We start from the raw sequence: 62,463 nt of genomic DNA, 5'->3' as shown, positions 1-62,463 counted from the left end.
ACCAGTAGATGAGCAGAAGTGTGTAGGCTCGAGCTGTCTCAACCCGCAAGACAAAGTGCCTCCGAAGCGTCTGAATCTTCCTTTGCCAGTGTTTGCAGTGCACAGACCTTCACCGGAGTGACTGACATGGGTGTGTTTATTTTTGAAAGACAAAAAGACTTCCTTTACGTTCCTGTTCGCTCCAAATCTGGCTAGCATCAGAAAGCACCAGAAGGCTCAGCTTATTCTGACAGCAAGAGTTGTCCATGGGTAGCTGGAGTAGGCTGGGCAGCCAGCAAGGGGATGGCAGGCGGATCCAGCCCAGACTGGCTATAAGATCAACAGCTGCTGCAGACTTTAATTTCCTTTTATAGAAGGGAGATCGTGGGAACTGTTGCTCTTCATAGCCTGCGGAGTCTTCGGCTTAAAAAACTGCCCTCCTTGGGGACCAGACGCTACATAACATCTCAAATGCCGGTCTGTGTGTTTGCTCAGGTTTCTGCTGCAGCCAAAAGCAGTGTGCTTGCCTTTGCTTCGTGCAGGGACCTGTGAAGCCTCCCTGTTCTGTAGCTCCTGGACCATAACTTGGAGTCACAGGAGGTGAGCAAACCTGCAACAGTCCAGAGGGGTTAGAGGCAGGTGGTAAGGGAGATGCAGAGTTATGGCCACCCAGGAGCAGGAGGAGAAATGTGCGAGGAGCCTACCTGCTGCTATGCATGGAGCCCCGCAAGGCAGAGTGCAGGCTCTGGTGCCTGTCTGGGCGCTGTGCTGAGGGCCACTGAGCACAGGAGCACGCCGGCAGCTGTTACGGGGCAGGGGAACAGCTTTCCCACCCATAGCTGCCATTCCCAACCCGTCCTCTGAGCCGGGAACACCCCTCAGCATCTCAGGCAGAGCACAGAACATGTGTCTCTGCTGTTCCCTCATACCTGCGTTTAATAAAAACTAGGATAAGTCTGGGGTGGCAGAGAGGAAGGGGACAGCACTTGGCACATGGCCAGGGAAGCTCACCTTGTTAACACGGTTTACACCTTTTCTTTAGATGCCCACCATCACAGTCCTCACTTTTACCAGCAGCTCCTCATTCTGCAGAATGAAGTTGCTTGAGGCTGGAGTTTATTTACACTGAAAACAAATGTCAAGGCACGGAGCCATCAGAAAAGTTTGCTGGTAGTGGCAGTTTGCATGGTCTGCACAGGAAGCTATCTATAGCAACCGGGAAGCCACAGGGGGCACATGTTATCACCACTCTGCAGGATGCACTCTGTCTGGCCATATACAGGGAGTTATATATAGAGCCATGTACAAAAATATAGAAGAGCCCTGTGGCTGTGTTGGAAAGCCTCATCCAGACATGCCTCTAGCAGAATCCTGTCCTCGGCCTCACCAGAGAGCTGAGTATTTCAGAGGCTATTTCGGAAGGATGCTGGGCAGCCAGCACCGCCTGAGGACAGCTGATCTGTAAAGTATGAGCATACAGACCAGAGTGCAAATATGCCCAATCCTTCTAAGATTTCTGATTTCCTCTAAAGTATCTTTGTGCTATTTATAGAAACATCCCCCCCCATTCCCATCTATGGACCTTGCATATCAGCACTACGTTAAACAGTCCCACCACCAAAACTCTCCTTAATTTAAGAATTTACAGGCTGGGGGGGATTAAAAAAATTACAATGTTAAAGTAGAACTAAAGAACTGTAAAAAATAGTCCAAGAGGGTCCTTAAGAATCTACCAGACTGCCCCAAGGCAGGATCAGCTGTCCCTACGTCATTCCCGATGGTTGTTAGTCTAACCTGCTGTGAAAGAGACCCTCGATGAAAGCTTCCTGGGCAGTAGGTTTACACAGATTCCTTTCGGCGTGATGCTCCTCCACAATGAGTCTGAAGTTAAAGGAGACTTTAATGGTATAATAAGCAGTATGAAGGTTGGGTCCAACATTAAAATGTAATTTTGTAAAGTGAGCCTATTTTAGTAAGGCATGCTCATAATTTAAAGAAGGCTGCTAAATGAAGACTCCTGGACAGCATAACAGGAAATAAATACAGCTCTGTGCTTAGGGAAACCTTTACATTATCCAAAGGCAGCATGCAATTTCAACAGCAGTCCTGCATATTTAGCTTTCTAGGCAGCATGAGCACCACTCCTTTCCCACAAGCACTCAGGAAGGGTGACGAACAACAGAAAGCTGTGCCTTGACTTGCGTCATTTTCATGTCAAATTGTCCTTCTGCAGATTCCCCATAAAAAGATAAGGTGGGATCCTCCCTCCCAGGGCGAGGCAGAGCCTCTGTCCCATGTGCTGTAGCAAAGGGCACATGGGGACAGATCTGGACGGAAACCCAGGGATGGGTCTTGCAGAAACAGCTTCATGAAAGCCTCCATGCTCTCTCAGACTGCAAGTATGTGAGGTGGTTGGTTTAACCAGGGCACAGGGTAGCTCCTGGTCCTTGTACCAGAGCCTGGTTATCATCATTACAAGTTAACACGGAAGCCATCTTCACATGCGTACATGACTAAAACTGTCAAAACATGCGTATCTCCCTCCTTTCATTTGTGAGTTTAATATAAACAACCTAATCTGGCAAGTTGAAAGCTCCTTCCTTACCACAAAGATTTCCCCTCCCATGCACATTTTTAAATTCTCAAGGTGAGAGGTTGCACATTGTTCTCACACAGATTTTCTCTTCCTTGATGAACTTCCCTTTTATAGAGAGGCAGGACTTTTTCATTCCTTGGGTTCCTGCTTGTTCTCCAGTGATAATGGCCACTTCTGTCCAGTCCCATTCCCAAGTACAGAGCCTGTACCTACAGGTGGACATTTTAAAGGATGTCCTTGCAATGCAGTTATCAAACAAGGCACTTTGCCAGTGCCTCAAAAACAAAGCAGTAGTTTGCTGCCTTTGGTGGGTTCAGCTTGAAAACCTTTGGAGGCTGTCATTTTCTGTGCCCTTGAGAAGATGCTGTGTGGGCAGTTCTTCACCCAGAACATCTGGCTGGCTTGCAAAAAAACCCCATCCCACGAGAGCTAGAGCTCACAAGGAGTAACAGAGTTTTCCCTGCTTCCCAAAGCAACAGTTCATTGATTTTTATTAAATTCAGAAACTAATCAGGCAAATAGAGACCAGGAAGACAAAAGCTTTAAAATGGTGGGCTGAAAGTGTAAATCTATGACATACTGTAACCACTCAATGGAGTAATTTAATAATCATTTAGTATAAAGATGATGAGACTTTCTTCTCTTTCACCCAGTGCTTGTCTAAAGTGAGGAAAACTTGTTAAGTGGTCTCTAGTTGCAATAGCAAAACAAGAGCTTTTCAGAACCACCACAGTATCTAACACCAGCACAAACAGACCAATATTGTCCACTGATGAATTTTGGAGATGTTTCACTTTTTAGTTGCAGCAATAGGATCTGCTCACCTGGGGGTCTCTCTCCTTCTCACGTCCTGACAACATGTCTTCTACCTCTGCAGGGGCAGCAATAGCAGGGTTCTCCCAAAATGCAAGGAGATGGGCTGTCCAAAAAGGCTCTGACTTTGGAAATCACTGTTCCTTCCCCTCTACACAAGGTAACCCCAAACTGAATGGCTGAGGACTCGCTACAAAGATGAAATGTATTTTTCTGGGAACACTATTCTTTCTACAGGGTATTTCATTTTTGATACTGGCTTCCATGGAGAATGGCATATTTGCTGTAGCTTCTTCAGCTCCTCTCAGGTTGTTCTTTGTTACAGGGCATTAGAGCATGGAGCAAGGTAGACTTAATATGTGCTTCAACATACATATTTCAGATATTTTTTCAATGCCCAATTACTTGTGAGTTTTCTTCACAGCTGATGATTGTTCCATTTAGGAAAAAATTTCTCAAGATGAAAAGTTCATAAAAATGAACATACTTAGCAACAGTCTTCTAAAATGGTGTTATCGTATCTGCCAGCAGCAATGTACAAATCAAGTTGCTGTGAAAGCCCTAATGACAATGTTTAAAACCTCAGTCCTCAGATCCTATTGAAAGGACACATTTAACTTCCTTTGTTCAACAAGCCAGTTCAAAGCTGTTTTTCTGGAAGAGGAGGTAGAACCACAGACATAGTTTGTGAGACTTTCAGATAAGACAGGGGCACCCAGCTGGCATACATTTGTCAGCCCGAGCCAACATCAGCAAGGTTTGAGTGCTGCTGGGGATTACATAAGGCATTAATTTTATAAATACATTCTTGATAAACAGGAAGAATTAGGGAGGGGATCTGTTGTACGACACCATTGCTGGAACATCAAAAGGTTGTGGCAGTGTAGCCGTTCTGCACAGTGCAAGCCCTGATAGCCAGGAAGTTTTACATCCTCAAGCACATGGTAAAGCCATTTAATTTACTAAATTCTTATTTAGGTTCAGCCTCAGCAATGTAAACCTGTGGTTAACACAAAATTATTACAGGTGGATAGTAATCACATGATTTGCTTTTTCTAGCTACATTTAAGCTTCACAGTTCACATTTCAGTTTTAGCTGCATTTGGATGTCTCCGTTTAGAAGAGATTTTAGGTTATGGACTCCTTATCTGTGAAATTTTTGTCCATCGACTTATCATTTATCATTTTTCTAGTCAAAAGACACAATAACCACAAAAATGGGAGAGGCAATGCAATCTAGCATTAACTACACAGTCAGCATCAAAATATCTGCTACACAGGAACATTCAATGTTCACCATTTGTTTGCCTGACATCAATTGGGGCATTAAGAATGGCAAATCATGCATGCAGAGTTGGTTATTAGCACGGATTTTTGTCAACTTAAAAAAGATTAAAGATTTCAAACCAATTAAAGTAATTAGATTCTCAGTGTGGGGTGAAGGCAGACATGTTTTGCTGGCTTCAGAACAAACTTTGGCAGTTAATGGGAAACAAATACGCCTCCTGCAACCTTAAGAAGGGTAACTCTGCTGTCAACATTCAGCCTGAAAAAATGCTGTTGTTTAGCTAGGGAAAAAAAAGAGTTGTAGAAAACTAGGTGCCAAGGAGATGTGAAATGTAAAATCTGTATAAACAACCCAACGTAGCTTACAGATACAGAAAACAAAGCAAGAAATACTAGCTGCTTTTCAAAGCAGAACACTTAAATTACTTGCCATTAGAAATTAAGTCATTATTCACAGAATATAATTTTTTCTGTTGTCCCCTTACTTGTGCTTCTCTACCCTGACGTCCCTCACAGATGAGAACGTGGTCACAGATAGAGAAACTTAGGAACCATAGTTTAGGATTTTGCAAGTACGGATTTGCCCCATGATAATAAAATACATCATTCCTCACGGAGCCAAGTAAGAAAGGATCAATATTTGGGCTGTTTCCCAGCAGAGACTTAGAGCACCTTATTCAACTCATCCGAAATTCAAAGCTACTTCCTCTAACAGGGGATGTACTAAATGCTAAAAAACTCGTAGACAGTTCTCCAGCAAGGCAGAGAGGCACGGGTGGGGATGGGTAGCTACAATTACATCTCATCTTCATTGTAACTTCACCATGTTCCAAAAATGCACGCCAGTCTACCATGGGTCAACTTGTGGCCACCATCTGATGTCAAGGACAAGCAAATACTGTGCTATTTTGAATGACTCTTACCCCAAGGTTTTTTTTGTTTGTTGTTTTTAATGGATTCTCAGCTAGATAGACCCCCATGACTTGAGAGTCTTCTGTTCAGGGAAGCTACCTCAGCCTTTGCTGACCAACATCCCATTAAGCCCCTCCAGGAAAATGGACTCCCACAGGAACTGCTGTAGTGTGCCCCCAGCCTGGTAGATCCTCTCTTTTAGGTATCTCTACTCTTTGTTTTTATTTGCAGCTGAATTTCAGGTCACGTCAGGATGTGGGGAATAAAACCAATTCCCAAGCTCTAGCTTCCTCACTCCACTCCCTCACATTGCTTGAGTCATTATCTCCCTCTTGCTCCCTGATCTATGCACTTACCCATGGCAGCTCAATTCCTTTCCACCATTTTGGTTCCACTCTTACTCCACATTCCCTTCCCTATTTTTCTTTTGCATCCACCCTCTCTATCTCCTAGTTTAAATATTCTCTTACTCTGCACCAGTCCTGCTCAAGCATCTCATTCCCGCTCCCCAATACTAGCCCCACAGTCCTCTTGCTTCCACTGCTCCAGATTTCTTACAGTTCTTCCAGCTATGCAGCCTCTCCTTCTACAAGGAAGTGTGGACTGGGACATGTCTGGATCACACATCTTGCTTCCAAGCCCTGCCCCATGCTCCTTCTCTGCTTTTCCAAGCAGACCACCACCACTGGTGATGTTCCCAATGCTGCCATGGAAATTACTCTTACAGAAATAAAAACAATTTCTTTAAGTAGGAAGGCTGCTACAGGTTTGGACACTGGGATTGTTCTGGTAGCCTGAAGATGCCCATTGGATCTCTCTGATACACGTGACAGGGCTACAACTACTCTACCCTTTTCACTTGCACTGCATTGCAAAATCAGAACCATGGTTATTCCTGAAGCTCTTTTTGCTGACTGAAGGGGTCTGTATCCTGTCTTTTTGGGCTCAGCGGTGGCAAATGGTGCACTTAATTTGTCTTGAGAGGTCTTCAGTTATGTGTGTTTGGAAGTCCTTTAGAAAAAAGAATGCGCCTTAATGACTGGCAAGTACAAGGACATCCTGGTGTCTACTATATGCCTGAAATGCACAAACTGACCTGCCACAAATGCAACAGCTGCAAAGTTATTTGCTTTGATTCTGAGCAACATTTCAAGCATACAAAGTAAGGCACCACTACTAAATAAGATGAGAACGTTCATCATCTCTCTAACAGTAAACCACTGCCGCCTACTTTAAAGCCCAATGTTTCATTCTTTACACAGAATGGTTAAGAAACTCAGAATTATTTCATACTAAAAGAGAAGTATGTATAAAAAAAATAATCAGAGTGCAGTTGTACAATTTTAATGTATTGCAAAGGCTTGACTTCAGAAACAGGTTCTAATGCTACTCTCACACACAGCTACTCTTCCAAAAGACTGTGTTCAATATCTCCTATTGACATGTATCAGTACACCACACTATTATTGAATTTCACATGAAAAGAATATTTCAGATGAAAACTCTTTGTTTGGCTAGCGATCCACTGCATCTGTGTAGAAGCTACTCAGAAGAATTATGAAATCCATTTAGTAAGGCCACACAACTTTAAAAGTCCAGTATATTGAATAAAATAATTTTATTTGTATTTACTTGATTTTTTTTTTTAACAAAGTTTATGGAATCTGAAAGTAGACAATAAAAGGTAACTTTTAACTGAGACTTAATATGGGAGATTCTCTACCCAAAAATATGTCAAACATTAAGATCATAAAGAACTCCAAGGTTCTGTGCTATACTGTATGATATGTAAACAGATTTTGAAAATACTTTCCTATATTTTGACACAGTATGCACAAATTTAAAAAAATAAAATAAAAATGAAGTTTAAACGCCTCAAGGGATTTCTTAGAAGTAAAGCCATTTGAAGAGCCATTACAGTCTGTGGTAACAAGTCTTCCATATGATCAAAATATTTCCTTTTTTCACAATACAGAATAACCTGCTGAAGGCAACTCCCTATCGAAGTGATGCCAGCAACACAGATCTGTTTGTATGACTCCAGCACTTAAAAGAGCACGTTGGTTATACATGGCTTTTAACCTTGGGCTACAATTATGCTACCAGAACTAAATTCAAGTCTAAATCAGTCATGTAGAGAGGTGTGTGTCATCTGACCACTGTTTAGAGTCCTTGTTTTCCAGATCTGATGAAGGTGGTGAAGGCGCTCTGAGGTTCTTGTGCTTACATTCAGGGCGGGATGAACTTTGCAAATACCAGATTCTCCAATTAACGACAAACCACAGATCCCAAAGTAGGCATGTAAAGCATCTGAAAGAGGGACAGAAAAGGAAAAATAAAATTATTGTCAGGCTGTAACAGCCAAGTGTTCCTGGATTCCAACACCCCTGAATAATTACAGCCAAGAAAAACAAACAAACAGGTGGTACCTTTCAAACTTGAGTTTTGCCAGAAGAAATCAATTTCTGCCCAAACCCACCAGCATGAACTGATAGTCTGCAATCTCTAAAACTAGCGTCTAGTTTTGTCTTAGAACAATTCTTGCCCACTACTTTATTTCTTGTGAGTGCTCAGGCCAAAGAGCAAAAGAATTTGAGCATCTGGAAATAATTTCTGTCCACAAAGCAAATTTTTTTTCCCAAACATGAAAGAATTTTTTTGCTTATTACTTGATGAACAGCTGACTACTGAAACACCAAAACCCGTGCCAATAGCTGCCAAAAAGCAAGATTTACAAGTATGAAAGAAGTCATTACTTTACCTAGCTGCCCCCCTTCCTGAGAGAATACCCTAAGGATAGAAATTCATGAGGTGGCTTTATCAGCCATAACAGATGACTGCGACCAAAAAGGGATGTTCTTATTCCCCTGCCCACGCTGCTCCTGCTGCCTACCTTATACCAGCACTACAGCTTGCTGAACACCCTCCATGACCTAAAGCAACTGAAAAAACATGGAAGAAAATTAACCCAAGCAGGAGAAAATGGACAGTTTTCTGACATTTTAGTGAATTAAACCGGTTTGCAGAAGGTTTTGATATACACCAAAGCTAGAGCAAAAAGGAGAAAGGACAAGCAGCTGTACTTGGGGAAGCTGGGAGGAAGAGAAATGAGTCTGACTCCTCTGGGCAGCAGCAAGCCATTAGATTGGATTATCTGCCCATGAAATCACAGGCTAAAGATGGAACAAGGATGTGAACTTAATGTACCCCTTACAAATTCTCAACACTTAGTAAATTCATGTCTGACTAAAATGATATTACAAGAAGGTATCTGGGTAAAGAGACTCTGAAAGAAGGCTTCTGCTTATCAGCATTAACGTGCAGACAAATGCTCAGCAGATACAGCCCCTACTGACCTTGCAGAAAGTAGGTCAGGCAGGGAGACCTCAACTTCAGGAAATACAGTATATTAAACCCTGTGGACATCTGCATTGATAAGCACTAAAAACCATATACAAACCTAATTACCTGTATATGGCTATTTGCTGGGTTTAACCACAAAGTTCAACAGTTGTGCAAATCCATGCTAACTTAATACTCAAGTTAGTTCTAGCCAAAACACATATGCAGCCTGTGTACTCCTTTGTTTCAAGCTATGAAATACACCAAGTTTTTCAAGGTCAAAAAACATAGGTCCAAACATTGTGTTTCGTAAGTTACTCACAAATACAGAATGCAGCATGCAACCTCGCAACTGCGTGGCTGCTGTCTTAAAAACCTAACAAAGTAAGGTGTATTCATACTTCACGAGAGCAAATCTCACTTCAGTGTTTTTACATGTAGTAACTGTGCATGCTCATTTTCATCCCCTCACTCTTTTATGTTAAATCTTTTGATCTTTCTCTTGCATAACCTGTAATTCACATGCACTTCCAATCCTTTTATATTGCATATCATTTAAAGATAACAAGCCGATACACATCAGAGTTGTGGCATGACCTCCTGGGGCATGTAGCAGTACATCTAGTAATTCCAAAGAAAAGTTTATTTAAATCTACTCATGACTTATGCACAAGTCTGGAAAAAACCCAATGGCTTAGGTATGTGTCCTAGCAAAATGTTGTGGATTAACCCTGGTAGGCAGCTAAGCACCACACAGCTCCTCATTCACTTCCCCCTCCCCACCTCCAGTGTGAAAAGAGGAAAGGAAAAGTAAAAGTGAGAAAACTCGTAGGTTGAGATAATGACAGTTTATAGGGAAAGCAAAAGCCATGGGTGCAAGCAAAGCAAAATAATGAATTTGTCCACTACGTCCCATCAGCAGGCAGGTGTTCAGCTGCTTCCTGGAAAGCAGGGCTTTATCACACATAATTGTTAGCTGGGAAGACAAACACTGTAACTCCAAACGTCCCCTGCTTCCTCCTCCTTGTCCCAGCTTTCGTTGCTGAGCACAATGCCATGTGGTATGGGGTACCCCTGTGGTCAGTGGAGTTCAGCAGTCTCAACTTCTGGCGCACCCCCAGTCTGCTCGCTAGCGGGGCAGTGTGAGAAACAGAAAAGGCCTTGACACTGTGTAAGCACTGCTCCACAACAGCTAAAACATCAGTGTGTTATCAACACTGTTTTGGTCACGAATCCAGAACACAGCTCCATATGGGCTGCTAGGAAGAAAACTAACTCCATTAAACCACATTAATGTGGTTTAATGTTTGTAATAAGTAGTATTAACACAAGGCAGCAGATGTAACTGCTTAACATGAAAGACTTGGGAAAAAAATATGTATCAGTCACTTGTAAACAAAGAACAGAACAAATACAGTAGGTGTTCAGTTCTGTTTTGAAGTATGAATCTCCCTACTAAGCCAGTGTCCGTTCCTGCTTGATAAAACAGTACTACTACTACTACTACTACTACAACGATATTCAGAAGATTTTTCAGATAAAAGCCTTTCCTGTATTTGACAACGTGTAGATCACTATGAACAAAACAACAGTCATGTCCTAATTCACTTTGTTATGCTCACGTTTTCAGAGGATTACTAGTATTTAAGAGTCTTTTGACTTTTTAGATTTATTTTCCAAGGCAAGAAAGTTTTTTCTAAGCTCACTGCTCAATAAGCACGCTGGTCCAAACACTATTTTAAATCAAGAAAAAGTGTTAAATAATGCTACTGTCCTCCAGAACCAACAATGTATTGATGTCTGTTAGCATGGGAACATCGGGACTACAAAATAATATTTCCCTGAATCATCAGTTGTGAAAAGTTACTTGCAACTTTGAAAGTCCATGTAATATAGAGATTATCACAAGCAGCTGACTGTTTCCTGCAATTTCTTCTAGTCTTCTTCCTAAAAAGATTATTGCACAGCAAAGACAGGTTGACTATCTGAATTTAAACAGAGCTTTTATAAAGTAGGAGCTACAGAAGTTCAAATTCTGAATCTATCTTAGAAAGCACCTTTAAAAAAAATGGCATATTCTTAGTTTGCAAACTTTCCCTGGAATACTCTGTCGCATCTGAGCTTTGCAACAAAACCATATTGAGGCCACTGTTACCAGCTTTACAAATGCTAAATGCTTCAAGGAGAATGAATTATTTCTGTTCACATTCAGCCTCAACAGAACTATTAACTCATTTGCAAGATGACCCATACCACTCTTGTTACCTTCACATTTTGCATTTACACTGAAGTCAAGAGGACTGTGTACACTTAACCAACACTAGGCTTTTGAGAACAACCAAGCTGCACAGATGCTTCATATTAGTAAAGTGTGAAATCTTTATTGAGGAGACATACAGTGATCGAAAGACAGCTTGCCTTTCAGATACTAGACTGAGCTTGTAGGAAGCTCAGCTGTGTATGTATGACCATGAAATCACAGTTCCACAGAAACAATCTTTGCAATGCTGCATTTACAGTCATTCTTCACATTAGAACTGCATTAACTTTTTACTCGTTCCTGAAAAACGTGAACACAGACTTACATCACCGTCGGCCTGAGGAAAGAATGCTGCAATAAGCCCACCCATCACAACAAAACAAAAGAGACAGCAAAAGCTTGCTTTATAGGAAACAGCAGCGTTCAGGCTGGAACACCACATAAATCAAAGGAACAGAGCTTTATTATTAGTCTTGCCTTTCTCAAATCTTATCTCAAACAATCATCGCTATGCTAAAAGACAGGTTAAGGAACTTTGCACATAACTGGGGTTTTAACCAGGTTTTTTAATCCCTAGCTCACTAAATAAATGGTTCATCAAGATAAACAGAAATATTTCCTCCAAGTGATACTGACTGATCGATATAATGCAGAGTAAATACAGCCGAAGTCCTAAGGAATCCTAAGCTGGTTTTCAGGGGAGCAGGGGGAGCAAATCTATCGCAAGCACTGTGCTTTCAGTGTGGGTCCACCTTGAAAAATTCTCAACTGTTGTTCAAAATAAAATGATGAAAGGATGAAATATCAGGGCACAGATTCTGAACAGACTCATCCTTTATTATTACTAAATTTTTATCTTATTTGCTCAGTTTACAGACTGTTTATCTTACCTGTACAAAATGCCACTGGGCAACACTACTGGCACAAGGTTTGTTTTCACATGTTTGCAATACCTTTGTTGAATTTTAGCATCTTTTAAAATTATTTCAAATTAAAAGATTTTAGCATCTTTTCATGTTTTTCACTACTTCAAATTATCCACTTCCAAAAGGATAATAATTAACTTTCAGATATACTACGTACAATTGCTACGTGTAACTAAAATCTGTAAATCATAATATGTAACTATGTAAACTTTGACTGTTTTTACATACAGCAATGACTTCTTAATAAGTTTAAAGGATTCCTTTATTAAGGAAACAAATGTTTTGAAATATTTTACTCAGACAATTTACAAAGATACCCACTACACAATATTCGCTTTAACTAGAACAGTTAAACACACACGGAAAGGCTTGTCCAGCTCTAAATAGACAGTAATACTCTTTTAGCAATAGTCTAAACAACAACAGTTCACTTGCTCTGTGGCTGAACAAGGGAAAACTGTACCTCCCTTTTTCCACTTAAATCATGAAAATCTCATATTTTAAGGTTTTTATTTCCATTTTTTGAAGGAGACTGAGGAGAAAACTTCCTTTACACCTCTCAGATGTCTGACTGCTGGAATGTCTTTCTAGCTTAGAACACACTCACCGTAATTTTGAAAAGTAAATTTACCTGGATGGCTATCTGGCCACTTGGCAAATCCACCAACAAGGCGATCTTGAGTTGACAGGATGTAATTTCGGTTTTTCTCAAAATTTGTATATTGGAATATGTTCAAGAGCTGAAAAGAAATTAGACCATTACAGTAATATACTAAATCTTAGTATATTTTTAATACTAAAATATAGTGCCTATTTATGAGATAAGCAGTGATAGCAGAGATAGCACTAATCTGGTAAACCTCCATATCCTGCATTTTTGCAAGATGAAAGACCTTTACAGCAATCTGTGCATATTCATCCACTTGTGCCAAATATGTAACTCTTTCAAGCAAAGAAAAGATATGATGCTTAAAGAAATCAAAACAAGTCAATAACTATCCTGTAGCTGTTCTGTACACTACCTTCAATGTTGCTCCCACCCAAAAGGAATAGCAAGTGTCTACAGGTTTGTTGGGTCGTCCATGGTAGCCATTCTGTTGTCTCATTATACACCACCTTCTTATTCTGTTCAGTTCTTTTTCTGAAAAAACTTCCTCCAGTTTACCCATCAAACACAGCGATGCAATACCACAAAATGTAGAGCCACCTGTGAAGAGAGAGTTGGTTTTGCAATGTTTTGATACCCAGATTTTCCCTGAAGCCTCTATCATGTCAGCCAGAACTTTAACTAGGTTAGTGACAATTAAATCAATGGATTTTTAGAAATATGGAAGTGTTAATTTTAAGTCTAAAATCCAAATAGATAAAACCACTTTAGTTCAGCACGTATGTCAAAGGGGAAAAAAACCTCAACCCAACTCTTGCACAAATAAACCTGAACTCATTTTCTTAAAGCTGGATTGCCTCTCAATGCTGAGCAATTTACATTACACAGCAGTCCAGAAATAACTGCAGTGCAACAGAAAACATTTCTTCATATGTAACTTAAAAAAGAAAGCTATTGGGATGCCAGCAATCAGACTGAAGCAGAGATGTCAAAGGCAGTCTCAGACACCATCCCCCAGAGGATATAAACAGACAGAAGTGTCTGATGAGCAGAAAGCCCCAAAAAAATTAAGGAAAAAAGAAAAAAAAAGGCATGGTTAATACTATGAAAAGACTGATGGACTCTCATGGTTGTAATAAATACAAATTACACTTCTAAGGAATTTTTTGTTGTCAAGGAAACTGCACGGTAAAAGCTTGAATTAGAAGAGAAACTCATGTTCTTTGTCTGTGTATCATGGCCATCACTTTTTAAAGCCCGTTCAAAATTCGTTCTATTACCTGATATGATAAATTACAGCCTGGGAAAGACCGTAAGCAAGCTGTTGATAGAAGACTTGGAGCCCAAAGCTCCTTACATTATCCTGGTGCTAGAAAACCTCAGGAACTCTAAGGTTATTTTCACTCTGATGCTGAAATGCAGCAGGAGAAGGATGCTGAAGTAATGCTATCTGTTATCACTAGCATTCTACAGTAACTTAGTTGACTAATTTTTTAAATATGTAGGGGTATAATTTAAGTTTTTCAACTTTATCCATCCTGGAGGAAGAAAACAGATGGAATCCTATCAAAGCTCAATACTAAGGATAAAGCTAGGAAACATTTGGTAGATTTAGTATCAGTCACATAAAAGTCAGTAGTTTCTCTGTCACAAGCACACCACTACTTCATGGCATAGAAACATTTTGCTTAAAAATATCAGTCTCTTGGGAATTCCTATCTTCACAACTACCAACTGTTTACAAAAATTGACTGCTGCTTCAAGATTTGAGCCCCCAATGGATGCTGTAATCTATCAGAGGAAATGCTTCTAGGTTTTACTATTAGCTGCTGAAATTGGAGATTATCAGGTGCATTGCACAAAATCTCTTGCAGATAAATCCAGAGTAGCAATGGTACATGTGGAAAAAGTTTGCTCTGTCAGCAAGAGATGAGAACTACAGCCAACACCTTTCAACAAAATATTCATGAGGTAATATTAATGGAGTTAATATATCAAGAGCCCATCTGGTCTGATATTAAGCTGGAACTAAGGGAAGAAGACAGATGATATTCTGAAGCATGTTTTGCATTTGCTGCTCCTCATCCCAATTCCTTAAAATCAGAAAAGATGGCAAGGCATGACATACCCTGCACCTCTTACAGCATTTTCAATCCCAGTCTTAAAAATAGGTGTAGAACATTTTAACATTCTTACCATGAGATTCCAGTCCAGCTCCCTGTGCCAGGCCGTTATCGTAAGACTGAAGAAAAGAACCCCACAAACCAGTTACTTTAGAACCACATCACTTTCACAGACATTGCAATTTCTCAGTTTACTAGCAAAATTATCATCAGACCATGACCACCATTTAACCTGATTAAATTCTAAACCTACACCTCAAAAAGCTCTTGGCACAAAACAGTTAACAAATCAGCCTTGTTTCAATGCAGGCAGCTTTTATGACTTTCATGGAGTTCATTTTAGTTGTGATGTATGTTAGAAGTCTCAAAATGGGTAAGCATCTTTGCCAAAAAGGGAAAGCATGTGATGCAGATAACTATTAAAGAAAAAGAAAAAACCAATTTTTTTGTCTTTATAAAAAGAGAAAATGGATATGCAATTCCAAACAAAATTAAATGGATAAATTAAATCTGTCTCTAACTGAAAAGCTGGTTAACGTACAAAAACGCAAAATGCAAGGTACTACTGTGTGTACAATACTCAAGTACAAGAAACGCTTTAGTAAGGAGCAAGAACATCAAGCTTGAGAAAAATGAAGATGAGGTAGGAGGGAGGAAACCAGAAGCGACAACATAATAAAGCACACTATTAGACTAAACTTAACCTGCCCTATAAAACATTACTGTTAAAAAAATAGCTTAACAATGCTGAAAAATCACTTTGTTAAGTGAAAGAAAAAGGAGAAACCTGAGTCTGACGAACAAAGCACCAAGATTATAGTACAGGTCTGTTACGACCAATCTAGGAGCACATAATATTGCATATGTAAGAATAACAATCTTTCTTCCCTAAAAATTCATTAAATCATTTTGCATGATAGGAAACAAGAGATCACCGTAAGTTATTCACAAAATGGAAAATGTTTATTTTACAAGAGTTCATAGAATACTTAATAAATTATCACTGGACAAATACCAAACTGTTTAGTAGGGACAAAAATGAAGTTTAACTTTTGAAGTTAAATTACACAGGTCCTACATCTTCTATATTAACTGCTCAATTAATGATTGGTTCAATATCTGATCAGACAGTTAGAAAGCAATTTTAACTTCCCCCTCCCCCTGCCACCAGGTGCTGACTATGAATTTCTCATGTTTTCTCCAAATCATTTAACAGTGGCTAGTAGACACAGGACACTTTGACAGACCACTAATGACTCCCATAGTCCAAATCAAAGAATGGCTACAGGAGCTAGCATGTCTTTAGGAATGACCTAAGGATTATTTTGTAGATCTGTTTTTAAAGCTGACATTGAGAAGAAAAAAGGAAATAGAACCAGACACAGAAGCTACATTAAAACTATATTCCTCAGTTTTTGAGTTGTTGCTGCAACCTGAGGCAACTAAAAAGACTAACATCTGATACATACACTTCAAGCTACAGCTTGACCTTCTGAAGTTTGAACCAGTCAATTTTAAGTAATCTCTATGAACATCTGAATGTTAAGACACACAGTGCAAACTCTTTGCACTGCCTTTTGAGAACACAATGCAAATGTGCGACTACCCTCCACAGATTAATTAATTGCTAAGCAAAGGCAAGCTGATTAGCAAAGCTATGCCAGCAAAGCTAATTAACTCTACAAACAGTAATTGTAAGAGGAGGTGGTTTGCTTTATGTATGACAAAGTAATTAGCTTGAGAAAACCTGTTAAGTGTGCATCCCAGACAGTGTACTATGTTGGGCTGTACAATTAGCTTGAAATTTTAATAGACAATAGCTGACCTTTGGCTGACTGGTGCCTATTTATTTACAGACAGCAGCTGCTCTTTGGGGACTTGTGTGCATTAAAGAACTAGGGAAATATTTTTGTTTCTTTGTCCTTTTGAAAAGACCCAGGAAATTATTTGCAAAAGAGGCTCTACGTTACTGCAACATGAAAACTGCATAATTAAATACTATCCTCAGGAAATGTGTAAATCCAGTTGGGTACAATCTTTGCTTCACAGTCTGAAAATTTCACAACCAGCTTAATTATGTCAACAGACTTATATACCTGCATTTCAAGAGGACTCTACTATACTAGAAGCAGATGCTATACTTAAAGCTTCTTGCAATATCTCTACTTAAAAAAACAAATTTGTGGTAAATCAAGTAATATTGCAAAAAGCAGTATTTTAGAGACTGTGGCAGTCACTCAAAATTTCAGCGTCTTAGTGTCTGTTGTTTTTTGATTAGTGATATATATGACTTTTGAATGTGAAAGGCAAAAATCAACCTATGCTGATAAAAATTGTGTGATTGGAACCTATTTTACTGACAATAAAAATTATTCGTGATCAGTATTGTATAAACACTTTTTAGTCAAGTGATAACAAGAGGGCTACTCATTCTGTATGAAGATTTGATTCTTTTTAACAGTTACTTTTCCGAATAAAGCAACACCATTGTTTCATGTTCCAATCTTCTGCTGTTCTTGACATGTCTAACTACACAAACCCTCTCCTTCCTTCAGCTGTATTGAATTATATCTGTCACAATTCTTATACTGCATCACTAAAGAGAATAAATTCCAAAGAATAAAATCCAGAAGCTTATTACAAAGATTACTGTGTTTAACCAGTCATGTTAGTCTCCATCCAGATTAGGTGCACTTCACATGTATGCCAATTTGAATAACTGAAGAAAAGTTTGTTAACTATCACTTGCTTCATCTATGTGCAAATGATGACATATGATAGTAAAACAACCGCACCTTTCTGTCACAGCAGTTTACTACTAAGCAATGCAATCTCCTTCGTTTTATAATTAATAGAAGTACCAGAATGAGGTAACATTGTAGCAAAACAGTAATAAGCATTTGGAAGAAAGTCTATAGCAATATTCACTGTAGAGTTAGTTACACAAGGAATAACAAATGAAATAATCTCAAGTAGAATTTACTTTGAATCGTAATATATATAGGTTATTTTTAGCACCATCTACAACATCTTAACTGGAGAAATCAAGCTAACATTCTTGGATACCACATTTCGCATTCATTGTATTTAAGAAATACACTTCAAGAAATACTTGGTTCATGTGATAAGTAATTGAATCGGAATACATCTCAAGGAGGGTTGTGGAAAGAGATGAATGAGAGGAAGGAGCAACCACCACTGTGAAATGATTTTCACAAAGGGCTACTCCCCGAACATTTGACGCTTCTTCAGACACATCTTCAACTCTATGATGTGACCAAGCAGGATGCAAAGATTTTGTGTATTTGCCTAGTTTTGTGTATTTGCCTGGAAGTGCCAGACACTTTGCAACCAAGTTAGTGCATTGAAATACTGGTCTGACCAAGCAGTGCACACCCAGAAAACCCAGACAAAACCAGTGTACATCTGCATACCAACTCTGCAGTGAATTAACAGTATACCAATGCTTTTAAAAAAGAAGTCCTACTGAACACGGTGTATAGTCAATCTATCAATTCACAGTAAACCTGGACAAAAATATAGCATCTGTTGTTACACATTAGCGTATGCTAAGATGACTGCTGCCTACACAACACTGCTTACAGGATCTGTTTAAGTTACTCTCTGAGCTAGCAAGGAAAAGACACAGTCTTAGTGATAAGCCACAGTGTCTTCTGGACTTCAACCATACCCAGACTCCAGTTTTACTTCACTGGTCATCTGAAGTATTACTACAAGCCCTTCCAAAAGGTCTGGTTCTGTTCAGGCTTCATTTTTTTTTTTATTTTTTTTTTTTTTAAAGTGGTGTCAATTTTCCCAGTAGGAACATAACAACTGGAATTTGCAGGTACAAGGATTAATGCTAAGGCTCTAGAAGCAAACTATAAATTTGGTTCAAGATCACTACAGACAGTAAATCTCCAGTGCCATTTCAAAGCTCCAAACTTTCAAAAAATCTCCACTTGCCTGCTCTACCAATGGCCTCACACGACGCTCTCTAGTTCTTGTCTTAGAAAGAAGTAATTGCTCCGTGCTCACTTCATCCCTTCAGTGCTACTTATTACTTTACATACCTCTGTCACACTCCACTTAATCATCTCATTTCCAGAATGAAGAGTCCTAGTATATCAAATGCTCCTTTTACACAAGCTGGTTCGCACCTCTGACAATTCAACTTAACTTTCTTTGTACCCTTCCTAGTTCCACCATACCCTTTGGGACCAAAACTGCACTCAAGTGTACAAAATGCTAACTAACAGTTGATGTGATGTATAGAACACTACAACGAGGATTTTGCTCTCTGTTTTTGTTCTCTATTCTTTCTTAATATTTGATTCTCCTGTTGTATCTCTGCTAAGCTATCTGATTAAAGGCTAATCTCAGTAAACACAAAGGTCCAGCAAGGATCAGAGGAGGAAGAACCTTCCTGACCTAATCAGTGAAAAGTGAGTATCCTGACTCGGCTGCTCAATCAGACTGTGAAAGGAGAACAGATAAATCATTGTCCCCGGATGAAACTCACCGAGAGGATTCAGCAGGGATATTCTCTCCCTGGAAACCCATGCTAACTGAAGTGGGCTACTAACTACTGGGGTACAGGGACTCTTACGGGATGCAGGGGAAGAAAATTCTGGGATTGTGTTAAACTTGCTATGGGGTGTTTCCTGGGGAATGCAGGGCTTTGCACAACTTATTATGCGATGGCTAGGGAAAGGACCAGTGGTGAGAAACGGAAAGATCAAAGCAGACTGAGGAGGAACAAGCAAGGGAGAACAGAGGGAAAAAGGGGATAAAAGCTGCTAGTCGAGCGTGAACAGACTACTGGTCCGTATGCTTGTATGACTGAGCCCTGCCCTTGACCACCTCGGTTGGTCCAAGACTACGGCAGTGTGCTAGAAAGGTTCTTCTGATGTACAGTAAGAAATGCTTATGCATCTACCTACCTCCTTAAAAAATAAACAAAAAATAAAAACTGATTTGGTCTGAAGCAGGAGATTAAGTCTTTTTTAGACTTCTTTGTCACTTAAATTTTACAACCTCACTGCTGGCAGCAACTACTAGAACAGACTGGTTTACAACAGAAGCTGTATATCATCATAAATGTGGCTCTTTTTTGTGGACAGGAAGAGTCTACTATGTATGTTTACTCATATTCAGGGAACTCTAGTTTTCAAGCTTACTCAGCTTCTTTGAAAAACATTTAATCTTGGAAAATGAAACTCAATTAAACTAATGAAACATAATGAAAAAAACCTGGAAACTCTTTTGCTCCAACCAAATACAAAGACAGCTTGCACAGACACAGAAAAAAAATGTGTATATACTAATATTTTCCTTCATTCCAAAATATCTAATAAATAAATAAGAAAGTGCATGACTGGAAACACTTACTAAGCTTGAACTGATGCTAGTAATTAGTTTTTCCTTTGATTCTGTATATCATTTACAAAGCAGGAATAAAGCTCATTGAAATGTGAGAATTTCATTGATGCAGTGCTTTATTTATGCACTTTTTCCAAGTTATAGGAACATCAGGCCCCAGTTTTCAAAAACTTGCTTTCAATTTTAAACTGAGTTTTAAACAAAAAAATCATATTTAATTTGCAATGAATAAACACACCAAATAAAATTATCTTGCTAGTATACACATTACAATGAAAATACAAATGCAAAAAAACAATGTACTTTTTCATTTTCAACTCGCTGAAGTTGAAACAGAAAAGAAAGAAATTACCATAATATTTCAATTTGGACAGATAGATTTTCAGTCATAGTTAAGAAACAAAGCTAGTAACTTTAAAGTGTAGCAAGAAATACCACTTTGCGAATACTCACCATACTTCTTCTAATGTAGTCTATCGCTTTTTTCATATCCATGCCTGACCAGTTATCGAGCATGTAGCAGATGCAGGAAGCACAGTACACAAACCTCATATCATTCTCACTTCCTTCCAGCACTGCACAGAAACTGAAAGAAACATTTCTGTCATTATACACTGTACAGCCTGTTATATCAGAAAATATGAAAAGCAGTTTAAGGAATTGCATAATTTTTCCTTGAAAAATTAATTACTTCTATTTACAGTATTCACATAAATATAACCCAAAGCTATGCTAGATACTCTTTTTAGAAGATGTGATTCTAAGCCAAGCAAAATGAATAGAACTATTAACACTTTGGGACCTGGGTGACTTTATTTCCAGCAATGTAATGACACTGGCCTTTATTTATTCAAAGGCGTTAATGCTTACAGTCTTTCACCTATCACAGTATATACTGACGTAGGAGTTACCATTTTAACATTTACTGTTTGGGCAGAATTCTTTGCTTTCCTAGAAATCTTAACAGCTCACAAGGCTTTCTTTCCTGACTGCAACTTCAGGATCAGTTTCCCATGTATGTATAAATGCAATAGTTATTACTAACATTTCTAATACAAATGGTGAAAATTACCTTCAGTCCAGTTTTTGATTTCTTATGGCTACAATCTTCCCAAACTTTACGAACATTTTAAAGCTGTTGTATCTGGGTTATCCGGTACAATCCTGTGCTCTCTCAGAGACCCTTAAAATGAAGTGGATGCTGTGATTTGGAAGCTTATATCAGAAATAGTGTGGCCGGCAGGACTAGGAAAGTGATTGTCCCCCTGTGCTAGGCACTGGTGAGGCCGCATCTCGAATACTGTGTTCAGTTTTGGGCCCCTCACTACCAGAAAGAAGTGAGGTGCTGGAGCATGTCCAAAGATGAGCATCAAAGCTGGTGAAGGGTCTAGAGAATAAGTCTTATAAGGAGTGGCTGAGGCAACTGGGGTTGTTTAGTCTGGAGAAAAGGAGGCTCAGGGGAGACTTTATTGCTCTTTACAACTACCTGAAAGGAAATAGTCTCAAGTTGCACCAGGGGAGGTTTAGACTGGATATTAGGAAAAATTTCTTCACTGAAACGGTCATCAAGCACTGGAACAGGCTGCCCAGAGAAGTGGCTGAGTCACCATCCCTGGAGGTATTTAAAAGATGTGCAGATGTTGTGCTCAGGGGCACAGTTTAGTGGTGGACTTGGCAGTGTTAGGCTAATAGTTGGACTCGATAATCTTAAAGGTCCTTTCCAACCTAAATGATTCTACGATAAACAGAAATAGGTAATAAGTTTAACTACCTGTGACAATAAATAAACCTTTAACTGTCTATTCTATGATTTGCTGCCTGACAAGCCTCCATTTGGTTCAAAGACCCAGTTAGTATATTTTGATGACTTAAGCATTTGCAAGAAGCCAGCACAACAGAATATTTTGATGAGTCCTCCTAACAAATATCTTCTCAGAAAAAGAAAAAAAAACAAAGGTACTTCTGACTTTAAAGACAGTCCTTCAAGCACGACTATCACCACTATGACACTCCCTCTTTGATCCTGCAATTCAAGAATGTACCCCATTATTGCATTATTGCATAGAAAAGCCTCCAACATTTACTGAGAGATACTTTCATCTCTCGTAACCCCAATGATGCCAGGCCCTGCTCTCTGCAGCTCAGATAGGGATGAATGCCATTGCTCTCTGGATACGGCACAGGACATTCTGGGAAACCAGGACACTTCTTAACATATGCCAGTACTGTGGTTTACAATCTTGCCCCATCCTCAGGTGACAACTGCACTGTATGTTATCCAGATACTTCAAATCACATTCAGCTAAGGTAAGGCAGAAATTAAAATACACGCATTTATTCATAATGGAAAAAGAGACAACATAATATAATTTTTTTTAAGTTTTTTTGTCTTCACACTTGTTTTTTATTAACTAAGACTAGCATACTTATACTAGGGTAACATCAGAAAAATGTCTCTTTCCCTCACTGAGCTCACTTGCTGTTTCCATCTGGACAACATGTTAACTCAAGTTCTGGCCTTCGTACATCCTCCCCCTGTGGGGCAGTAAAAGTGGTTTTCATAGGTATGAAAATGTCTGACACCCTAGAAATTGACTCCTGCCAAACAAACAATTCCATACCAGTGCAAAGCACTCTCCTTTCCCTATAGGGGCTAGCTGGCACTCTTCAACAGGGAGTATAAAACATAGGATCATGTGTAAGAGTTATCAGTCTGTACGCTAAAACCACACACGATACAAACATGTAGAAGAGGTTAACTGCATGTAGTTCATTACTGTAATCCGGCAAGATGACAAGTAACCACTTCAAGATGATAGTGGGTTGGGAGCAACTCCTTCCTTTCGGATATACTTTAAAAACAAAAATGGTCTGACATATAATAGGAATGCTTGGAGCAATGGAACAGGCACCTCCACATGCCTGCAGAAACTGCAAACTGTAGCAGATCAACAAATACAGTATATGTATCCGTATACACACATTAGGACTTGGCCCATTAAGGTCAGTCTGCTGTTATAAATAACAGAAAACTGTACATCATATAGTTCATATTCACCACTTACATTCTGAACATTCTGGAGTTTTATGTTTGTTTTTTCTTTCTAAAAACATATGCAACACTGCATTTTTATTGTTTTGTTACAAAAAAAAAAAAGTTTTCATTATAGAAGATATCCAGGCAATACACAGCCATTTGACCAAAACAAAAGCTTCTTAATTCATAAAGGGTGGCAGCAATTTCATTGTGAAGTGAAAGAGAATTCCTTCAGGAACAACATTTCTATAATTCTGCATTTCTTGAAGTACTCTTTCAAAAATGAGATTCTGTAAAATTTAACAACATAGACACATCATGTGCACTAGCAGAAGTTTTCATTAGCCACCAGCTTCAGCCTGCATTAAAAAAAAACAAACAAAAAAACCCACCAACAGAAGTAGATCAAGGGGTATATACCATCTATTAAAAAATGCATGCAAAAAGGACAGCTCTCACAATGAAGTTCAGTAATATTATACTCCTATTGCAAATAATATATAGGCTAATTCATCCTGTTTATTGATATATTGAAGCTCTCAAAACTAAGTAAAGCCCATTCTCCCACAAAGCAGAGCAAACATCATCATAGTAGTGTTCCAGGGCCCTGCGAAAAACAGAGAATATAAACAGAGAAAATCTCACTTATGTGAAGGACAGAGCAGAAAAACTACTATCCTCAAGGCATAAACCAATCTATTAACTTTCCAGTAATAACTACCTACAGTTGTAAGCACATACCATCATTATTCAATATGAAAGCAAATCTATACACAAAGTGCTCTTTGGTCCTGTGAACTGGCATATGTTCTATGACTGATACTGACTACCCACCAAAGTATCTTCTAATAGAAAGAAAAGATTATATAGCTACTTTCATAAAAACCATGTTTCTTATGTTTCATTCCACATCTAGGTTTTCTATTAACCTTCCAGAGAGTTGCAGAATACAAAAATATCTTTTACCTTCCATCTTCCAGCTGGAGAGCTCTTAGTCCTGCCAGTACGGCATCTTTATTTACTCGGCTTAAATCATCTCCAAGAATAACCAGACATGACAGACCTGTGTAAGTCATTGCTATGTGCCCACTATCATAGGGATGAGATATACCCGGACCCTAGAAAAAAGGAGGGAAAAATAAAAATATTGAAACATCGTAAGACCTTCTATTACAATCAAGCATTCACTTTTTAAAAAAAATTAAGAGGTAACCAAAGTTCTTTTTCCTTCACTCATTATAGTTAAACTGAAGGCATCCCACTCAGCTCTTCTAATCAAACTAAGCTACTGCACAGCTCTGCTACCGTGGTTAACAGTTGGTCAGTAGGAAGCTCTGGAAAAAAGCTTTGCCAAGAGTGGTATTTATGCAAGAGTTAAGCAAAAAGATGAGATGTGCTCAACTGTACCTAAGTTTATCCTGACACACCACTGGACATTAGCTTCCTGGCAGCTGGGTAAGCACTGTTAAACAGCCAAACCTCTGGAGGTCCCTTCAACAAAGATTTTACAATCTAATGATCTACAAGTAGGAAGCAGTGTGAGGGATTATTAGTAATCTCTCTGTCAATTGAAGCAATACCAAATTAGCCTCTCATCTACTTTCATCTCTATTCTAAAACAATAATCAGAGCTTAAATGAAGTATTTACATAAAAAACAATGTCAACTGAGAAGCTAAAATGAGCATTAAATGCTGATTAGTCACATGATACAAATCACAATAACGGGCAGGGATTGATACAGCCGTGCTAAAATTATTATTTTTCCTTCTGATATTTTATAGGCACATCCTGGACTGTACCACTTCATGAAAGCAGAAACCACATGTAACAAGATGACTTTGGATACTTGGGATGGTTCAATTTGGAGCAACTGGAAGACAACTATTTGAAACAGGATAAAAGCTATTTCAATACTGAGTAGTAGAGACAAGCAAGTTTTTAAATCACATTTTACTAGCATTATTGCCTAGTCAGTTGCCATTTTTATTTTGCAATTCATCCTAAAAACACAAGCAAAAAGCAGTATTAAACCAAGTTTAAGATTATATTATGTGTAATTGGTATTTTTCAGGCAAGTCACGCTTATTTCCAAAGCCAAAAAACTTTGCTTCTAATAAGAAACTGGGATAAAAATACTTACTACCCACTACACAGCCAGGGACTGTTCTCACCCTAGGGAATCAAACACAGTTGAGAAAGGGAGGCAGAAAACAAGGTGAAAGTGGCTACAGCAGCACTGAAAAAGCTCTAGCTATGCAACAGAGAAGGGCAACAAGGGAGCGAGCATTGAAAGCTGCACCTCCTCTCCCTCATTTCCAGCCCTGGACTCTGTGTTGAGAAGGGGACACAAATCTCAACAGCTCCCACTCCTACCCCGAGCTGTCAGTGTCCCCATCACTGTCTCCTGCCCTGCACATCCCCCAGTCACACACACACAATCACAGAGTGGTGGAGGCTGGCAGGGACCTCTGGATGTCATCTGGTCCAACCGCCCTGCTCAAGCGGGGTCACCTAGAGCCAGGTGCCCCGGACCATGTCCAGGTGGCTTTTGAATATCTCCAAGGATGGAGACACCACAACCTCCCTGGGCAGCCTGTGCCAGTGCTCGGTCACCCTCACAGTGAAAAAGTGTTTCCTGATGTTCAGAGGGAACCCCCTGTGTTTCAGTTTGTGCCCATTGCCTCTGGTCCTGTCACTGGGCACCACTGAAAAAAGCCTGGCTCTGTCCTCTTTGCATCCTCCCTTCAGGTATTCATGTACATTGATAAGATGCCCCTGAGCCTTCTCTTCTGCAGGCTGAACATTCACAGCTCTCTCAGCCTTTCCTGGTAGCAGAGGTGCACCAGTCCCAGACAGACTTCCCCATGGGGCACCCCACAGATGGAGGACAGCTGTGCCCTCAAACAGCTTAGAAAAAGCTACTGCAGTCATGAAACATGTTTTTCTAACTTGAGTGGATGACAGGCTGTAATCCCAGAAGGAACAACTTGGCCTATCACACCAATTTTAGGGATTTCAAATCTAACAGAACCAAAAATCTTCTTTTCAGAATACCTTCCCCTTAAAAATTTTATTATAAGCGGCTTAACCCTTGTGATGCATCAACTTATTTCAAATGTAAAATTCTGCTCCAAAAAACCAGACATATAGCGCGATACAAATTTGCCCTGACAGAGAGAAGTATTCAGTTTAATGTAATTGATTAATTTACTTTTAAGCAAAGCAAGTCTCTATTCTAAAAAGCCAAATTTGAACCAGTTCTTGCCCTAAAAGGATTCTCAATGTCCCACCTCTGTAGCTAAAGCTTCTCAAATATTTTGTCAAACAAAATGCAAGACACATACTAGTCCATGAAAAATATCTGGAAAGGTTCTCCGATATTAGGACCAACTGCTTACGAAACGTGCCAGCAGTTCCCATCAGCAACAATGAAGAAAACTAAGTTTCCAAACATCTATGTAATTGAAGTTAAACTGGAATGAGAGGAACACTTAATTTCTTCCTACTTGGAATAACCTAGAGCAGGGGAAGTGCAGAAGATGCCTCTGCTCATTTCACACAAATACACTGAAAATGCCAGAGCCTGTGAATCAGTGTTAACCGTTCACCACTGCTGTTAACACACTTTTATAGGTAGTTCATCTCCAAATCAATACTGACATCAGGAATAACTGAACAGTAATGGATATAGTGAAAGAGTTTGACTTTCCATTTGAAAATAATATTTCCAAAGGAAGACTGCATTCACTAAGTAAGGAAGGTTTACTCTAAGGATATTCAGACTTGCTTTTTAAAACCGTATTTATGAAAACTCTACCCAAATGTTCTAACTACTACAAACGTGCTTGGACATTCAGGAAATTTTCTAAGGCATCTGTAGTTCTCAAACAAGATTCTCCTTCAAGTGACAATTTTTCACACAGTGTCTATATAAAGTAACTGAAAATTCCCGCTTCACAAGATTTTTTTTTTTTTAATTCTACTTTTCTATACATGTGCTAATTCCATATTGCCTGTAAAGCTTTGGTAGCCTACAAACATGTTTAAATAACTGGGCCCTTATTTTTTAGTGAATTCTGTATTTTAGTATTTCTGTTACACTATTACTTGCTGCAGACGAAGTGCTATAAACACATACACTGTATGCTCATGAAACTAAATAATACCATCCTTCCCAAACAAATTGTATCAATCACTACCGTACCTGGAACATGTACAAATTCTATCTGTACGTTCTTTTCTATGCAAACATACCACATGTAGTGGTAGCACGCTGCTTTTCCAAATACAGAGTTTCAGCAACTGTGTAAGATTTTGCAAGTCTGGTAGTTTTAATAAAGAGCACAAACTATACTTGCATGATGCATATAAAGCAAACAATAGTGTCTGATGCCTGTACATACAATTACAAAGTTCACAGCTAAATTAGTACTGCCATCTGCTTCTGTCCTTGAACATCAACAAATATTTTAGGTACAAATAATGCAGAAAAGACTATTAGGATACATGATTTTGAAATGTCATTATGTGGGGAATCAGGGAGATCGTCTCAGCACTCAAGAACAGCTGCTCGTAGGTCACACAACTACCTTTACTACTAATAGTTTTCTCTTATCACAGGATTATCATGTGGCAAGTAATTAAATTCTTTATGTGATAAGCTGATATACTGCTAGATACCTTGATATGTAATTGCTAAAAAAGCCAGTGGAAGTGACAGAGGGTCCAACATACTGGTATGCAGCCAATGTCTTGAGAACATTTGGTTTAGGGCCAAAAATCCCAACAAGTATGGCCAATATTTCAATAAAATTAAATTAAACACAGAAGGATCAGAATCAAATATGAGATCATACAGGAATTACTACAAGGCATACTCACAGAGGCCAACATGATGTTTCATATGTGTAATAACTGTAGGATTTTGGAAGCTTTTGAGAACCTAACAGATCTTTGTTTACCACATGTGGTTTTAAAAAAAACAGAAATAAAACAGATATACTTATTCACCAGAAGAACAATAGGAAAATAATATATTCTGTACACTAACCATAATTGTTCAAATTTTAAGTGTACTGGAATTCACTTTATCTTCTAAGTTCCATGTAATTATTTCAAGCTCATTGTGATACTAATCAAATTTTATGTTGTACCTACACACATCAATATATACTTCACACACTAATGCAACAAAACACCTGAGCCCAAGTAACAGGATGACTTTGAGGGGACAACAATCAGAATAATTGGACATTTCAGACAAAAAAAAACCAACCAAAAAACCAAAAAACAAACCAACACCAAACCCAATACTTTTTTGCATAAAATTGAGAATTCATAAAATTTGTAGAAACTGGTCCTGTGACAATTTGATATCACAAGGTAGGACTAGAATGGCTTCTCCAAATGCAAAAGATTACAGCAAGTCTCAAAGGTTTCATGAGATAATTGCTAATACCTCTAAAATTTGCATGGCTGGGAGGAAGTGTTGGTAGACTGCCTCTGCTATGAAGGACAGAGTAATTCAGACATTGTGTAGAAATCCGTCCCAAATTTATCAAAGACACTATAGTCAAAGCACCTGATTTTTAATTGGCATCTTCAGCCTTGGTAAAAAGAAGTTCCTTTTTAAACTCTATATTATGAACAAAGCCTACTTTTAGTGAAATATGTCTATTTCTGCCTCATAGACACTGCAGACTAAAGCAACAGCAGCAACTAAGCAAACTGTCAGCCTAAGCACAAAAAAACCACTGCTGCCACCACCTCAAACTGCGAGCTTCATGGTCCAAGGACATAGAGATAAACAGAATGAAGTTATTTTAAGAATGGCAGAAGTTACATCTCAAAAACTAACAACAAGAAAGCTGTTAAACTGTGGATGGATTGATAAACACTTAGACTAAACAACCAGAAGAATTACACTTAATCCAGTAAAGTTATGTCTACATGAAGGAGTAATGCAACAGGAGTGGGTCTGGACGGCAGAACAGTAGGTGCTGCGGTACTGGTGCCCACACTGTATGCATTTCACAATTTGTGCCAGCTGTAGTCTGGCTCCATGGACTAACTAACAGCCCACTAATGGAGAAGTTCATTCAGAGTGCACGTTCCGGTTCAGTTTCATTTAAAAGGAGCCCAGTTTGTGTGTCTCGCTCTTTTGGAGCAAGCACATTAAACTGCTCTTATAAAGTGCTCTCTACTGATCTGAACGAATACACTGGTGCAGACATACTCTGAGAAGACAACAATGGGGATATGGCCAGGTCCTGTTCTCTCTATACACTTCACCTTTTGTGATAACTACAGTTTGTAGGTCACAGAGGTAACAGATTAACTTGGATCTTAGCGACGGAGTAAAACAGTTCTGCTCTATGGGCGTTACCATTATGGTCTCCACAATCTGAGCCTTCCTTAAAAGAATTAACACTTAAAGATGCAAGGCGAGGGGAGGCTTTCCAAGATTTAAATCTGGTTCAGTGACGTGATAATGTTCCCTACCACATTATCCAGAACAGCTATCTAAACATAACTCATGGTCACCAACAATTCCTGCTCTGCTGCAAAAGCATGGGCAAGATCTCTCCAAACACTAATAAAGAATGCTACTAAACATACTCCTACACAGGCAGAGGCCCACTTTCAAAAAACTTTCTTCTCACACCTGGCATCAGTGTTACAAACATGGATTGTTTCAGCCTTCATAAAATGCAACGTTGTGTTGGGAACAGAAAACAGATCTTTTTTACCCAAGTGAAAGTATACGTTATTTACCACAATCTTACATAAAAGTCCCAGGTATTGGCTTTCAATCTAGCCCCTAAAACTGATTCGTAACACTTTAAAGAGATTGAAAAGACCTAGGCCCATCTGAAACTCTAAGGAGACTGTTCACCCCTAAATTAAAAAGCTAGTTTAAACTCCAGTAACACCAAATCAGAGAGACTGCAGAACCTGGAGCCATTTCAGAAAATAATTGTTATCAAATTTCAAATGATTCATGTTTAAATGCAGTGATAGAAGCGGCACTCTTAGCCTTCATTTACAGTTAAGACTGTTAAGGCTTGTTAAGGCTGTGTGCGGTGAGTTGGTCAAGCAGATATGGTTTTGGTTCACTTTTGCTACAGTTCCAAAGAGCTGCACAGACACTACCATCAAACATTGAAAGGGTAACAGCTAAAAAACAAACCCCAAACCAAAACTAAATGAGCTATCCTGGTAACATTTAGTAAAGTTGGAAATTCTAACATAACCCTTGCTTTTTTCTATTATTTTGAAGGGTCCCTAGTGACAGAAATTTGGCTACCTCCAGTATGGCACTTCCTCAGAGTGCAAGAATGAAATCACTGTAGTGGCATCTAATAAATAGTAACTGTCAATGCAAATCCAAAAAGCTTACAGGCTTTTTCAGAAATTATTTTTCAAGACATAGATTTAATAGAACATTTTTAAATGATGAATAAAGAAAAATGACAAGACCTTAAACATAATTCAAAGTCATCACAGTGGATTTCCAAGTCTTTGTTCTTCTGAGTTATTTCAGAACATTTTAGTGCAACAGTGCTGGAAATATTTTAAACCTTTGTATGCCAATAAATAAAGCAGATCTCATCCCTCTAATGCAGATGCAATGAAAAAAGTATTGCAATGCTTGAATAAAAAGCGCATCCATCTGCAAATGGTTTTCTAGAGATAATGACCTTGTAGCTAATTTCCACAGGTTACATGATTCCACCCCTTTGTCCCTTCTGCAGACTGGCTAACATATTATGAGACACCGATGGGCTGCAACACATTTCCTGAAAAGCGAATATTTAAGTATGAAGCACGTACTATTGGAAGTTAAGAGTTAAATTAAAACACCAGAAAGTGCTGAGAAGGGATAATGATGCTTTGCCAATCTTACGGACTTTTTGTCTTCAGGGGCCTTTATGAGATCTCAGAACTATATCCAGAACTCACTCTTCAAGCTTTATACACTGGGGATGATTTGAAAAAGGTTCCCAAAGCATGCACTGATTTACCGTACTACACCACACGGCACTGACCCAAACCTTTGAGGAAACATGACTGATACATTTTTACTATCTCAGTTTGGTAAAATTATGTCTTTATTCATTTTATAATGCTGTTATGCCACAATAATAGCATGACAACCTTAATTTCTTTAGGTGACTGTTACCAAAGACAACCATCTTCCTTCTGAGTAAAACCAGTCTGTTTCTTATACAACTATACTGAAATTATTGTATACTATTTTGTCTTTAAACTTTATTTTTAACAAAGTATCCCAGTAAGTCACCGCTACAGATCCCAAATTGTTTTAGGTTTTAACCAAAGTTTTCCTTTTTTCCTTCAAGCTCAGGGGGTGGTTGGATTGCTACTGAGGTTAATTCCAATTAAAATAGATGATGAATTCATCTTGCTACTACAATGCGAGCTCACTGCAGACACCATCTGTAGTGTAAAACAGGATAAATACCAAAGCAAACCAAGAGAGAAATTACCTTGCCTGTCACATGCTGCTGTAGCACCCAGCGTAGAGATGTAAAAAACCCTCTTCACAATTATTTTTCCCTTGTTAGAAAGCACAACCTCTTAGTATTACTGCTTTGAGTACTTGGCTGACTTGCTATGCAAAGCGGCATATGCAGTTATTACTCCAATGTAGATTAACATTCCCACAAGTTCTTCAGAAGCATAAAGTTATGCTGCTAAAAGTAAATAAAAATAAGGCCAAAACAGGCTACTGTACTACCTTCGTACTCAAGTTAGTTCAAGCAATTTTACACTCGACTTTAGTCGAGTCCATCCTTGCTTTCAGTTTCAGACCCCAAGATTCATTCATTCATTTATATTTAAAATCTTGCTATCTGTTCACTACAAAAGTCAAATATTTGGTGATAATTCAGTGCTCTTCCAGATTTTTCATCCACTCTTTAATGAGATTTGACTCTTCACTTTCAAACACAGGACAGAACTACTGTACTTCTTTCACAGTCCTTCCTGCACACTGGCTCTACTTCCCTCTTCCAACCATATCAGACCTTCTATACCATCTTTAGCAGCCTCTGCTAACCTCCGTCCTCTCTTGTATTAAGGGCACTTTCTTTTCATATACAGATTTAACTCTCCTGAACCTCCGTTCAACAGGCTTCAAAGCGTCCTCTCTTACGGTCACAACAAACTGGTATGAGCAAAGCCTTGCCCACATTTGAGTGGATACCAGGTGCAATCAAATACGCATGTTTCATCACAGGAAGAGGAATACCAAAGAACAGCATGTGCTCCACCACTTAATATGGAGCTATTCTGCCCTTCTCTACCAGGTGATAGTTCTTGAGTTAGAGAAGTCTCCCTGCTTCAGTAACAGATCAGAGAAGGGGGAGAGTGCACTGAAACGAGCCACAATTTGTATGTCAATTTTTTCACTGTCGGAAACTCAAGCAGTACCATTTTAGTATGTTTCTTATGCATGTTTCTTAAAAGCTCTGCAAACATTTCAGTGTATTAATAGTGCAAAAATCCCTGTCTTCCAGATATTCTGTAATTATGCAGTTAATACTATAAAAAAGACACTAGATCATTTATTGCCTAATTGAAAATATTTCACACACACACACACTTAACTGACCTTGGACGGATTGAATGGCATCCCTAAATATGAAGAGCCTCTGAATCCACAGCGATTCAAGTTTGATCCTGGAAAAGACAAAAAAATACAGACTCAACTGACTTGCTTTGCTGAAACACTCATTATAAACCATAATTCTCTAGTCAAGATCAAGACCTGTTAGTTTAACACTATTCACAGTATTACTAGAGTTTGCATGTGTCTTTCAGTATGTTCCCAACCTGTCTGTTATCACTCTGATTAATAAAAAAAAAACCAACAAAGAAAACCACAAGCAAACTTGACCCTGCTGTAATGACGAAGCAACAGATTTTTTTGATTTGGTGGAAATACGGTGTTCGTATCAGCACAGAATTGTCTTCCATGCTCACATAAAAGAAAGGAGGGGGGGGGCGGAAATAAGGATTGCTCCCCTGGAAAAGTGCCAAGAGCTAACAGATTTTTTTTTCCTGTCTGGATTCCTGCCTGGTAATACCGCCTGTTCCCAAGAAGAATTGTTTTAAGATACTTTGCAACATGTACAAGGACAAACAAACTGTTTGCAGTTTTACGCTAGCACTGATCTAGCTCAATACTTTCACCTAATAAAATTATGTGAAAGGCAAATTTTTAATTGGAGCCATTTTTCTCTCACTCAAAACACAGGTACAAGAACATTGTAGTTATGTAGTTATCAAACATTTCTGTTAGTGATTCAGTATAATTTGTTTTAAATGTGTCACAGCACCTGAGCGTGCAGCATACAGAAGCATGCACCACACACTGTCTAGAGCTAAGGACAGGTTTGCAGGGCTCAAATCTGCTTCTGCATGGCAAAAACTCAATTACTTTACTTCTCAGCCTCTGAAAGTAAAAGCCTAATGAGTGCCATAGTTCAACAGCACTTGGGTGTTATTAAATTCTCTCCCCCCCCCCCTTTTTTTTTTCCAGCTCTTCAGCCTTTAATCTAAAAATCTTCGTGGAGATTAGGGAAAATAGCACCAGACTAACCAAACAAGAATAATTATTAAGCTGAAAGTCCTTAAAAACATCACTATGCAATGTGCTCTACCAGTTCTGGTGTCATTTATCGGCACATTAGCTTCTAATTTTAAATACATTCTGCATGTATGCAACATTTAAACTAGAAGCTTTTATTAGTCTAAGTACTTCAACATGGTTAAAGTATGCAAGTTTCTCTACCAGACTAGTCTTTCGATCTAATTTACATGGAGTGAACCACCTGCAATTTTTCACTTCCTCCACCTTTCAATCAAAAGTACTTTTTAATGACTCTACAGGTGTAATGAAGATCATTTCAGCCTGCACTAAAAACTGGTATGCTGTAGTCATAGCCACAAAGAGGAAACAGAAAGAGTATCTGTATTTGCAGACAAAAAAAATGCATAACTGTTATATTTTGTTATAATCTAAATCTTCTCAGCAAAGAACATTTGTCTGTTAGCTCTTGGAGTCACAGACTTGCATTTCATGTTGCAACAGGTTCTGGAAAGCACAATAAATATTAGTCTTAAGGACTAATCTAAGGTCCTGAAGGACACTGCCCAAAAAGCACCACAATTCAAAAAATGACACAATGTGAATGAATCAGTAAGAGGAGAACTAGAATTCCTACTTCTTAAATACGAGATTTCCTAGGTGACATTGTGGAAAAATCACCATTCACTTGGCCCTTTCTCAGTAAAAATGAATCTGTGTCTTAAGTGCTTAAGTAAACTACAGAATTCACTTTGCAATGCTACTAATGTGGAAACCCTTCATCCAGAAAACAGTTGCTAGCCTACCAGCACACAGCTGTTCTGGCCTGCTGCAAATGAAAACGTGCTACAACTAGGACAGTTCTGCAGACAAACAGAACTCAGCTGCTAGTTGCTAGATGGAAGGATTCATCCCAGAAAGACTGATCCCCATCATTGGCCTTTTAGACTGTATCTTATAATGCATTATCAAGGTAGAAATGGCAGTATGAAACCCAAGTGCAGTGTGCTGTTAGTGTGTCACTTTGATTGGCTTCTGACTTGACAGCTACTATGAAAAAGAGAGATTAAAAATAAAGTACATGAATGAAATCAGGATCTATTATTCCCTTTAGTTGTTCTTTTTTCGCATAATATTTAAAAACTTTTCTTGTACTACTAAACTGCTACCAATTAAAAATCAGCATTGGTAATTTTAAAATGCTGGATTTTTAACTGTATTGCTATCATTGATTTAAAATCTGTTTTGACTCTTTATGTCAGTGACGACTTATCTCCCACCCAGACTTTACACGCTGGCTCCTAGGAGAAACAGAAGAACAGCATGGCTCTTCAATGCCCTTACTACTGCATAATCTTTAAAGGGAATATTATCCCCTCCTCCAAACAAAAAAACTTTGTCATTAATGTGCATGCAATAGATGCTTCCTCGATCTTCAGCATCACAAGTCAATTGCTAAATTTCTAGTTACAGTTCTTGAATTAAAAAAATAGAATGCTGAGCTGATAAAGGAAGTGTTAAAACCGAAGTGAAACCAGCTTATTTCTAACCAGATGACTCTGGCACATTGACGGCATGTCTCAAATTTTTTTTTAGCTTCCTGTGAAAATACAAGTTCAAAACCAAATGGGAACCAAAGGGGAATTAGGGAAAAACCACTGTCTTTCAGTTTATGCACATCACTTCACCTTCTGTGAAGTTGGTTTTACTGTTTTATTGCAAAGTACTTGTACTTCTTATCTTACGTAATAGCTTAGTAGTGCTAATCAAACTCTTGCCTACTTTTCTGAACCACAAACAGCCTGTCAGAGTCAGAAATAGAATTAGAAATTAAACATACCCTAATTAAAAGGATATGATCATACTTTATTTCCCTTGTAAAAAATTGCTGGAGCGATCAGTTCAGCTCCAGCACAGTCCGCTGAAGCATCAAGTATAACTGCAGTTATGAAATGGTACCACCTAGTGTTCACTTTCAGAGTTAAGCATATTTAACCACTTTCTGAAAGAGCTTAAGACAGAGCAAAAAGTAATAAACGTTTCATCAATCGCTGCATGACTACTGCAATTGGAACAAAACACACCTCGAAAAACTTTTCACATTTGACAACAGAACTAAAGAAAATTGACTCTTTCCCCAAACCAAAAGACTCCAGGCTTAAATCAAGAGCTGAGACCTTCCTGTGAAGAAAACCACGTTACGTATGTGGGCGTAGGCTACAAAGTCCTTAAGACATGTAACAGAGCTCCAAGTGATGACCACAGACAGCTTATCCTGGGAGCTCTTTTGTTAGACAGGACGTTTTTGTTATTTATCTTTTATGATTTGTCTTGCATGGGAAGATTGATAACTTTTACCAGTACTTCTTCCCATTCAGGTTACCTATGCATTCCTCTGGTTCCAAGGCTTTTCTCATTTTGCTAAGTACAGAAGCAAGCTTAGATACATCATTAAAATCTTAATATAAAAAAAAAAATCACAGCTTTAACATAGGCTGACACAGTCAGTACATTCAGATAAAAGTACGTATAAGCAATTTTTACTGAACTAGGGCTAAAAAGTAATTATTCTTATAAATCAAAGCACCAGAATATGTCATAAAATGCAAAGTTGCATTCTCTAAAATGGAAGTCCATTATACATCCAGATAAATACTTCAAATGTAGCCATTAAAGAAGGTTATGTTGGAGGAAAATTCGTATTTCTGCTCAAGAAACTCATGATCAGAAAGCTCACACATAACAACGATCTCAAAAACAGCCAATGACATTTTATCAATTTTTTTCAGTACTGACACACAAGTAAAGAAGAAAGAATCATTATTACAAATCTAAATTTAGACTTTGACAGAAGGTTTTAGGTCCCTGATGTAGAGTAATGGTTTTCACCCTGCTATGCATGGGTCCTGGGGGTTCAGACCCACAAATGAAATATGTCCCAGCTCCTTTTGGTGCCATTTCTTAGTACAGCAAAGCTAGTGAAGTATCCAGCTGTCAAAAAGTACAATCTTCTTTCCTCTCCCTTACTGGCTGGCACTAGCACTCCCAGCCAACGCAGTTCACCAACACAACACAAAGCTAACCTTCTGTTAGATAAATAAATGCATGCTTTTCTGCCACTTCAACAAGGCAAACCAGCTCTCAAGCAGGGTCAAACAAGTGCCAGTGTTGCTATGGGGGAGGATGGCGGATGAATATGGCCAAGAAGTGTGCCTCCATTGACTGTTCGTAGTTAGATTACTTGAGTACAGAGCTCTGCATTCACTCTCTTTCAAGAGTGCTGAACTGGTTTTAAATGTGACCTGCAAGACACTGGGATACATTTTTCTCACATTGCTAAGAGTTGCACTTTAAGACAGTTAAAATAAACTTGAAATTCTGTCTAGGACTTGCTTTTTGAGAGGAAAAACAGTAAAGCTCTGACATGTCAAGAATCTTAAGAACAAGCAGTTGAAACAGGGTATTTTGTCAACCCTTTTCCAATTTCACTAACACTTTAAAAAGTATGTCTTAGTCTAAATACATATCATTTCTGATAAGGCTTGTAAAAGAGCACCACCCTCCTCAAAATGAAAAAAGAAAAAGAAAAAAGTTTTTCAAAATTTCAACTTCTTTCTAAAAGGAAACACATTGGGTCTTTCTGTAGTGAACACACAAACAAAACAAAACCCCACAAATTAGCCATGCACCTAAGCAGAGCATCTACTAAAAGTGAAGGAAAAGTAACAACAGCCAAAATCCATGGAATATAAAGCCAAACTATTTTGCAAGAGTTATAGAAGACAGGGGCCCTTCAAATAAGCAGGAGACAGCAATGAGACCAAGCATTCAGCTAAGGATCACAGGTTTCTGTGTGAGGGTCAGCTTGCGTGTGTGACATGCCATTCCCTCCTAATTAGAATTGGTATTGAGTCAGTCTCTGAAACACTTGAGCTGAAATTATGGTACCTAAAGGACATTATTTGTTTGAATCACAGTTACCAAAAACCCACAGAAGAATACAGTCTATCCCTACAGATCTTAATCTTTAGCTTCCTTTAGTGCATTTCTGTTAGGCTCACAGAGTATTTATTTGCTTTCTTACTCAGTGAGATCAAGATCTCACCACTTTGCATTCGTGAGCTTTAGTTTCACACAAAAATTTCAAAGACTACAAACCTCTGAACTGAAGCTTTCATTAGCCATCAGACATATCACATACAAGTAAATACAAACATGTTACCTAAAACTATCACAGTATATTGTGAGACTCTACCTAAGAAGTATTCTAAAACATCAAATTCTGAATTTTCTACCAGGTTCTGTAACGCCCTGCTGTCGTGGGCTGACCCCAACCAGCAGCTAAGCACCCACACAGCTACCCACTCATTTCCCCCTCCCGTGGGAGGGTGAGAAAACAGAGAGAAGGGGAGAAGACTCACAGCTTGAGACAGAGACAGTTTGATAGGCGAAGCAAAAGCTGTGGGCACAAGCAAAGCCAAGGAGGAATTAATTCACTACTTCCCATCGGCCAGGCAGGTGTTTAGCCACTTCCCAGAATGCAGGGCCTCAGCACACGTAAGGGTTACTCAGGAATACAAATGCTACAACTGCAAACATCACCCCCTTTCTCCTCCTTTCCCCGAGCTTCTCCTGCTGAACATGACGTCAGATGAAATGGAGTATACCACAGGTCAGTTGGGGTCAGCTGTTCTGGCTGTGTCCCCTGACTGTATCTGCCGGGGAAGAAGGGGTGCAGAGGGGGAAAAACAGACAGCCTTGATGCTGTGCAGGCACTGCTCAGAAATAGCTATAACACTGGTGTGTTACCAACACTGTTTTAGTCATAAACCAAAAACACAGCAGCATACAGGCTACTATGGAAAAAATGAATTCTATCCCAGCCAGTACACCTACTGTAATAGTTATTGATAAAAATAAAGAGATATTAAGTTTGCAGAGCATGAACTGTTCTGTCTCCCATCCATTGGAAAAATAACTGTAAGGTAGCAGTAGTTCTCAAAACAATTTGAATTTGCCATCTTAAAAAAGTGCTTTAAATAGAAAAAATCAACTGAAGTGCTATGGATATGGAATCTTTGGAGAGACAAACATGAACAGCAGAGAAATGTATTCTTCTGATAAGAATTACAGGAATTCTCTTTTTGCCCATTTTAGGAATTCAACCAGTGACATGATCAAAAACAAACCCCAAGATTCTGTAAAAACATATTCCAATTTAAAATGTAAGTTTTAAACAGGCTTGCAGTCCCAGAGGCAAAATTAATGAAGACTTATATCAAGTACCATACAGTTACTTAAGGAAAGATTACTGGAATTCATCATTCCAGAAACTACATCATAAAACAGTGTTATAATTTAAATGTTTAAAAATGAATTTTCCATGGAAAGAGATTTATCAGTATGCATGTAAAAAAAGCTGCAATAGAATGTTTCTTTAAAATCAGCGTAAAGTTGTTGGGTTTTTTTACCTGGAAGGATTCTGATACATGAAGCTAGCAATCGGTGTCTTTAACTAGAGATGCACAAGCATTTTGAAACCAAAAACTTCACTACTGCAGCCCACCAGAGTTTAGCTACTACTTCAAACAGGCCAGAAGAGGGAGTCAGAGCTCTACTGCTGGGAGGCTGCCAATTAACAAACGTTGCACACACCCAGGATTAAAAAACAGAAAGTCAATACATTTTATTGAAAGTAGACATTACAGGAGGGTATACACTCCCTTCTGCACATTTAGTCATCCAATATCCAACTTGCTGCTGTTGGTATCATTTACATTTTGCATCATCTAGTGTCCATTAGATGAAGTAAAAATGGAATAAAAATAATGCTGAAGTTTTAGGGGTCAAGTGACCAGATAGAGTAGTGTTATTACCAAAAGCATAAGAGTGTAAGAAGAAGAGTTTTTATGGTGTGATACAAAAATATAGGATTGGAGGGAAGTTTCTTCTTCTGGTGAAAAGGAGAGATTTATTACTTAAAAGCACAGAATGCACTGCCAAAAGCGCCCTCCCCAAAACTACTCTCCTGTAGTTTTATGATGGGATGATAGCTAGAAAAAGAAGGAGCACATCTCAGCTGTGCCCTGGGCTGTTAGCCTCCACATCTGCATGCTGAGATTTATACTGCCCTCCCTAGGAGGCTCTTGACAATGGGACTATTCCAAACATTGGCTAGGTAACCGCCCCCCCCGCCCCCGACAATTACTGCATACTATCAAAGACAAACAAACAAAAAATTCCTATTCTAATCTCTCTTCTTGCAAACTTCATGTTCGTTCAGAATACACTCTTGAAGACTGGGATAAAGATCAGAAAGTGAGCAACTCCTAAAAACAAAGCATGTACACCCTGGAAAATTTGTTTAATGCTAAGGGACAGGAACCTTCTCATAATTAAAAACGTTGTGGGAACAATTATGTGATCCAAACCCCTAATTTTCTATAATCAGTTCTGGCATACAACACAAGAAAAAACAAATCTATTAGAACTAGTGCCTGGGGTGGATCTGATGGTTTGTAAGTCTCCAGAATAAGAAAAAGGATCTTTTTATTACTGTAAAAATCAAGCATCAGCAATCTTGACTTCCATACGCTTACTTCATAAAAATGCTTTATTTCATAAAACTGCTTTTAGGGAAGAGACCTAATTTGTAGTATATAATTAGACTAGACATTATAAGGAAACACATGATTTTCCTTCTACAACCATCCAACACACAAAGTACATATTCATGATTTTACAGACGGGCACCTGGAATTACCTTTTCTCTAGAGACGAGCCTGCAGCTATCCCCACACCAGCACTTAACATGCCAGCACCTCCTGTCATAAAGCAGCAGTGCCTCACCCACATCTCCCTCCCTTCCACCCACTCTACTGCTATTAGCCATTCACCTGCGCTGCCACAGAAAAAACTGCCAATACCCAGGAACCCACAGACACAGCATCTCCCTGACTTCTGTCTAGTCACCGGGAAAAGGACGCTTCCTGCGTGCTCCCTCTCCGGCTTGGATCTGCTATGCACCTTCCAAGCTGAGGACAGCTGGCGTGCAGCAACACCATTACTCCTTCTAAAAACCTTAGGTAAATTTAACCTTCACAGATCTAAGGAGTAAATTTTTCATTTTAAAGCAGGAACTGTGTTTATCCTTTTTGCTTCTTAACCTTACACCTCTGATTTTCCAAAAGCTGTTCCAAATAACCACATCTGTGCTCAGAGCTCCTGGCATAGCTACAATCAGCAGAAGTCAATATAATGACTATTAGACTTGTCATACTTATATAACATATGCATCTCTTTTAGAACCAGGTGAAACATTCCTCTGAGATGCTTAAAGGTGTAACTTCATTATACTATTTTATACTGTCTTATCTTCAAATTAATTTCACAGCTTCACCTTGTATACCTAAAAAAGCTAAACTAATTGCTTCTTATAGCTTTATTACTTTAGAGGGATGTATTTCCAGGATTTGCTCTACATCACTATCTGAAATTATCAGGAGAGCATTTCAGGAAGGTCAACCTTGTATTTTACAAAAACGAAGAGCCATCTGCTATTCCCCAGGTGAAATACAAAAGTAAAGATGTTAATATCAATAAAAAAACTAAAAACTCACTCACTGTCTTCTGTGGGAAGGACCTGCAGGGAATAAATCCATTCTATTATATCATCTTTGTTCACCACATCTAAGGAATCCAACATATCCAGACCAGAGAGTGCGAAAAATGCAATTGTCAACCTAAAAGAAAAAGATAAGACTTACACTTCCCACCATAAATATCATGGGGAAATTAACAAACGGTTGCAGAAACAGAAATAATCTATAAATTCTCAGCCCTTGACAGTGGTGCAACACATAGAGCCTAGCTCAGAAAGCATGAAATTTATCTACTGGACAAAATAATGTTCTTTGTACTGTAAACATTTCTCTGTCTCAACAAGGCTTTTCGTATAAGCCACCCCTCCTTTTATACAGTAATGATATGCCAACTCAGACATTAACCTGAGGGCCTGCTTATCTGAAAAACACACTACAAAGTAAACTAGGTTATTAACACATGGAGCACTAGTTCTCTGTGATGAATTCTTACATGAACAATCCCCTAAATATGCAGTAAGTGCAAGGTAACCCTGAACTACAGTAAGCTGCCTCTCATTGTGTCCAAAACCCAATTTCAGATGCTTAGAAGTTAGGTGTCAAACAGCAGAACGTCCTTTGTAACCAATCGATGTATAAATAGGGACACAGGATGAATTACCATCTAGAGGTACTTATTTCTTGTCCTTTGGTATAAAGGAGCCTAGATGACTAACTTACCATTGCAGTCACCTAGCTTACAGCATGGCCCCTCAAACAGTTGCATTACTTGCTCTGACAGAGCACCAAAGCAACAGCACTGGGTTAGGAACTTGAGATAGCTTGCTATGAAAGAAAATATTCATATAATGGTACCTTGGAAGTTCTGACTCAGATTAAAATTAGCTGGATGTATATTGTGCCACCCACACTTGCATCTGCCTATCCTTCTTCTAGAAAGTCTTGCTCTCCTTTCACCAGATAAGATGACGGATTGTGAAACAGCTGCTACACAGGCAGAAACTACAAAAGTTAATGCCAGCTTTCCTTAGGAGACTAAGTTATAATTTGCAGTTACCTCACAAGCTGGTGAGCCACCTTGGTCATCAATAGTAGGCACCTCTGAAGATGAGGAGACAGATGTGGACAGAAGCCTCTACAGCCACTTAATTTCTGCATGTGGTTCTGCATCAGAACCGCAAACAGTAAGACCAAAGAAAAAATGGTGATGTCAGTCAGCCCAAAACACACCTCCGAAAGAATTTGTCTAATTAAAACACAGCAGCCAAATGACAATGCAGCAGACACTGATCTCTATACAATGGCACAACCTCAAAGGGTGACATCCCTACCAGTCGGCTGACTGGCTGCTATAGTCATCGTGTAGCCATTCACAAGCAGAATTTAAGTCAACAACTTCTGCTTTAAAACTGTTATCATCTAGGATTACATAGCACAAGCAGTGGCCACAACTCAGTTGAGTAATTCTGACTTGTTAGGCTGAGGTTACCTGATTTTACACTATCTTTTACTTTGACGCTCAGCTTTTGCATTGCTTTTCACACCACTCTTACAAACAATGGGTTTTAATCTATAATCTGCCTGGATATTGAACACTTAACATTCCCTCTTCAAAAAATCCCTCCATGCAACTCTAAGGTCCTTGCAAAAAAGTAAAAAAAAAAAAAAAAAAATCCAAAAGAAAAATCAAACACGGAATAGCATACAGCTCCACTACTGCAAGTATTCATGGCAGAAAGAAAGCGTAAACTTACTCTGTAATCATGGGATTCTAAAATATGTCTCTTTACTATTATTATTACAAATAAAGTTTTTGAGTATAGAAAGCCAAAAAAAGTATGTTGCACACAAAGGAATTTCTCTGTGGAACAAGAGTATCTTTTAAGCCATCTGATGACTAAAAAATTGTCTTTCAAAGTGCAAAATTAACACTTCAAGGCTTATATCAACTTTTGCCATTGATCAGATCTGTGTAACCTAAAATCTGACTCTGGATAATAACCTACTATTTCAAGCAAAACCACTACTTCCATAAAAAACCAAGGAATTTACTGTTCACGCGTATATTTTCCAATTTTCACAAACACTGTTTGGCAGTCTTTTACTGAAACTACTTAGAGTCATTTTTGCACTATGTTACCCAGCTAAGCTACTTCCAATGAGGCACAAACAACATGCCAACTTCAGCACTAGAAACTGCTGCAAACTAGGTCCAAAACCACAAGGCTGTACATACAAGACAGATAATAAATCTCGTCTATACTTAAAAATACATATATCAGACAAATGAATGTAAAAAGTAGTTTTACCTATAGTTAGGTTTCAGTTTACTTATTTAGAGTTGATTCTCTACGTTAATAGTACCAGCATGACTAAGTAACAGCCCATACAGTGTGTTGGAATTCACATCTGATGGGCAAGAACATCTGGCACCACTGGACGTAGACAGGTCCTAATACAGCCACCTAGATACTACATCCTTACTCCATACGCTATCCTGCCTCACAGAAAGTGAACATACACATATTCTAAGATTAACAAAGACAACTCTTAGCAGCACCTTAGCTGACACATAGCATGAAGTGTAAAAAATGTATATACAGCCATTTCCACAGAGGGCAGCCCTTTGTAAGACAACCCCCAAGTTTGGCATCACTTTTGCTGTATCTTTTCTTCATGCCTTCTACCACTTTAGTTACTGCATGTGCATTAATTTAGGAAGTCAAGCATCAAAGCTTGACAGCTGAAATTTATTTGTTAACTGACCTACTGAAAGCTTACAAAACAGGTATCATTTGTCTTAAGTTCCCCTCCAAGACAAGCAAGTAAAGACATTTCTGATGACAGATGCAGAGCTCTTCATCTTCGGGCACGGACAAAGACTACAATTTCTCAGCAGAATTCAGAAAGCATTTGAAGTGACCGATTTGAGAAACTGAGTAAGCGTGCTACATGGTGCTCTACAAAGAGCACCATGAAGTACCACAATTTGAAAGACTTCAGAGACTAGGAGTGATGCATTCTCCTGCAAAACCTCACAGTACTGACGATCACTATGTGTGAAACACTATCCACCAGATGACTACTTAAAAACTACTGTTGCTGATGCTGCATGCAGTAACTACAGACAAAAATAATTATGACGGCTTTGAGCCAATCAGTTGAGTAAAGAACGTGAAATCAAATTTCTTTATTGTTGTATTCACTCCCTTATTGTTTGACAAACTACAGCTTAAGTTAGAATGGACCAGCACTGTGTGGAAAATTTCATCCTCTACCACCCTGCCTGGTGACAACAAATGCAGTTGTTTCTGCTGCAGTGCAGTGAACCAAAACCAACTTACTGACAATTGATTTTTTTTTTTTTTAAACAAGTCTCTCTTTAATTTCGTTCAGTTTCCTCATCTAATTCACCATGGAACCACACAAATGCAGGAACAAGGGAAGTAAGAATAAAAGGATAACAGCATTCCTTTCTGCAGCAGCACCAGCTCAGGAGACTTGCTGAACTCAGTGACCTTGAACTTGTCAAAAAGGCAAACTTTTTTGACCCTCAAGGTCAAACTGGGGATGACACATTTATGGTTCAACCCCCCGCTTAGAATTTGTTAACAGACACATATGCACATCTGCAGAACACTGATCTAAAAATCAGTGTAAGAGAACTGAAAAACCTCTGGTTGAGTAAAAACTTAATGACTTCAAAAAATGCATGAATTTAGATGGCCCTGATTTTTATTCTAATTGAAGGCTTAGACTGTGCTCATTAGCCAACAATTAAGGCATTCTGAAATAGCTTCAAACTGACAGTTCCAGTTTTCAGAAAACAGTGTTTTTTCAGTGTTGCACAGCCATTATGTACAACACACTGGGCACTGGTTATTGACTGTATTGTGGCTACTATGACCACACATTGAATTTAAGCTCAGACAGCTCATTAATTTCTCAAGAGTTCTCAAAACAGTTAGCGTTATTATTAGCATTATTCAGTAAGACTGGGGAAGACCCCATGTAAACTAGAGCCTGTTTCAGCTCAGTGCCAAACTGCAACAGCTTGGCAATGTAAATCACAGAACAGACATGTATAGCTTGTCAAGGGCCTCTGGAGATCATTGGTCCCACCTTCTGCAGAACACGGGGCCATAGAGATGAGATGACCCAGGACCCTGACAAGCCAAGTCTTCAAGGGAGACTCCACCACTTCACTGGGCAACCTATTTGTGATTAACTGCTCTAACGGTGAAGAACATTTTTCCTACATCCAGGCAACTTTCCCTGAAGCAACTCATTCCCATAGCCTCCTGCCCTGTTACCGCAGTCCGTTGTGAAGGGCGCACCTCCATCTTTCTCTGTAACTAGTTTCTCGGTAATTGAAGACTGCAATCAGATCCTCCCTCCTCTAGGCTGAGCAAACCCCACTTCTTCAGCCTTTCTCCATGCCCGTGTGGCTAAGGTTAGCCGTTTGCGTTATGATTCTAATACGTCTGCGTGTTATTGTAACTTCAATGCCTAGAAAGAGTTAAGAGTACAGCATGTCTAGAATTCCTTTTGCTGTCATTTAAAATAACTGACAAAGTATACTGAAACATCAGTTGATTCCGAATGAATAAATGATTTACACCTCTGAAATCAAAATTTCTAACTCTCCTTTTGAGTATAAAGTTATGTGTTATTCAACACAGAGTTCGGCGCTATCCATACTAGTCCTTACATGTTTTTGCCAAGTGTTTGTACTCTGAACTGAAATAAAGCTTGATTTAGCAGAAAGACTTGATCAAAGGTGTTAAGCATTCTTCACAGCATGACTTGCAGGAGGTTACAAAGTAAAAAGCATCTGATGATTTTATTGGTTGAATAAGATATCAAACCCTCTACGTGTCTCCAAGTTCTTATCAAGCGCAGAGTGACAATCAAATTATTGATCTTCTTGTGCCTCAGCTGTAACTACCTTACGTGAAGACTTTAAATATCTGAAATAAATGCATTCTGAAGCCATTACAGGGACAAGTGCCCCTCTAATTCAAAGTGAGCAACATAGTTCACTAGTATTTTAACTCTTATACTAGCTAGTGAAGCTTTAAATTATTCCTGTTACATAAACAAGAGCCTTCTGCACGCTGACTTCGAGCTACAAAAGGCTTAAGTCATTTATTTTAAAATCGGCTTCCAGGGTGGATTAAAAGAGTGAAGCACAGGACTGCAAATCGATTAAAAGGATCAACAAGTCTTCCCTCGTGGAGACCGGGGAGTTTAAGCGAGCACAGCCTAAACCCCTACATCGACTCGTATTTTTTGGGAGCCGTCTGCTGGTGGGCAGATTTACAAGCAGCGCTTTCCTTTCGGCCACCGCGGCGCCGGGCCGTTCAGGCGGCCGGCGCGGCGCGGTGCGGTGCGGCGCGGCACCCTGCCCACAGCCGCGGGAGGCCGGGCCGGGCGGGCAGCTCTCCAGGAAGGACTTCCCGTCAACGCGACTGCCCGCCGGAGAGGGAAGAGCCGCCGCCTCCCCGAAACGGGCGGGGCGGGCGCTGGGGCTGGGCGAAAGGCAACGGGGTCTGTCCGGCCTTCCCCCGCGCGGCGCGACGGGGGCGCGCCAAGAGCCCGGCCGCTAGCCCGAGGGCGGCGGGGCCCGGCGGCCCCGAAGGCCGGCACGGCGGCGACCGCCGCCCGGGCGCGGCGCCGAGCCCGGGGCGGGCGGTGAGGCGGCCGGCCCGCCCGCGGCAGGAGGAGCGCGGCCCGCTACCTGCTGGTCTCCAGGGACGAGTAGCGCTCGGGCAGGATCTGGAGGCAGCGCTGGAAGAAGCGCACATGCCGCTCCCGCAGGAAGTCCAGCCGCTCCGCCTCCCCTGAGCACGGCGCCGCTGCCGCCATCTTGCCGCCGCCCGCGCCCGGCGCGCACGGACCGCGTCACGCACGGCGGCCGCCCCGCCCCGCCCGCCCCGCGGCGACGTCACCGGCAGCGGGCCCCGCCCCGGCGCCGCCGCGCCCTCGCCGCGGGGGGAGCGCCGGTGGCCCAGCCTTGTGTCGCTGCGGCGCGTGGCGGCAGCCCGCAGGGAAACGCGCTTTTAATGCAAACGGAAATGTATGCCGTCACGCAAACCCTGCCAGTGCGACAGACGGCGTTTCAGATCCGACACTCACAAAATACAAGGGTAATATACGTCATTGCGTCACGCAAATTTTGTGACGACAACTGAGGACTGCTGGCCGCTTCACAGGCGAGGAAGTCGTCATCCTGCAACAGGGACAGGCAGGTGCTCATCTATAACCCTTGTCTCCAGGTTGGGACAGCTCTAAAAACAAGGCAGAAAAGCAGAAAGAGCTCATATATAACTGTATTTTCGTCATGCTATGCGCCCATCATTCTCCTCCTTACCTATGAGGAATATGTAAAAGCGGTTCTGGAGCTGTTGGTGCGATCTCTTTCGTGCGTTCCTCCCAGCCCTTGGTAGGTCTGTACAACCTGGATGGGTCTCTGGTTACATGAATCTGGACCTCGGAGTGAAACAAACACACACAAAAATTGGTCTTTTTCATTGATCACAGAATGAATTACATACTCATTAGGTCGTCATCATATGCCTAGGTGCAGAGTAAACAACACAGCAGGCTAGCCAGAAAGAGACTTTTCCCTCCACACTATCACAGGAAATGGCAGAAACGTGAAAGCAGGAAGAGGGGCAACAACTGCTTGCTCTCATTAAATTTCAGTAATTTAAAAGGTTAAATTCTAAGAACCCAAACAATGTTCCCAAAACTCTTCTGGAAGCCAGCCTACTTACTTAACTAATGGTAAAAAAACATTTAAAAAATAAAAACCACCACTCATATTGCAGCTCATTTGTATGAGTTATAGGCTTCACCCAGAATAAATATTGCCAGGAGATGAATACGTTCTCTCACCCTTTTTTAATTTTCTTTTTTTAAACACAAGAACAGCTATGCCTGCTGCATTTCTGTCTCTTGATAACAACCATGACTTACTAATTTTTTTTCCCTTTATCAACCATTTACATAAGTAAAAATAATTGCTTTTCAGATCAATGAGGAAAAAGGTGGTTTAAACAACCAAGCTGCACATACTTCAGATTAAGCTTAAAAAAAGGTAAGTTACCTTCTCTCTTAACTTTGCCAACCTTTTTTCTTTTTCTCGTTTCTCTACTTCTTTAGCTTGTTTTTGTAGAATCCTTAGCTCCAGCTTACGTAGATCCTGAAACATAGAACAAATGCAAAAGCAAACTTTTCTTTGGAAGTAAAACAAATTGTATGAAAATACATATTCAGCCTTTTCACAGTTAATTTTTTGTTTATTTTGAAATTACTTTGTCATGGTACAGAATGAAGTTACACTAGGTAGCTACTTGCTATAGCTTGTCCTGCACAAACAAATTATAGAGAGTTTTGAAAAAAAAAAAAAAAAAAAAGGATTGTAGTAGTTTAATCTCTGTTTATAAAAATGAACTCTAGTGTGAATGCTGACAGTAGTATCAGTTCTCCAGTAATCACGTTTACATTGATATGGGATCTAACTTGACCTTACAGCTACTGCAACCTGCAGGTTATTAAAACATCTCTTTTTATTTCATATCTGCATACAACAATCAGGTCTTCTGACATGGATTTTAAACCTGGATTTTAAAAAGTGTTTAACAGATCATATTGGAGGAGGAAGTAAGCAAATTTAAAACAACATGCATAAATGGAGATGTAATTACGCACACGCTCTTGAAACTTAGTAATTTCTTCTGCAGCAATTCTCTTCCTTTCCTTCTTTTCAGCTTCCTCTCTCTTCTCCTTTTCAAGCTTTTCAAGTTCCTCCTTTTCTTTCTTCTGCAAGGTGTACCTTTCCAACAGTGACTTCACGTAGCATTGGCGCTGGCGTTCTTTTTGTTGCTTTTTCTCCTTCTCTTCTTCTAGTTTTAGTTGTGATGCTTGTTCCATTGCAAATGCTATTGCTTTCTGTTTCTTCCATGCTTCAATTGCTGCTTGTTGTCTTTTTCTTTCTTCTTCTGCTTTTTGCTTCTGAGCTTCATGCTGTAGCCATTCTTCCTTAAGCATTTTTTCTGATTTCTCTTTCTCATTCAAGTTTCCTTCTTTTTCTTGCTGCTGCTTTTCTTTCCACTTCCTAATTGACTGCAAGAGAACAGCAGGGAAAATTTACACATTCCCATTGATTTGGTCTGATGAAAACACATGCTGCGAGGATACAAACTGCAGATAGCAATTAAAAGTCTACTAAAGGCAAAACTTAAGGCAAAGAAGCACCTATGTCTGCTTTCTCACAGTTTTTTCTTCTATTTTATGGATCACACAGGCAAGTTTAATATGTGCCTGCTAAAATTATTTAAGTTATGGCATTCATATTAACTTTGGGTAGTTATGAATGTTGGTGTAATATGATTTTTTAAATGCAAACATATTTCAGGTCTTAATTTTTTTCTTCAAATTAACAATTCCACCTACTATTTTATAATCCAGTTTTTATGTCAGTGTATCTTTTATTATTCAGATGGATAGTTCTTGAAGGAATCATAATTCTCTGTGTCAGTATGACATGGGTATATTGCCTGTACGGTGGGACAGACATTCTTAGGGACAGATGTAACAATAACTGCAATTTCAGATAGGGTCACTTACTGCTCTGGGATTGGCATCCAACTTGCTGGACCACTGCCATCAAAAGCATTTATAATATACTTTGGCAACACACAGCCCATCTCACTGTGTTGTTAGGTCTTATTATTACTTATTGGTAATTCTTTAAGACAACCAGCAAGTACAAAAATAAGAAATGCACGCATTTTAAAAATAAGTACTTCTTCTTAAAGCTACAAAAGCCCTAGAGGAGTTATTTTACCTCTTTCTTTCTTTTGTGTAAAATTAGAAATTCTTGATACCATTTCTCATGCTGTTCAATATCTTCTTTTGCTCTTCCACAGAGATACTCAAGGGCTTCATCCACATAAGATGGCCTTCCTTTGTGTTTTGTCCATACTTTCAGAAAATTTTGATGATCATAATCATCCCAGCCTCCTTGCCGCCCTCCTGTTCGCTGAAGAAATCTTTCAAACTCTACTACTTCTACAGGTAGATGATTTTCCAGTGTTTTATCAACTGAGACCCTGCCTGATGGTAATTTCAAAACTTTTTCTGTTGTTGAGCTGCCTAACGCCCACAGTTCCACTTTTCTCTCAAAGACACTGAGCTCATTAATGGCACTTTTTTCCTCCTTCAAAAGCTGTTCATATCTGAAAAGAGAACAAACACTGAAATGTAAGAAAAAAATTCCAGTATTCATTGTTCATTCACTGAAAATGAATTTTGGAATTGTTCAATGCCACACAAAAGCTATTCTTCAAAGATTAAGAACTGAAATCGTAACACAGATGAGAGCACGGTTGTAATGATCCCATAATAAAGCACTACACAATCAGAATGAAGTTACCCTTTTAGTGAAAGCGTACATTTATGGCACTCAAACAATTAACTCAATCGCCTCCTGACACCAGTAGAGAGAAAAGGAAAAAAAACCCCACCCACTTAAAAACCAAAACAACAGCAACAACAAAAAAACGACAATCTAATCTCTTCTGCAGCCTTTCTCCAAAAAGCCTTTTCATAGGCAAATAATTGTTACGTTGGATCACTGCAATAACTATATAAACAGCCTCTCTAAAAGGCTGCTTATCAAGATTCTAACATTGATAGCTTGAGTTTTGATTTACATACCACAGAAATCACTAGCAAAAGAGTAAATCAAAAGAATAGTTTACTTGATTAATGTAAAGTTTTCATTGTGTCTTACGAAAGCACTTTTTCTTGTGGCTGAAGCATGTATAAACATACATTTGCCTCTGTTCCTCTTTAAAAGCATTGATTGCATTTTCAACTTCTTCCATCATTTCCTTGAGCTTGTCAACAACTAAAAAGGAAAAGAAGAAAAGAGCATATCACTTAACAAGTCTAAAGTATTTACCAGTAATTCAGCACTATCCAGAAATGTAGGCACTTGCAGAGACTTCTGGGACACTTTTATTTCAGTGTACAAAAAAGCGTGCATTTCCATCTCGAACAGCCTTAGAAGACAGACTCTCATTTATTCAAAAGGTGTGATTTCACTTTGATTTAGCTAACTGAATGCCAATACCAGTATAAATGTTTATTTCCATTAAACAAGTCTCATTCTGAGTAACCTTCATCTGATTCACAGAATAAGACAGCCTTATCCTAAAGAGTTTCCACTTTTATTTTTTGTAACAATGCAGTTCGTGACTTAAGAAGCACACTCAAATCTTTGGTTTATACCAGGCTGTAGCAATCCTATTTAACCTACAGGTCACTACTTTTACAAAGCTGACAAAGAAACATCGAAGTAAGACTTTGTCCTGTACTGTCAGCATGCTGTAGTCCTGATATGGAGAAAGACGGTAAGACAGCTGTCTAGAGAAGATCTATTTTGCAATGGTAGAAAAAGGTTTCCAGCACAACATCTCTGTGGACACATACTGAACACATAGTTTAACTAACCTGGCTTTAAAAAATAATAAACCAAATTGGTACAGTTATATCATCTAAAACTCTTAGTTCAGCTTTCATGCCTTGTTAGTTCTTCGTATCTCTGCTGACAGCTTAAGAAGATAATGCATTTTTTACAGAATAGACATAGAATAAATGAAATGAGATGCATTTTATCTAGCATCGGAAAGCCTTCAGCTGGTAGGAGGGCTTCAACCTGAACTCCACACAAGGTAGTAAGAGTATCACAGGAGAATGGTTCTTTCAGTGCCTATGTCCCAGAAGTTTCAAAACATCCAAACTGAACGAGTTGTTTCAGCATTTTCCACAGAATATTCCAACTTACACTTCAAGCCATGTGGACAGCTAGAAATTAGTTCCCTGTAGACCCTACTCTGTGACCTCTTACCAGATGAAAGGGAGCTATATCTAAATGGCACTAGAATACTAACTTTGTTTTACATAAGGCGGAGAGTTACATACAGAAAATACCTGGCTTTCAACAGCCTGAAGAAACAAATGCACACCACTTCTAAGACACAGTAAGTTTCTCTGTTTTCACACGGAACTGCATGATCTTCCACCATTTCTTACATTTCTGCATTTTTCCCTTCCCAGATTCCTGGAAAAGCAGACAGACTGGGAGAAAGAGTATCCCAAGTCTGCAGGAGAATCACAAGCCCAACTATGCATGAAACCTGTCTATAGAGGAAAATGTTTTTCAAACTGTCATCACAACTTACATTCTGGTGTAGAATTCACATCTTTTAATTGTTGCTGAAGTCTCTTCACATTATTTTGTATTTTTGACAGCTGCTGCAGGATTTTAGCTTCTGTTAAACAAGATAAGGTGCTGATAGTTCTAACAGTTTCTTTGTGCATTAAATTCAATACAAGAACAAGAGCAATGAAGTGTCCAAAATAAACTGGGGATTTCATCTAAGCAGGGACACAAATTCTGTTTGATCGTAAGAAACTGCCATAATACTAAGCATTTTAACATGACTGTAACTGCATGTAGCTGACTGCACGGGCCACGTATCTCCCCACACAACATCAACAGATTTTAAAATTAGTAGCTCCTTTTTCTAAAGGGGTCAACAGGATAGTCATATCTAGATTAGATTAGGGGTTTTTTTCCCCCAAACCTTTTATCAGGTAACCGGAGTTTGGAGAACATTGCCTATGGAGATGACACCTCCTCCAGAATTTTGAGGGAGACTCTGACCTATGCCTCAAAACACTCAGCAATGAAGAGAAGACAAACTTGGAAAGCATATGCGAATGTACTACTTCAACGAGATTTATTTATTTGATGTGTTAACTGAAGTAGAATGAATATTTTCGTGTACTCCAAGCATGCACTTACTGGCTTTATTACCACTTGGCTCCTCATGAGTCCATAAATACAATACTGGTAAGGATGAAGTTCTGGATATATCTTAGGTACTAAGGAGCTACGTCTTCTGTCCTAAAAGATCTAGTTTAAGGAAGGAATAACAGAGTCCAAGACATAAACGTAACAAAATGTAGCTAAGACATGACCCTACTAGTCCCTGCTGAGCCCACAGAAAGTGTAAAAGCACACAGATCATGCTGAAAGACCTGAACATAGTAAATGGGAAGTTTGGGGGTTCTAGTACACACCCTAAAAGATGATACTCTAACACTCCTTCACAGCTCACATGTAGTGCCTTACACCTCTCATCTTTGTCCTCTTTATTATCTCACAACAGTATCTCCATCCATACTTCCATGCTCCCTTCTTACCCCTAGAAAATTTTCTGAACTTTTTAGCTTAGTCATTCCTCGGAAATATTTAAATTTCTTAAGGATTGCAAGATGTAAAGGATATGGTAAGTTTCCTTAATTAAAAGATGCACATTAAAACACATCCATATTTGTAAGGTAAGCGTATTTTTAGTTGTCTCTACGTGTCCTTTCCCTTCTTCAACTTATTTTGTTTTGATCTTCTATATGAGAAGGCATAGCATGATTTATTTGATTACTTTGGAAAGAATCTAGGTACTGTGACCAGGGAGTCACTTTTCTTCCTGAAGTATTTAATTAGTCCGTAAGTGGAACAGATATTGTAGGACAGACTGTGTACCATCTCACAGCACTATTTAGACTATGAATATTCATTATCCACAAGTTTGAAAAATGCAAACACAGAACTGTTTAAAAGTATATTTAAAGGCAGTAATCAGGCTGTGAAAACTTACATTGTAGTAAGTATGTATTTATTGTGCCTTAGGTAGACTACATTAGTTTTTGCAATACAAGCACAAAATTGATTCCAAGTTTCTAAAACAGTAACTTTCCACCAAAGTTGTTGTGGGTGGTATCTGCTACATTCACGATTAAAAGAAAACAGTTAATAACACAGCAGGCCCCAAATGTTCATGCTTCTGAATTTTGTAAGTGAATTGTGGAAGTCTTCTTTATAAGCAGTACACATGGTGAAATACCACACTTTTATCAGCATCTACCTTCCACCTGAACTAATCTCTCTGTACTACCAATTATTAAACCATTTAAACAACAGTAGAGGAAAAAAAAAAAAGCAAACAAAACCCCACTTACTTTCAGTTTTCCTGCTGACAGTCATGCTACGTTCCAGTTCCTCTAGTATGCTGTGTTCTACCCTGAAATCACTCTTCCTGTTGTAAAGATGTCCATTTTTGTCTTTTTCTATATTTGCAAGCCTGGGAAAAAAGGTTGCCACACTGAGTAAGACACGAATACTTAGCAAAGCCACAAGATTTTCCAAGGTTAGTATCCAGCTGAGGCTATATCAACAGGACTGTCTTAGATTTTATACAAATCACTGGTTTGTTCCTACAGCTGTTTTCAAGGAAAAATCTTTCTGCAGTTATAAGACTACACACCAAAGTAACCCAAGTAACTTGAAAAAGAGAAAGAAGTTAACAAGGAAATTACCTCGCTGACAGGCAGTGGTTCACACACAAAATGGCCTGAAATTTTATCTGTATGCTCACTATCAGGGAGCCTTATGAGAATTTTCATTGGAAAGCGCAGGGACAGAGCCAGGCTGTATTAATGCAGTTCCACACATAGATGGAGCCCCAGCACAGACAAAACAAGTACATTCCCTCAGCCTTAACACTGGTAACGGTACTACTGCAACTGAAGGTTCAAATTCAAGTTCACTAGCATTTAAATAAGATACTAAAGCTGCTACCTTACTTACTGACTATGCTTTATGTATAGTACAGAGAGCTATAGGTGACTTTTGCTTTCTTACTAAGGTCAGAAGCTTTAGAGTACAACTCAGAGTGGGATGTGCTTTGCCTTACTACAATCAGGCAGTATACTAAGGTTTGACCTACAGAACAGCACATGCAAAAGGACTGCAGATACTGCAATCCTGAGCACATCTGTGAAGTTTGGTGCCACCACATTAGAGATCAGAACAGCAGGACACTGGTGCCACACAGTACAGAGACATATGCTAGGATTCCAAACGTTAAGCAACACTACCGACAGCCCAAGAAACTCAGTCAGTAGCAGCTTGGTTCTTCAGCAGACTAGTGCTGCTGTATGGTTCAAATCCCTATATGGTGCAGTTTATGGTTCAGTTTAAATGTTTTGCTGTCCACTGGAATTCACAGATGAGACCCAAGTACCAAATCTACCCACAAAGTGCACTAGAGAGCACAACAACTACAGAAGGACACTGTGCCATAGTTAAATGGCATGCCTTGTTTGAAGCTGCATGGGAACATCTACATTACCCAGCAGTCAATTTTTGAGCCATAACCTAGGATCCAGAATAACCAAGCAGGAGGTGATTCAGTCAGACAGGGTAAAACACTGCCATGACACTTAAGTGTCACCGTTCATTCAGGATTCACAACTACAAACCTCTCCTTCAGCCAGGTGGCTACATCAGCTCTTCCCCATAAAGCTCATCCATTCAAGAAGAAACCTCCTTGTTCTTTCAGCTGCCAGCATAGTTGTTACAGCACTTACTCAAGATGTGGGGAAAGAGATTTAAATCACTTCTGTGCCTGAGCTGTCTTGAACCCCCATTTTCCAAAGCAGTGTGTTGTGGTTTAACACCAGCCAGCAACTAACCACCATGCAGCTGCTTCCCCCTCCCCTCTCCTAGTGGGGTGGGGGGAGAAGTAAAACTCATCAGTTGAGATAAGAACAGTTTAATAACTGAAGTAAAATAAAAGACACTACTAAGAATAATCATAATAATAATAATATAATAATAATAATTGTAATGAAAAGGAATATAACCAAAAAAAGGAAATAACACCCAAGAAAAGACAAGTGATGCACAATGCAATTGCTCACCACCCACTGACCAATGCCTGAGCAGCGATCTGTGCCGCCTGGCCAACTCCCCCCTGTTTATATACTTGGCATGACGTTCTATGGTATGGAATACCCCTTTGGCTAGTTCGGGTCACCTGTCCTGGCTGTGCTCCCTCCCAGCTTCTTGTGCACCTGCTTGCTGGCAGAGCATGGGAAACTGAAAATCCTTAACTTAGGATAAGCGCTACTTAGCACCAACTAAAACATCAGCGTGTTATCAACATTATTCTCACACTAAATCCAAAACACAGCACTGTACCAGCTACTAAGAAGTGAGATAACTGTCCCATCCGAAACCAAGGCACAGTGGCCTAGATATTGTAGATCAAGTGCTTTCAGTCTTCTCTGAGGAAGCTGTTGTAATGCTGCTGCAACTCCCCTTTTGCTGGTATGTCTTAAGGGCTTTAGATCCTTAGAAGGGTAAGCAGAGCTGAGTAGGAAAACTGAGAACTCAATTATGCCACACACACTTTCTTTTTTGTGCATCTAGTGCAGCAATAGCTTACTAAAGAAGACAACTGACCAAAGAACAACAGGGCATCCTGGAGCTCATGAGCCTCTCCTGAGCTACTGTAACCACCACAATAATCTGCCTGAGCTCCTGAAAAGGAAATCTTAGCCTAAAGGTTTCATTACCGTAAATTCTCACCTTGAACCTTGAATTATGTTACCTCCAGAACAGCATAAAAATATACTTATGATGAAGTGTTTAACTTACTGAGTTTTTAGCTTTTCTGCAGTTCTTATGAATTCAACTTTCTTAGCTTGTTCAGTTTTCATCTTCCAGTTCTGAAACGGTCGACCAGCACCTGCAGTACTGGAACAGCTGTCATTCTGTACATAACAAAATCAAATATTATTCAAAACCAATTATTTTTTAAATGCTCATTGGTTATTTTTAAGCAGACAACACCACAGTGGAGAGTAACAGCATTACTTCAGTTTTATACTGGCACAATTCAACTCATTTTAAGTCACACAGGTATAAAACAGGAGCAATGAGTGATGGCAAGCTGATAACTGTATACAAAAATGCATTCTTCAGCAGAAAAATGGAGACTGCAACATCAGCTTGCTTTAACACAGGCTGCTCACCACACTGCAATACTAAATCAAGGCAACCGCCTTGCCTCTCATGGCAGTCAGTCTCTGACAAGAGTAACTACCTACCTGACTACAAGCATGTAATCTACACTAGGCAGATTACCCCCATTTCATCTTGTTCAAGAAAAGCACTAGTTTAACTTCTCTAATCTGCTTAATAACCCTTGCAAATTGCCAACTCTTACTCATAGCAACCCTGAACATCCTTAACGTAACCACTACTAGGAATGCAGATTATGAAACTGCCTGTTCAGGTTACAAAGCTACCATTTTGAGGCCAGCCCGGCAGACCCGCACTGCTTCCTACAGATTTTTTTAACGTTTATCCCTACACCTTGCATGAGGCTGGAACTCCTCAGTGGCCGCCTCCCGGCGGGCCCGCACAGAGGGGCTCCCCCCGGCCTGGCGGGCAAGGCCGGCGGGCTGGGCGGCGGCCCCACGCCGCGGCGAGGCCTTTACCTGTTGCTGCCCGGCGGCCGCCGCAGCGACGGCCATTGCCAGAGCGGCCATCTTGACGGCGGCCCCGGCGGCCGCCGCGCCCCGCCCCGCCGCGGCGCTGAGGGGCGGCCCGCGCCGCGCCGCGCCCGCGTGTCGGCGATTTAATCCTGTCGAAATGGTGGGATTTCGACAGAGAGAAGGCGGGGCTCGGGCGCAGGGGGGATGCCCCGTGTTGTCTGAACCGAACGGTGCGTCTGCGAGGCGGTGTGTGTGCGAGGCGGGCCGCCGTCGTGGCGCGGGAAGGTGCCCGCCAGAGTGCCCGCAGCCGCGAAAGCCCTGCGGGCGTGCGCTCCAGGTCGTGAGCGCTTGGAGAAGGCAACGGCCTCGAAGGGCCCCAAACTATTCTCCGATGGCGTTTGAGCCCCCTGAGTTGTCTTGAGGAGCTGGGGCCGTCGGCTGGGCATCACAAGCTGGTGTCCCGTCAGAGCGACGTGCGGAAGACCCGGCGGACAGCGCTGGCCTGACCTGTGGGCTGTTTAGGACTCCTGTATATGGAGATCCATCGAATGTATGGCAGCAAGCGGTGGTTGCTGTAGGGTAGCACCTTCTCTCAGTGGCTGCTGTTAATTAGGAAGAGCCATGTATGGTTGTAATTTCACTGATTAACCATCTTGCATGTATGATTTAACACTTTTTTTTTTTCCTTTCTCAACTCATGGAGCGTGCTTGTTACTGGCTCCGGTTTCATTTATGTCGGGATTTAAGGTTTTGTATTGATTGCTTCCTTCAGGAAGACCAGAATATATCCTCATTATCCTGACAGAAAATAGAGTTTCATGTTACTCAATACATTTTTGGGACTCTCAAGATCTTGTTTTTCACTCACATACACCAATCAAACTTTTAATGAGTTGCCAATTAACATTTCTGCAGAATAGAAATAATCTATTCCTGCAGTGGCTTTGCCAGCTAAAGAGATATTACAACTGGTGTTTTCCCAGCTGCAGAACACAAAAGCGTTCACAGATGCTAACCAAATGGCCTAAGCTGAAATCATTTTATTGCCTAATTGATGTTTTTAAGAGCACTTTCCTGATACATTTTTCCTCTTTATATTTTATGACTGTGCTTACGTTTGATTTCTTTGTATTTGCTGAATAGGAATTAACAAGTAAAAGAGAACATTTCAAAACCTGAAAATAGTCATCAGCATGAATTAAGGAGGATTGTTCTCACAGCTTGCTACCTGAAATGGCTTGTAAAAGTATTCTCTCCACAGCAGTGTTTCAAAGTTGTCTTTGTCTTGTCCTTCACTGTCGGATGTACGAGAGAAAAAAATGTGTCTTTAAAACTTGTTTGAATTTGCTTTCCTTTGGTGACTGTCAGCCCTTCCAAGGTTTCTGTTATTAGGATCAGCAAACTGATAACTGGTCAGGGATTGCTCCACAGCAAGCACTTGTTTTCAGCAAGCATTTTAACAAGGTGGCTCGGGTCATAGTGTAGTTCAGATACTGTTCAGTAGTTCACCAATGTCTGGATGGTCAATCTTTATTGTTTGCCACACACCTTTCTTGTGAGTTACTCAGAATCCTGAGGACTTGTCGTGGTTTAACCCCAGCCAGCAACTAAGCACCACACAGCTGCTAGCTCACTCCTCCCTGGTGGGGTGGGGGAGAGAATCAGAAGAGTGAAAGTGAGAAAACTCGCGCGTTGAGATAAAGACAGTTTAATAGGGAAAGCAAAAGCCGCACATGCAAGCAAAGCAAAACAAGGAGTTCATTCACTACTTCCCATTGGCAGGCAGGTGTTCAGCCATCTCCAGGAAAGCAGGGCTCCATCACGTGTAGCGGTTACTTGGGAAGACAAATGCCGTTGCTCCGAACGTCCCCCTCTTCCTCCTTCTTCCCCTGGCTTTATATGTTGAGCATGATGTCATATGGTATGGAATACCCCTGTGGTCAGTTGGGGTCAGCTGTCCCGGCTGTGTCCCCTCCCAACTTCTTGTGTACCCCCAGCCTACTTGCTGGTGGGGTGGTGTGAGAAGCAGAAAAGGCCTTGGCTCTGTGTAAGCACTGCTCAGCAGTAACAAAAACATCCTGTGTTATCAACACTGTTTTCAGTACAAATCCAAAACATAGCCCCATACTAGCTACTGTGAAGAAAATTAACTTTACCCTAGCCAAAACCAGCAGAGGACTTCACGAAGATGCCCTAGACACCACGTGCAGAGATATTTCAGGTATTGGAACAGAGCTAGGCTTGGCTAGTTCTGCCTCTAAGCACTGGGGGGGTCAGGCATCAAGTTGTGATGCTGGTATAAAGATGAACCATGGCTTTCAACTGGGCCAGGATGTTACTTCATTCCCTCTGTGGAGCAGGACTCATCTAAGCCAGGATATGCCTGTTGTGGGTTGGCCTTGGCTAGCCACCAGGTGCCCACCAAACCACTCTATCACTCTCCCTTCTCAGCAGGACAGAGGAAGAAAATAAGATGAAAAACTCATGGGTCGAGATAAAGGCAGTTTAATGAATACAAGCAAAGGCCGCGCTCGGAAGCAAAGGAAAGCAAAAAGACTTACTCTCTACTTCCCATCAGCAGGTGATGTCCAGCCACTTCCTGGGAAGTACGGCCCCAGTACACGTAGCGGTTGCTTTAGAAGACAAACACCTTAATAACGAATGCCCCTCGCCCCTCTCCTCCTTTCTCTTAGCTTTTTTTTGCTAAGCATGACATCACATCATATGGAATATCCCTTTGGTCAGTTTGGGTCAGCTGTCCCAGCTGTGTCCCCTCCCAACCTCTCGGCCACCCCCAGCCCACTGGCTGTTGTGGGGGCTGTTGCAGAGACAGCCCTGATGCTGTGTGAGCACTGATCAGCAATAGCCCAAACACTGGAGTGGTATCAACACTGTTCTAGCTACAAACACAAAGCACAGCTCCATGTGGACTGCAGTGGGGAATGTTAACTCCGTGCCAGTGAGACCAAATACAATGCCACAACTCTTGGGTGGCCTGTGTGTGCTTTTTGTAAACAGGTAATCTAGATCTAGAAGAAACGAGCTGAATAATTACATAGGGTAATTACATCCTGACCTCTCCCACACTCTCTCAGCTTAGTTTGGTGTTTGAAGTTAGCAAATCCCTGACTTGTCTGTGTTTTGCTTCATAAAAGCTTTCAAGATTTTGCACAAAAATAAAGCATGGAAATACACCGAGAAAAAATAAAACTATTAAAATTTAAAGGAACTGGGAATACATAGAACAAAAAAGCCCAAATAACAGAAAAAAAACCCGTTAACCTGGAAGATGCAATGCCAGCAACCAAAGAATTGATCACAGCCATGAAGAGGCCTCATCTGTCACAGTACTGGTTCAGCAGTATCTCTCATTTTCCTGAAATCCTTCAAGCCAAATAGAGAAGAAGGACTGCACAGTAACATTGTATTCCCATCCATGAGATCCTTGAGGAAACCACCTCTCTTACCAGGAGGCATAAGCATCCACTCACTGGATGCAGATCCTCAGAAGAAAGATTTTCCTAAGTAGATGTTTCTCTTCAGAGCGGTTTTTTTTTTACTGGTGCCTTATCTCTGGGTCCTCAACAAGAATATATTAGGGCAGTTGTAAAGTATCAAGCAGAAAAGATAGCCAGTGTTAGAGAAGCAAACTAGAAGTAGTTAGAAAGTAAATTAATGATCAGAAGAAAAGAAAAGCTTTAACCCTATGGGTATGACTATCCAGTTGTGAAGGCATGTGAAGGCATTCATAAAATTGTCTAGATATCCTAGACTATAAAAGCACCTAGTTGCTGCCAATAACATGGGCTTTCTTTGTTTTTTTCATTTCTGAAAACAATGTCTCTAGTCTACCCTTAGACTCACAGGTCAGAATTAAACCAACTCAGGACATTAGCCAGAATATGAAAAAAAAAAATGGAAGCAGGTGCAAAAAAAAAAAGCTATTACAGGTACATGGATGATATGTGCTTATTCCGGGGCACTGTAATAATGCACTCTGGCGGGGATAAGCAGAGTAGGGAGGGCACCTGGTAGGTACACCAGCAGTAAGTGCAGTAGTGCAGATGCCAGCAGGGATGGTATAGTTCTGCACTGTGAAAGCATGCTGCTTTCATCTTTTCAGTTTTTGTCCACCAGGTGTCATCTGAGAAGCACCTGATAACTACTAAAGGCATAGGTTTTGTATTTTTTCTTTCCAGAAACCAACAGCAAGCTTTTACTGTCTATAGGTAACATAGCTTGCATTCAGCCCTTTGGCTGTCTCTGTCCCTCTTTACAGGACGATCTGATCTGGCCCCATACTGGCGCCATCAGCTCCCCTTCATTTGATGAGGACCGAGAGTGATCATCACTTGTCCCTGTGAGACCTGTCCTGGAGTGCTAGCAGACCTGACAGCCTGGACCACAAAGGTTTGTTGCTCTGCAGCCACAGCCCAGTGTCGGTGTCCCCCAGTACCTTCTCCTGCCAGTGCCTAACTTGCCCTAGAAGTCGAGGAGCTCCAGACTGGACAGTGGCTGTATAGAAGATCCCTTTTCTGTTCCCCAGATGAGTGCCTATTCCA

The 62,463-nt window shown here is 40.0% G+C and overlaps 2 protein-coding genes across 2 annotated transcripts; both read right to left on the bottom strand.

Annotated features, from left to right (window-relative positions):
* Positions 1 to 7,181: 7,181 nt before the first annotated feature.
* On the bottom strand, positions 7,182 to 47,374 carry PGGT1B (protein geranylgeranyltransferase type I subunit beta). Its single transcript, XM_050912802.1, is given in 10 exon segments — positions 7,182 to 7,763; positions 7,766 to 7,897; positions 12,747 to 12,855; positions 13,138 to 13,322; positions 14,919 to 14,964; positions 20,681 to 20,813; positions 24,231 to 24,382; positions 32,901 to 32,968; positions 41,502 to 41,620; positions 47,220 to 47,374. Coding segments are annotated over 10 exon segments (1,119 nt in total). The 5' UTR covers positions 47,348 to 47,374; the 3' UTR covers positions 7,182 to 7,716.
* A 72-nt stretch (positions 47,375 to 47,446) lies between these two features.
* Positions 47,447 to 57,955, bottom strand: CCDC112 (coiled-coil domain containing 112). Its single transcript, XM_050912801.1, has 10 exons — positions 57,905 to 57,955; positions 57,060 to 57,175; positions 54,578 to 54,699; positions 52,735 to 52,824; positions 51,323 to 51,398; positions 50,334 to 50,724; positions 49,196 to 49,609; positions 48,591 to 48,686; positions 47,853 to 47,971; positions 47,447 to 47,769 (listed from the first exon to the last, which is right to left on the bottom strand). Exons 1-10 carry the CDS (start codon positions 57,953 to 57,955, stop codon positions 47,739 to 47,741), a joined length of 1,506 nt encoding a protein of 501 aa, XP_050768758.1. The 3' UTR covers positions 47,447 to 47,738.
* Positions 57,956 to 62,463: the final 4,508 nt, after the last annotated feature.

The sequence above is a fragment of the Gymnogyps californianus genome, chromosome Z (assembly GCF_018139145.2).
Source record: "Gymnogyps californianus isolate 813 chromosome Z, ASM1813914v2, whole genome shotgun sequence".
Lineage (NCBI taxonomy): Eukaryota > Metazoa > Chordata > Aves > Accipitriformes > Cathartidae > Gymnogyps > Gymnogyps californianus.
This window is presented reverse-complemented; position numbering and strand designations above follow the sequence as displayed.

Bases quoted from the DNA above. Each gene is read 5' to 3' on its own strand.
- CCDC112 (XM_050912801.1), bottom strand. From the start codon at position 57,955: ATGGCCGCTCTGGCAATGGCCGTCGCTGCGGCGGCCGCCGGGCAGCAA. The intron at 50,725-51,322 runs GTATGTTTATAC...TTCTCTTTTCAG, and splicing joins AAAGAGGAACAGAGGCAAAT to ATATGAACAGCTTTTGAAGG. The intron at 47,770-47,852 runs GTAAGGAGGAGA...CCTTGTTTTTAG, and splicing joins CTTTTACATATTCCTCATAG to AGCTGTCCCAACCTGGAGAC.